The sequence below is a fragment of the Arachis ipaensis genome, chromosome B10, assembly GCF_059453495.1.
Source record: "Arachis ipaensis isolate K30076 ecotype BB chromosome B10, ASM5945349v1, whole genome shotgun sequence".
Classification (NCBI taxonomy): Eukaryota; Viridiplantae; Streptophyta; class Magnoliopsida; order Fabales; family Fabaceae; genus Arachis; species Arachis ipaensis.
Window position 1 is genome coordinate 56583841 of NC_142435.1, and position 72089 is coordinate 56655929.

General features: G+C 39.0%; 1 protein-coding gene, 1 non-coding gene and 1 pseudogene across 2 annotated transcripts; 2 read left to right on the forward strand and 1 right to left on the reverse strand.

Annotated features, from left to right (window-relative positions):
* Positions 1–5113: 5113 nt before the first annotated feature.
* On the forward strand, positions 5114–5222 carry LOC148580144 (small nucleolar RNA R71). The gene has a single exon (XR_015895036.1). It is a non-coding gene; the product is annotated as a small nucleolar RNA R71 (small nucleolar RNA).
* Positions 5223–27980: 22758 nt separating this feature from the next.
* On the reverse strand, positions 27981–29234 carry LOC148580145 (uncharacterized). The gene has a single exon (XM_088502218.1). The coding sequence runs from the start codon at positions 29232–29234 to the stop codon at positions 27981–27983; it is 1254 nt and encodes a 417-aa protein (XP_088358344.1).
* Positions 29235–56318: 27084 nt separating this feature from the next.
* LOC148580146 (uncharacterized) lies at positions 56319–56930 on the forward strand (annotated as a pseudogene).
* The last annotated feature ends 15159 nt before the right edge of the window (positions 56931–72089 follow it).

Consider the following 72089-nt stretch of genomic DNA (forward strand, 5'->3'; position numbering starts at 1 on the left):
CTTGCGGATGCAAGTTCATTACTAGGAGAACTTGACTTGTGACTATCATCATCAAGAAAACTTGCTTCTTGGATTATTCCGTCTAGTTCTTCATAGAAGACTTGCCTTGGGGGTTGTGCACTATTCTCCTTAGCATCAATTGTAACATCCTTGATAGAATTCTCCACAATTCTGGATTTTCATGGAAGTTCAGCATCTCCTAAGTCTTCAACCAACTCTTCTTCTTCTATAATGACAGCTTCCTCTACTTGTTCCAGTACAAAGTCATGCTCTATTTTGTCCACTGGAGTTTCTAGTATCTCCTTCATGCTACGCTCTTCATTAGATTGTCCACATGGGGTTGTGGATGGTTCTTGAATGTTCGAACGTCTAGAAGATAATTAACTTATTGCTTGCTCCAGTTGATGAAGGGTTGTTTGAAGTTGATCTACTGTTTCCTTGAGGCGAACCTGTGATTCTGGAGGTGATGGATTTGGACATGGTACATAGGGAAGTGGTGGTGTTTGGGAGTAATCGGATTGGGATTGGGGTAAATAAGGATCATATGGTGGAGAATGGTGAAAAGCCACTTGTGAGTGTGGCAGTTCAAAGCTACGTTGAGAGGGTGGTCTATAGGCACAGGGTGGAGCTTGTTGGTAGTTAGAAGGTTGTCCACCATATCTGTCAGCTTGGTATGCATTGTAGAATGGCCTTTGTCCATGATATCCTGGAGGGTGTTGTTGCCTAAAGGGTTGATCAAATCCTCTTGGCTCCATCCATCTTTGATCTCTCCGACCTTGATGCATATTCCTGTTATAGCTTTCACTCCTTTCAACAATATTAAAACCAAACTCAAAGCGAGAGGGGTGAGAATTCATAGTAGCTAATAAAAATTAAAAAGCAAAAATAAAAATAGATAAACAGGCAAAATAAAATATTTACAATAACCAATAATAAGGCACACGTTTGCAGTTCCCCCGCAACGGCGCTATTTTGACGATCGGATTTTCTATCGGTAAAGAGTTTCACAAATATAGTCGCGTTGTAGATATAGTTTCTAAACCAACAGAAATCCCTTCGTACAAACGTTTTGGTTGTCACAGATAACAAACCCCTAAATAAATTGATAACCGAAGTATTTAAACCTCGAGTCGTCTTCTCAAGGAACTGCAGGGAAGTATGTTCTTATTATTGGTTATGAAGATTGTAAATTGGGGGGTTTTGTAAGTAAAGAGCAAGTAAATTGAATGACAAGTAAAATAAATAAATAACTGTAAAACAGACTTTTGGCAAAGTATGAGAAATTGGAAGTCCTATCCTAGTTATCCTTATCAATGGAGATGAGTATTGAATCTTAATCCCACTTAGTTAGCCTTTACTAAAGCAAAGGAAGATCAAGTGGATTAATTAGACTGATCTTCAAGTCCTAGTCAATTCCTAAGAAAGGACTGGAATTATTGAAGTTCAATTCAATTAGCAAAGATAACAATTATCAATCACGTGAGTTTGATAACTCCTGAGTTACTGATTTCTTAACCAAGGCCAAAAGGGAAAAAGTAAATCTACTGGAATAAAAATGTCTTCAGATTGGAAGCAACAGTAACATAAATAAAAGAGAGAAATAATAAACTGAAATACTTCAAATAACATTAATTAAGAGAATTATCTGTAACATAGGAAAGTTCATAAATTAAATTGAGAAAAAAAATAATTAAAAGGAATGTTGAACCTGATAAAAAGGGGCAATCATGAAAGCAAGAAAAATCCAAAATCATAATCCTAAGAGAGAGAGGAGAGAACCTCTCTCTAAAAACTACATCTAAATCATGAAAAGTGAATAATTGGAGACTCCCCCTGGATGGATGCATTCCTCCACTTTATAACTTCTAATATGTGCTTTCTGTACTTGGATCTGGCCAAAAAAGGCTTCAGAAATCACTGGGAGCATTTTCTGTAATTTTTAGTGCGTAGCCTCTGTCACGCGTCCGCGTGGGTCACTTGGTCGTGTCATTTGGAGTTTTCCTTATCACGCGTTCGCTTCGGTCATGCGTCCGCGTCATCTGCGTTCTACTCAAGGCGCGCGTTTGCGTCATTCACGCGTTCGCGTCGCTGACAGTTTCTTCAAAAACTCCATTTTGTGCTTTCCTTCCATTTTTGTATGTTTCCTTTCCATCCTTTAAGTCATTCCTGTCTTTAGAATATCTGAAACTACTTAACACACAAATCACGACATCGAATGGTAAAAAAAAGTAATTAAAATAATTATTTTTAAAGCATAGGAAACATGTATTTCACATATATCACATAACCAAGAAGGGAAAGTAAAATCATGCAATTAACATGAATAAGTGAGTGAAGGACTGAATAAATCACTTAAATTAGGCACAAAATATATCATAAAATATGGGTTTATCATTCCCCTTTCGAACCTTGGCTTCCTCATTTTAGGAGTGTCGCGCCTTGTTTTTCTTTAAATGGGCCACGAAAATGTTGAAAGAGTTAACGTAGCGCTCCTTTGATTTGAGCGCTGGCCTTGCTAGTTAAGTTTCCTTGTAGCACTCAGTTGGGACACTCAACGTAGCGCCCTTGCTTCTCTTGCTTGATGTGCCTTGGTGCTCCCAACTAGCGTTCGCTCTTTCAATGCTACGCTCACTTTTTGAGCGCTGGCCCTTGCTCCTTTGGCTGAGTGCCACGCTTTAATATTATAGGCCACACTTTGATAAGGGATGCTTTCATGGTTCTTTCTTTTCTTCACCATTTCTTCACCTACAAGCAACCAAACAAACATATCAAAGTATCACCAAATTCACAAGGTTTCTAAATCATTCATAAAATCAACTAATTCTAGCTTAAACCTTATGATTTTGTGTTAATTAAATAATGGTTAATTGATTTAACATAACCATGAAAATTCACTCCAAATCACTTACTTATAGTGCAAGAAAGTGCATAAAACCTAATGAAACAAGTGAAAAATGCTTGAAAAGCTAGCATAAGATGACTTGTCATCATTGCCTCCCAACAAGCACTCCTTTAACGTCACTAGCTTGACTGTTAGCTCCTTACGAAGATTGATATGGGCTCAGAATTTCGCCCTCTACAGTGAACTTTCTTCCTGTCTTGTCATGAATGAGCTCCTCATGCTCTAGAGACAGGACACGACTCACTGTATGTGGTATGACTGGTTTCCTGGTGAAGACAACTCTCATGCCAAGTGAGAGGCCTTCAGTGAAGAATTTTTTGTCCCTCCAGCCTTTAGGTACTTTCTTCCTAGTACCTTTGTTTTTAGTGTTTGTTAATGGCTGCCCAACCCCAAACTTAGAATTGATGTCTGGGGGCTTAGTATAGCTTTGCACTGAAAGAGATGGTTGGAACACTAAGTGTTGCACAATTATCTCTCTATTTTCAGAGGGAGAATTGGGGTAAGGCATCTTGAACAAGATGTGATCCTTCCCTAGTTTTAGAATCATTTCTCCCTTAGCTTCATTAATGATGGCATTGGCAGTGGCTAGGAAAGGTCTTCCAAGGATGATGGATTCATTCTCAGCTTCCCCAGTATCTAAGATAATGAAGTTTGCAGGGATGTAAACCAATACATCCTCTACTGAGCCATATGCTTTCTTCACTGATTTGTCTGCCATCTCTAGTGAGATATTTGCAGCTTGTACCTCAAAGATTCCCAACTTGACCCTAGGTCACACAGATCCTTCTCAAAGGTCATAGTGCCTATGGTGCAAGGAATTAGGAAGCATCCAAGATCTGGAAGCTTCTGAGGTAGCTTCTGCTGAACCAAAGCATTGAGTTCTTTGGAAAGCACTGGAGGTTCTTCCTCCAAAGGCTTTGTACCAAACAACATGGCATTCAGCTTCATAAGAGCTCCTAGGTATCAAGTAACTTGCTCTTCCCTAGTGTCCTCATCCTCATCAGAGAGTGAGTATTCACCAGAACTTATGCACTGCAAGAGTGCATGCAAGGGAACCTCTATAGTCTCTATAAGAGCCTTGGATTCCTTTAGTTCATGGATAGGGCTTTCTTGAGTGGGAATTGAACATTTGGGATGTGTGCCATTACTGGCGTTCAATGCCAGCTCTTGTGGCTCTTTGGGCATTGAAAGCCCATCATGCACCCCTTCACTGGTGTTAAACTCCAGGTTCCTTACCAAGTTGGGTGTTGAACGCCCAGCAAGGCTGTCCTTGCTGGCATTCAATGCCAGAGTCCCTGCCTGTTTGGGCATTGAACGCCCAGTGAGGGATTCCTCACTAGCATTCAGCACCAAGGTCTTGGCCAGTTTGGGCGTTGAACGCGCAGTGAGGTCTTCCTCACTGGCGTTCAATGCCATCCCATTCTCTCCAGATTCGGCCACATCTTCAGTGGTGATGGCCTTGCACTCTTCTTTTGGATTTACTTCAGTGTTACTAGGAAGAGTTTCAGGAAGAGTCTCAGGGATTCTCTTGCTCAGTTGACCAATCTGTACCTCCAAATTTTCTGATGGAAGATCTTGTTTCAATTATGAAACTATGAGTGGTTTTAGAGAGGCTGGAGACTAGAATGGCTAAGTCTGAAAGGCTTTGTTTAGGAGTCTCCATATTCCCTTGAGAATATGGGAATGGTGGCCTGTTGTTGAACCTATTCTAGTTCCTTCCACCTTGATTATTATTGAAGCCTTGCTAAGGCTTCTGTTGATCCTTTCATGAAAGGTTAGGATGATTCCTCCATGAAGGGTTGTAGGTGTTTCCATGGGGTTCTCCCATGTAATTCACCTCCTCCGTGGTGGGTTGATCAGGATCATAAGCTTCTACTTCAGAAGAAGCTTCCTGAGTGCGGCCAGCTGCAGCTTGCATTCCAGTCAAATGTTGAGAGATCATATTGACCTACTGGGTTAAGATCTTGTTCTGAGCCAATATGGCATTCAGAGTCTCAACTTCAAGAACTCCTTTCTTTTGAGAGGTCCCATTGTTCACAGAATTTCTCTCAGAAGTGTACATGAATTGGTTATTTGCAACCATCTCAATAAGTTCTCTAGCTTTTGCAGGCATTTTCTTTAAGTAGAGTGATCCACCTGCAGAGCTGTCCAATGACATTTTGGACATCTCAGACAGACCATGATAGAAATTTTCTAGGATAGACCATTCTAATAGCATGTCAGGAGGACACCTCCTGATCAGTTACTTGTATCTTTCCCAAGCTTCATAGAGGGATTCACCTTCTTTTTGTATGAAGGTTTGAACTTTCACTCTGATTTTGCTCATCCTTTAAGGAGGAAAGAATTTAGCCAAGAAAGCATTGACCAGCTTTTCCCAAGAGTCTAGGCTCTCTTCAGGTTGAGAATCTAACCATATCTTAGCTCTGTCTCTAACAGCAAAGGGAAACAGCATAAGTTTGTAGATCTCAGGATCCACTCCATTAGTCTTAACAGTATCACAGATTTGCAAGAATTTTGACAGGAATTGACGTGGATCTTCCAGTGGAAGTCCATGGAACTTGCAATTCTATTGCAGAAAATAGACTAATTGAGGCTTAAGCTCAAAGTTGTTAGCTCCAATGGTAGGTACAGAGATGCTTCTGCCATAAAAGTCAGAGGTAGGCATGGTAAAGTCACCAAGAACCTTTCTTGCCTCTCCTTTATGATTAGGCTCGGCTGCCATGTCTTCACCTTCTTGTTCGAAGTTTTTTGAAAGGTTTCTTCCGGAGTGTTGTGCTTTAATTTGTTGTAAGCTCCCCTTAAAGTCCTCTCAGGTTCAGGATCAAGATTAAAGAGAGGCTCTTTATCCCTGTTTCTGGTCATAAACAAGAAAAAAAAAACCAAAAAAGAAGGAGAATGGGAGATCTATGTTCAAGAACAGAGGACTCCCTGTGACATGTGATGAAGAAAGGAAAGAATAATGAAGATAGAAGAATGAGAAGAAGAATTCCACTATGAAGAGTAGAGAATTCAAAAATTAGAAGTAAAAAGATAAACAAGAATTAAAATATCTTTTAAGAAACTAATTAGGATAACATTGAATCACATTTACAAACGTTAGGGATACAAAAAGGACGATTTAAATGTTAGAGACACAAATAGGATTTACCCCAAACGTTGGGACAAAAACGATACTTTACTCTTAAAAATATTTGAAAACTAATTGATAAATTTTCAAAAATAGAAAAGGGAGATAGAAGAGAATTTTTGAACATAGGAGAGAGAAGAATTAGTTAGGAAGTTTTGAAAAAGGAGAGAAAACAAGTAACTAATTAAGAAAAGATTTGAAAACAAGATAAGATAGAAGATTAGAAAATATTTGAATTTAAAATTTGAAATTTGAAATTTAAATTTTGAATTTTGAAATTGAATTTTGAAATTTGAAATTTGAATTTTAAAATTTTAAATTTTAAAATTTTAAATTTTGAATTTTAAATTTGAAACAAGATAAGATAAAGATTTGAAAAAGATTTGATTTTTTGAAAAGGTTTGATTTTGAAATTTGAAATTTAAATTTTGAATTTTGAAATTGAATTTTAAAATTTGAATTTGAAATAAGATAAGACAATATTTTTGAATTTTAAAGAAAGATAAAATGATAAGATAAGAATTTGAAAAAGATACGATTTTTTAATAGATTTGATTTTGAAAAGATTTGAATTTTGAAATTTAAAACTAAGATAAGATAAGATAATAATTTGAAATTTATTTGAAACTTTTGAAAATTAATTAAAATAAAGATAGAAAAGATATTTTTTATTTATGAATTTAATGAAGAAAGAGAAAAACACACAAAATTCACCAAACTTAAAATTTTTAGATCTAAGAACACCTAGTGTGCGAAAATTAAGAAGAAAAACACAAAGAGAGACCAAACTTAAAAATTTTAAGATCAAAACAAGAAGAAATACAGGAACACTTTGAAGATCAAGAAGAACACCAGGAACAAAACTCAAAGAATTCAAAGAAAACAAGAACATGCAAAGGACACCAAACTTAAAAATCTTGAAAACCACAAACATACATTTTCGAAAATTATAAAGAAAAGACACAAGAAGACACCAAACTTAAAGATTGACACAAGAATCAAACAAAGGAGACTATTTTTGAAAATTTTTGGAAAAAGACTCAAAGAAATTCAAAAATTCAACAAGAACAAAAACAAAAGACTCAAACCAAAGATAAAGATTAATAAAGAAAATTAAAGGTTTTTTGAAAAAAAAATTTGAAAATTTTTTTTATTTTTTGAAAAAAAAAAGAAAAAGAAAATAAATAAAATAAAAGATGCTAACAAAGTTAAAGACAATACCTAATCTAAGCAACAAGATAATCCTTCAGTTGTCCAAACTCAAACAATCCCCAGCAACGGCACTAAAAACTTGGTGCGCACGAATCCCTATACTTCGTACACTGAACCAGCAAGTGCACTGGGTCGTCCAAGAAATACCTAAGTGAGTCAGGGTCGATCCCATGAGGATTGTGATTTGAAGCAAGCTATGGTTTTCTTGCAGATCTTAGTACGGCAGATTGCGGAGTTGTTGGATTTGGTTAAAAGCATAAAAGGAATAAAGAGATCTTTACTAGGTTGATATGTTTATAATGATAAGAAGATGGTTAAGGCTTGGAGATGCTTTGTTCTTCTGGATTAATTCTGGTCTTACTGTTTATAATGATATGAATGATTTCTTCTATGGCAAGTTGTATGTGATTGACACCAGCTAAGAGGTCGCCAATGCTCCTCCAGATCTGAACCCAAGGGTTAGTGTGGATCCATTCTGATTGAGGGTGAAGCTCTTGCAGTCCATTCTCCTTAATGTTCCTACTCAAAATGCCAAAGACAAGGTGAAATCTTCCAGATCAAAGAATGTTGCGCCTTTGGGTTCTAGCCTCTACCACAAAGACTCTAATCTCCCCATACCTCGGCTGAACTGATGTTTCGAGAAGTCCCAACGAAGTCGTGGATTAGCCGTGTAACAGATGTATAATCAAGCTGGTGGTTCAATTCTTTCCAGTTACGTAGTCACACAAACCCAAGAAGAACACGGGTGGTTGTCAGGCACGCAGTCTTAGAATGAAGAACGAAGATACATCTTAGAATAGAGAATCAAACACCAATTGAAAAGAAACAATAATACTTTTATTAATCCATAAAACTTAGCAAGGCACCTCCCCTCAACCTAGGAGGTTTAGAAACTCATACTGATAGAAAATACAATGATAAAGGTGTAAAGTGTGCGTCCTCCCCCTTAATGAGAGGTGTAAAAGTCTTTAAATACTAAACTAATGACTAAGGATTACATTAAGAAGGGTAAAATAGTCTTTTAGTGCTAAAATTTACTTCCGGGGCCCAGTTGGTGAGTGTTTGGGCTGAGCTTGATTGAGATCCACGTGCTAGGAGGCCTCTAGGGCATTGAACGCTAGCTAGGGGTCTTTCTTGGGCATTGGACGCTGGTCACTTCTCCTTTGGGCGCTTGATGCTAGAATAGGGTAGGAGGCTGGCGTTGGACGCCAGTTTTGGGCCTTTAATTTTGAAGCAAAGTATATTACTGGAAAGCTCTAAATGTTAGCTTTCCATAGCCATTGAGAAAGCTCCATTTTGACTTTTGTAGCACGAAAAAAGCTCTTTTGAGTGCAAGGAGGTCAGATCTGGAAAGCATCTGCAGTGCTTTCTCTGTCTCTGAATCAGACTTATGCTCTAGCTCCTCAATTTCAGCCAGAAAATACCTGAAATTGCATAAAAACACACAAACTCTAATTAGAATTCAAAAATGTGAATTTTACACTAAAACCTATGAAAAATTAATAAAATTTAAACAAAACATGCTAAAAACTAAATGAAAATGATGCCAAAAAGCGAATAAAATATCCGCTCGTCAAGAAACTCTCACTTCTCTCTAGGTTTTAGTGTTCTTAATTCAATTTCACTTGGATCCTTTGGTTAGATCTATGTTAATTCCAATTTTAGATTGCTTTAATTTGCAGTTTCCTTCCGCTAATTTCATTTAGTGTTCTTGTCATTCTAGTTATTTTGGATCTTGAATTTGGATCTTGTTAAGATTTATTTCTATTAATGCATTGAGGAATTTCATGTTCATTGTTGTTAATTGCTTTGTTATGGTTAGTTTTTTATAGTGGATAGCTTTAATTTGAAATGCTTTCTCAATTTTATAATGTCTTTTACTCTTTCTCACCAAGTGTTTGAGGAAATGTCACGTATGGCTATGGAGTAGATTTTTACTGTTGGCTTGGGGGTTGAGCAATTGGAGACTCTTGAATTATCAAAGCCTTTTGTTGATTGATAATTGGAAGTTGCTAGTTGACTTGAATTACACCAAAGCTAGTCTTTCACTAGGATTTGACTAGGATATGTGGATTAGAGTCATTGTTAGAGGTTAACTAAGTAGGAGCAATGGACAATTCTTGTCACAATTGATGATGGTAATGAGGATAGGAATTTTAATTCTCACACCTAGCCAAGGTTTTTACATTGATTGATTGTTATTCATCCTTCTTAGCTTGATCTTTTAGCTTCCTTATTTTGATTGCTAGTTGTTCATTGTATTGATTTCTAGTTGTTTGCTTCTCTTGCCTTCAACTCCAAACATCCCTAATAAACCCCTAATCAATGATGTGCATCTTATGTCAACTTCTAGGGAAAATGACCCGGGATTCTACTCCCAGTTATTGATTTTATTGTTGTGACACATTTTCTAACTTTGACTTGAGGATTAATTATTGGTTTAGGCTATGCTTACAACGAGATTCTATTAGCAAATTCAAGACTAACACTAATCTTCTCGTCATGTTTTGGCACCGTTGTCGAGGAGTTGCATATGTGTGCCATGTTATTGGTTGGTATAAATATGTTCATATGTAAATATTTGCACTTCCCTTGATTGTTTGCTAGTTTGGTTATTAGTTAGGATTCATCTTTAGTAGCATTCAGTAGTTACTTGCTTAGTATATTTAGTTGTCATGAGCTCTATGTTTCTTTTCTTGAATGACATGTTCACTACCGGATCCGAGCTTAGCTTCATTTGATCCAGAAATTGAAAGGACTTTATCTCACATTAGGCAAGCTCGGCGTCGATTAGCATTTAGAGGTGGTGAAGGGGTTTCCGCCAATTCACCAACCTTATCTGAGGTTGAATCCGAAGCGACATTTGAGGAAGGAACTATCTACTCTTCCATTGATACTATTAATATCGCTTCCATTGATTTAGGTACCAATACTATGGCCGCTTGATAAATCCCAATTTTGTGGTTTATCTTGTGTTGAATTTAGGAGATTTTATCAACTTATCTCAAATTTATTCAATGAAATTGCATGGTTTCATGAATTTCTCCAAATTGTTCTTAATGGTTAAAAATATTCTTTTTGGGCCTTTAACTTGCCAATTTTAATTCACTTTAATCCCATTCGATGCCTTGATATCTTTGTTGAGTGATTTCAGGTTTATAAGGCAAGGATAGGATGGAAGAAGTAAAGAGAAAAGCATGCAAAGTGGAAAATTCATGAAGAAATGAGCATTTGGAGGATTCAAGGCCACGCACACGTGTCATCCACGGGTACGCGTAAGGAGGGAATTTTCAAGGCAACGTGTAAGCGTGACCGACGCATACGCGTGAAAAAGAAACTCGTCAAGGCAACGCGTACGCGTGATAAGAAAAGTTGCCAGATGACACGTACGCGTGACCCATGCGTACGCATGACAAGTGGGACTTGATCTCATTAAAGGCAATACGCTGCGGGTGATTTCTGAGCCATTCAGGCCCAAATCCAACTCATTTTCTGAAGTATTTGAGGCAGAAATCAAGAAGGAGAAAGGGGCGAGCAATTAGATTAGCTTAGGATCATGCTTTACGTAGTTTTCTAGGGAGAGAAGCTCCCTCTTCTCTCTAGAATTAGGTTAGAATTAGGTTAATCTCTCTTAGATCTTGGATTTAATTCTTATTTTCATCTAGTTTTCTTTGCAATTTCTTGTTCCTACATCTTTATTCTCTTTGTTTATAGTGTTAATTTTCCTTTTAACCACTTTTATGTTTATGAACTCTTTGTTGAATTTAATTTTCTTTAATGTAATTTGAGGTATTTCATGTTTAATGTTGCTTTCTTTAGTTGTTATTGTTAACTTCTTGCATTGGGTAGTTGTTAGATTTTATTATTCTTGCCATTTTACTATGCTTTCCTTTTATGCCTTCTAAGTGTTTGACAAAATTCTTGGTTGGACTTCAGAGTAGTTTTCGAGCATTCTTAGCTTGGAAAGAGAAATTGGGCAATCTTGAGTCATTAATACCCAATTTAGATTGGTGATCTAGAGTGATTAGTTAGTCTTACTTCCAGTAACATTACTTATGGATTGGGATTAACTAGTCCTATTTGACTTTCTCTTAATGTGAAGATAACACTATACCTTCTTCCGATGTTGGAGATGACAAAATAGGATTAGCTTTTGTTAATTATTGTATTATGATTAATGACTATGATAGAAAGCCTTGATTCTCAATCCTTTCCATGAATGCCTCTTTTTAGTATTTGTTATCTTTAGTTGTTTGATTTATTTTCTTGTCATTTAATTTCTTGTCTCCTTATTTGCAAACCACCCCTTGAACCTCATAACCGATAACATGCATACCTCACTGCAATTCCTTTGAGAGACGACCGGAGATCTAATACTCTCGGTATTTTTATTGGTTTGCACTTGTGACAACCAAAATTAAACTTTGATTGAGGATTGTTTGTTAGTTAGGAATTATACTTCGAAGAGATTATTTATGTGAAATTCCTAACCGACGATAATCTCTTCATCACCGCTCCTAGAAGAATTACTCTCAAGGAGGTGGGAGCTCTGGATTTCACTCTCCAACCATTTCAAGTGCGTCATCTGAATTTGAATGCCGATTTTGAGCTAAAGACCGGGTTGATTAATCTACTTCCTAAGTTCCATGGTCTATCTGCTCAAGATCCTATCAAGCACCTTAGAGACTTTCAAGCGGCTTGTTCAACTACTAGGCGGTATGGTGCGGATGAGGTTGCTATTTGGTTATATGACTTCCCATTCTCTCTTGAGGGAAGAGCTAAAGAATGGTTCTATACCCAATTCAAGGAGGTTGTCACTAATTGGAATTTTCTTAGAAGGGAATTTTTGGATAATTTCTTTCTATCGAAGGTGACGGATAGATTGAGAAAAGAGATCTCATGTATCATTCAAGGTGACTCAAAAATTCTCTATGAGTATTCGGAACGCTTTAGAAAACTCCTTGATTCATGCCCTCATCACATGACTGACAATTTGGTGTTGATTAGTTACTTTTTCCAAGGCATGAAGCCTCAAGATATGATCCTTTTGGATGCTTCGAGTAATTGCTCTTTAACGAAGCGCAAAACAGCGGAGGAAGCATGGCAACTCATTCCGATCTAGCCGAATCTACCCAATATGCAAGGCAAAGAAATAATCATCCAAGGGCCATCAATGAAGTTTCCTCTAATGAGTTCGCCTTCACCAAGACCTTAGGGGAGATGACCACCATTCTCAAGCAAATCCATTTTAATCAACAACAACTTCCTCCACAACAACAATACCAAATGGTAGCTCCTTAAAGAGTGTGTGGAATTTGTGCTTGCAACTCTTATTATACCGATGAATGTCAACAACACCAAGGGGACAACACTTTGGCGGCCACCAATGCTTACTTCAACCATCCAAATCAAGGCCCTTATCAACAAGGGGGTAATTATAACCAAGGGTGGCAAAACCAAGGTTGGCAAGAGAACTCAAACCAAGGGTGGAGAGATGGTGCAAATAAAAGAGGGAACAACAACTTTCAACCATACCATAACCAACAAAACCAATCCTTCCAACCACAAAACCAAGGTCAGAGATATCAACCACCTCACCAAAGGCAAGCTCAAGTGCCTCAAATCACCCAACCACAAGTCCCTCAAATCACCTACCCTTCTTCTTCCTCCAATCAAGCTCCAACGGATGATACCCTTCGCATTATTCTTCAAGGGAAAAGAGAGCTTCAAACGACGCTCACCTCTACCCTCCAAGAGCTTATATCCCGCTTACCTTTACCCTCCAACAATAACCAAAGCACCTTCTAACCTCAAGCTCAGGTTCACTTCCCTCTCAACCATTGCCCAACCCAAATGGTAGCATTAATTCTATCTCCTTGCGGTCTGGCACTATACTACAAGAGAGGAGCTCCAAGGAATCAAAGGCGAAAGAGGCTACTATTGATGAAGACATCGTTGAGGTAGAGGATGTAAAAGATGAGGAGGAGGTACAAAAAGTTGTTAGAGAGGAAGTTACCCAAGCTAGAGAAAGTGGCTCCAAGGAATATGTCTTGAAAGAGCCCATGCCAATCCCATTTCCCACTTTGGAAAAGAGCTAAAATGCAAGTGGCGCTAGATCCCAAGATAGTGGATATCTTCAAAAACGTTGAGGTAACCATTTCCCTTTTTTATGCTATTCGCCAAGTTCCTAAGTATGCTAAGTTTCTAAAAGATTTGTGCATGAATAAGGAAAAGATGAATGAATTAGAAACTATTCCTTTGGGTAGCTCAATTTTCTACTTTGATGGGTGCTATACCGAAGAAATGTGGTGATCCCAATCCTTGCTTAGTTTTTTGCACTATAGATGATGTTGAATTTGTCGATTGTATGTGTGATCTTGGTGCTTGTGTAAGTATTATTCCTTTGTCTGTTTATAATGAATTGGACCTTCCACCATTGAAAAGATCGGTAGCTCATTTTATTTTTGCCGACATAAGCATTATATCTGTGGCCGGTATTGCTGAGGATGTCTTAGTGAGCATCAAGGGATTGACCTTCCTGATTGATTTTTACATTCTAGAGATGCCTCCTAATGACTCCGGGAAGCCGTCATCCATTCTATTAGAGAGGCCTTTCTTGAAGACTTCTAGGTTTAAGCTTGATGCATTTTCGGGCACTTACTCTTTTCAAATTGATGGTAGAACCGTGAGCTTCAATTTGGATGAGACTATGAAGCATCTATTGGTGGACCATTCTATCTTCCGGTGTGATTTGATTGAGGTCCACCATGAGACTCCTCATGAGATGAGTATGAGTAAAGGTCTAAGTATGGGGAAGACTTGTGACTATGATGTGGATTTCCCACCACCTCCACTATTACAAGAAGACTCTAATGAGGAGTTGAAATATTTCTCTCTCCTATCGAAGTCTGCCTTCTTGGAGAAAGATGAGGTAATTGAGCCGGAAGAAGTGAACGCTAATGTAGACTTCACCTAACCTCCTAAATTTGATGTGTTTGATAATGAAGAAGGCTTAGAGGAGGTTGATGAAGGGTGGCTACAAAATGTTGAAGTGGACCTTACCCCACCCCCCAAATTTGATTTGATTGATGATGAGAAAGAGTTAGAGACGGTGGATGAGGAAAATCTACAACATGTTGATGAAGAAGAGTCAAAACACCAAGAAGTGAAGGTACTCATGCATGAGAAAATTGAGTGGGTGAAAATTTCACCAAGGAGCTTCGTAGGCCCACATTAATATGCTATCTTGGAAACGGATTCTCAACTTCAAGCTCTTCTTGGAGTGCTAGATGGTGAGCAAGAGAATTTTGAGTGGCAAAGAGATTCAAGGTCCATCAAAGAAGCCAAATTAACACTTGAAGTCCAAGCATGGTGCAAGGAAAAGATGAGTGGACTCCAAGGTGTGGCAGGGTATCTCAATGGGAATTTAAGAATTGAGCTATCCACACAGAATCATAAGGATCACCAAGAAGAAGTTCTTGAAGAATTGGTTGACCTCACTTTGGATCCCACAAAACTTTTGAAGGCCAGACATCGGTGGAGACTCAAGAAGGAATGAAAGCATAGACCACCATAACAAGAGCTCATTGACCATCCAACTTAAGGACGTTAAAGAAAAGTGCTAGGTGGGAGACACCCCACCATGGAAGGTCGCCAAGAGAGAACAAAGCAAGCTCCTAAGATGGTAGCTAACCGGCGATTCTAACATCATCAACATCACCGCACACACCTTAGTTGTCTATCCCATCCTTGGAGGAGTCCGACTCTCCAGAGTCCACACCCAATTTTGGCAAGAAAGCGATCAAGAGGTGGACATGGGGCCCCTGTCACACCATCCTTAGGCCATTGAGAGTGGCGATTCCGGACCCACTTGCACATCTTTGCATGTACTGAGGACGGTGCATGTAACAGCCCAGACCACCCGCTAGCATGATATTATCCACTTTGGCACACAAGACCTCACGGTTTTGCCTTTGACGATAGGGATGATAGCCAAAGCCCCCCACACTCACTCTTCAAAACGCGTCATGCTAGGGAGAGGTATCCACACCCTTATAAGTCATGCTTCGTTCCCCTCCCCAACCGATGTGGGACCTTACAATCCACCCCCCAAAGGGAGTCCAGCGCCCTCGCTGGCACATCGATCCGGGTTCTGGCTCTATAACTGACAGATGATATCTTCAGCCACTAGGGACAGGCATTCATTATATGCATACTATATGAATTGTTTGAGATTGCCTATTTGATAGCATATTACTTGCTACTTGTCTAAATGCCTTATCTGTTCCTATTTGTAAATCTCTTGTCTGATATAACTGTGTTTGCTATATTATACTCCTGCTGGTGGTTGGGAGGTCTGAAGGAATTGGAAAGGAAAGTATTAGTTAGACTGAAGGATCTTTAGTCAGTTTCTACTTACGGATTAGTTTGTTTATAAGCTTTGATATTATCTGGAGGAAGTTCTAGGATTGCCTTCGGCTTTCCTCTTTATTATGTATTATATATGTGGAAGCTGTTACCATGTTGGGGACCTCTGGTTCTCACCCATGCGGATTTTGTGATTTTCAGATGCAGGACGTGAGGTTTCTCGCTGAGGCATGCTGGAGACTTCTGGATTAGCAAAGATCCTTTGTTCTCGGGACTTTGTTTTGGTTTATATATCTTGTTTAGATACTATTATCTCCATTAAATAATACAAATTGTGATGACTCCTTCTAGAGGGGATTTTGGAGAATGGGTTTCTGTATTTGTGTCCCTTTGGGTTTCCTTTGGGGTTTCCTTATTTTATTATATGTATATATTGCTATGCTCGGACCGGTTATCTTCGCAACCGGATTTTGAGTCTTGATATTCCCGTTTTTGACACTCTTTGTATATATATGATCTCGCGTTAGCTTATCCCTGTTCGTTACGTTATCGATCGGAGTGTTGCGCTTTCGAGTTACGGTTTTTGTTTACCCCTTTTTCTACAAAGGCTCCTAGTTAAAATCCTTATTCACACTACTATACGTACTAGATTTTTGTTTTAGAGGTCGTAATGCCTTGCCATCTCTGGATTATGACTTAAGCATAAGACTCGGTATGGTAGGGTGTTACAGTGCAATCTTTAAGTGTGGGGAGGTTGAGGACCGACTTCCATTGGTAACAACTTCCTTTTCCAACACCTATATCTTTAATCTTCTTTGTTATTTAGTTATTGCATTGCATGATAGATTGCATGTTAGTTAGAATTGTACATATTTTACCACTTCTTTCTTGTAAGGACTACTTGGTTGAAGTGATGATTTCTTTTCCAAGAAAATTGTTTTAGGGCATTTCACTAATTTAAATCAAAACTTTTGTTGAACTTGCTTGAAGAAATTTATTTTGGAACATGGTTTTAAAGCTAGAACACACAAATCTAGTGAGATTTTGAGCCTATTTGATTGGTTGCATCTTATCAACCAATATTTTGTTTTGGTGTGTGTTACTCTCTCTAAGATTGTGATCTTTGTCTTGCTTGATTCTATTTTTCTATTGTTTAATGTATGAATGCATTTATGTGATTGAGGTCTTTGTTTCACTAAGCTTACAAACCCATATGGCCTTACCCTTTCATTATCTATTTTAGCACATCACTAACTCTAAGAGAAAAACAATGAATGTCCTTAATTTGAATCCTTGGTTAGCTTAGACTAGTGAGCGAGTGCATGATTTAAATGTGGGAAAATCGGGTTTGGGAACATTTGGTTTGGGAATTGGGTATTGTATATTTTTGTGAAAATAAAAAAATTAGTTGGGCACATGTTCGTGCATTCAATACCTTAATCATATGCATTGATCTCTCGTATATATATAATCCACCACATATATAAAAAGAATAAATAGAAAAAGAAGAAAAATAAAAGAAAAAGAAAAACCAAAAATAAAAGAAAAAAAGAAAAAGAGAAAAAGAAAGCAATAAAAAAGGAACAAAATGTCCCAAAGTAAGTGGTAATAGCAATGCATATATATTGTATTCAAAATTGGGATGCATGAATATGTGGCAAAAGATAGTCAATGGGTAGTTAGATTTTGTATTTTGATCATATGGATTGTCTTAGGTTAGATGGGAAGTTTAGGTTAATCAAGGATTCAAAATTTAGTCCACTTGACCAAATGCAATTCTATCTTGACCCTAACCCCATTACAACCCTTGAAAAGACCTCTTGATATGTGTATTCATGCATTGAACATATGTTGATTAGTAGAAGAAGAGTAAGCCTTAAAAAGAAAGATTAGTAGAGAACCGAGAGAATCGACCCTCAAACACTAGAGAGATTAGAGTGCAAACACTTCCGGTGAGGGTTCGATGCTCAATTCCTTGTTCCCGGCTTTCATGAGCTTTCTTCTTGCAAGTCTATTTGTACTGCATTTTGAGATTCGAATTCGTGGAATTCATGGATCATCATGCTATCTTAGCCCTACTTGCTCATATATGTTCTTGGAGATTGATCTACTTTTAACCAAGTAGGTAGAAGCATGTTGTATTTAGTTGCATTTGCATCTAATAAATCCTACCACTCCTCGTCACCTCTTTTTGGTTCCATTGAGCCTAGCATGAGGACATGCTAATGTTGAAGTGTGGGGAGATTGATAAACCAGTATTTTAAGGTTTATTTTGTATTGAATTAAGTGGATTTTGTCAACTATTCTCACACTTATTCATAGTGAATCCTTCCTAATTTGTGCTTAAGAGTGAAAACATGCTTCCTAGGCCTTAAAATTGCTAATTTTTTATCCTCTCTTATTATCCTTCGATACCATGATATGTTTGTTTAGTGATCTTAGGGTTATAGGGTAGGAATGGCATAGAGGATGGAAAGGAAGCATGCAAAGGTGGAAGAAACACAAGGAATTGAAGATTTAGGAAGCTGGAACCAAAGGGAACCCGTGGCTGACGCGTACGCGTGATCAAGCCATCTTTCAACCGACGCGTACGCGTGACAGTGCATTATCCAAGCGACGCGTACGTGCGACAAGCATCACGTGCCTCATTAAAGAGAAAATGCTAGGGGCGATTTCTGAGCGGATTTCTGGCCCAGTTTTGAGCCCAATTTGAGGATAAGAGGCTGGGAGTGAAGGGGAATAAAAGGAATGACCACACACTTTAGTTTTAGTTTTAGTTTGAATTCTAGAGAGAGAAGCTCTCACTTCTCTCTAGGTTTTAGTGTTCTTAATTCAATTTCACTTGGATCCTTTGGTTAGATCTGTGTTAATTCCAATTTTAGATTGCTTTAATTTGTAGTTTCCCTCCTCTAATTTCATTTAGTGTTCTTGTCATTCTAGTTATTTTGGATATTGAATTTGGATCTTGTTGAGATTGATTTCTATTAATGCATTGAGGAATTTCATTTTCATTGTTGTTAATTGCTTTGTTATTGTTAGTTGTTTATAGTGGATAGCTTTAATTTGAATTGCTTTCTCAATTTTATAATGTCTTTTTCTCTTACTCACCAAGTGTTTGAGAAAATGTCACTTATGGCTATGGAGTAGATTTTTACTGTTGGCTTGGGGGTTGAGCAATTGGAGACTCTTGAATTATCAAAGTCTTTTGTTGATTGATAATTGGAAGTTGCTAGTTGACTTGAATTCCACCAAAGCTAGCCTTTCACTAGGATTTGACTAGGATGTGTGGATTAGAGTCAATTATACCACTTGACTTCATTGTTAGAGGTTAACTAAGTGGGAGCAATGGACAATTCTTGTCACAATTGATGATGATAATGAGGATAGGAATTTGCCAAGGTTTTTATACTGATTGATTGTTATTCATCCTTGTTAGCTTGATCTTTTAACTTCCTTATTTTGATTGCTAGTTGTTCATTGCATTGATTTCTAGTTGTTTACTTCTCTTGCCTTCAACTCCAAACATCCCCAAGGAACCCTTAATCAATGATGTGCATCTTATGTCAACTCCTAAGAAAAATGACTCGGGATTCTATTCCCGGTTACTGATTTTATTGTTGTGTCACATTTTCTAACTTTGACTTGAGGATTGATTGTTGGTTTAGGCTATGCTTACAACGAGATTCTATTAGCGAATTCTAGACCGACACTAATCTTTTCGTTAGAGCTCGTGCGATGCAAGCGGTGACAAAGCAGAAGCAACGGAGAAGTCACCATTTCAACGCGAGTTTTGCCCTATTTTCAACTCAAATCAGAGAGAGAGAGAGAGAGAGAGAGAGAGAGGAGAGAAGAGCAAGCTTAAAGGAAGGATCAGAGAAGATGAACGGTGATTTTGTGTTGAATAAAGTTTCATAATCGAATATGAAAGTTAATTCAATCAGGTTATGCAATCAAGTTTAACTTAATTCAAATTTTCGAGAGATTTATTAAACTATTATAGAGGGAATTTTTGTCCGTGATAGTTTTAAATTTAAATTTAAATTTTAACGACAAAATTATTGAGGGATGTTAAAATCTGTCGATAAATTTTGTGAAAATTTTCTCATTTTTTTACCGACATAAAATCTGTCAAAAATTCATCGGTATTTTTGACAGTAAAATTCTGTCGAAAAAATTTGTCTGTATTCTGCTGTTTTCAAGTAGTGTTTATATATTAGTCATTCTACAAGTATGAGTAAAATTTTTGAATTCGTAATGCAACCATTAAAATTCATTATTATTTTACTTGATTTGGTAATTATTTCAAGAATAATGTATCATTTTTGTTCCTACCTTTTTTGTTCTATTTAAGCCCCTAACGTTTTAAAATCGTCTTAATTTTGTCCCACCATTGATTATGTTAACAGATCACTAATGGTATGACAATATTGAGATAGTTTTAAAACGTTAAGAACTTAAATAAAACGATTTAAGTGTGAGACAACATTAAAACTTATCCTAAAAATTGGAGGCAAAAATAATACTATATATATATATATATATATTAAGTAATAATAATCATAATTCGTGCAACTAGTCCCGTATTTCGGGAAGAAATGAGAATTCGTTCTGTTAGAAAATTCCGGCAAAATTTAGTGAGGAGTGTGCGTGTGACTTTGTTCATTATTTCTCCAAGTTGTTATTGTGGTGTCAAATTGGGTTAGTTAATTGTTGGTTGGTTGGTTCCGACAAAACAACGGAACCAGCTAGAGGGGAATTGGAATGTCGGCCGCCAGTGGGGTTCACGACCAACCTTACATCATACGTACATTGGCATGCTGAAACAATTCCATTTTAAATTAAGGCCAAATCATCCATGGTAAAGAATTGTTGTTGCAGTGCTTCCAATTTGTATTCATTCCTTTTTAGTATAAAATACATGTTTACATGTGAACACAAGATGCAGACATAATCACTGTAACTTTGGTTCCCCTATTTTGGAATTTTGTTGGCATTTTTATATATTGGATTGTTACATGTCATTCAGTTAAATTTTGTTTCAAATCAATCTGTGAAACTCATAACATGGCAATGATGCTGCCACTAGATTTACTTATTTTAGATTCAAAACAATTAAAGACCTTTGAATTTAAAACTTGTTTCTTGTTTTTATTTTTGTTATATTAGACTAATTTAGTTGGACTTAATTAACAAAAAGATCAATGTTTTGAAAACTAAACCAGATTGGCGAATCGAATAAAAAACCGACAGCATTTAGAATTCAGCCCAACGAAAAATATTGTCATTTTAAAAACCATTATAAAACTGTTGAACCGAACAAAACCGGCCAGTTAGACCGGATCAAAACATGGCCGATTTTTTATAAACGTCATTTTTGGTTTTTATTAAAAAATAAAAATTGAAAGAAAAAATGCAGCAGCCTCGCAACCTCGCGTCCTCCTCTCTCCATTCTCATTCTCACTCTCATTTTTAGAAAACTTGCCCTTCCCTCTCTAAGAAAGAAAAAAATCGAGAAATCTTAGCTTCCATTGCCGCTCCCAAGTGAGGACAGATCTGAATAGGGACAGCAGATCTAAAAATGCGTAAGGACAAAACAATGTGAGACGGCAGAATCGGAATGCGCAAAGCCGGTGGATCTGGAACGGTGATAATACGGTGGTGGTCCTTGAAGGCTTGAACACAATGCTTGATTTGTGCATCTTTTCTCTCTTTTTGAAAAAATGAAATATCCTTATTTATGTGCAATATACTAGTGTCTCGCCACTGTTGTTTGAATAGGAGAGGGATAGGATAACAATTCAATGATATAGTGATATATTAAGTTTCTTTTTTTTTTTAAGTTTAGTCTTATGTTGTACATGTACTGGACTGCATTGAGCCTAATATATTTTTTTTTTTATCTCTTCATTAACATTTTGTTTATCAAGACAAAACCAAAAATTTTCTTTTTTATAACTTTTATTCAATTTTTAAATTTTTCATAACAAAACAATTAACTTTTTTTATTATTATAAGTTATATATGTATTTAAAATATTAATATAAATAAATTATAATACACATAATTAAAATATATATATATATATATATATATATATATATATAAAGAGATATTGTGTTTAAAATAAAAAAACTAAAATAATTAAAATCTTAAAATTCTTAATAAATTTAGTTCATGTTTAAAAATCATAAGCTACTAAAAGATTTTAACCAAATGATTATAATTTAACATAGTGATTAATTACTAGAATAAGAATATAATTTAATTTTTTGTATTTTTTGTATTTATTTATTATTTTATTATAATTCAATTATTTCGGTTGAATCAGTTAAATCATCAAACTAGTAACTAGAGTGGTTCGATAATCGGTTTGATTTTCAGAACTTTAAAAAAGACTTGAATGTGTAGTATTATTCTTTCTAAATACATCTCAATTTCGGGGGAAAAGAAAAAGAAAAACCAAAAAAATTACAATTAATTTAAAATAAAAATTGAAATTGTTTTATCAAACAAAATGTACTTCCAATTCCAATTTTGGAATATCATCTGTACTCATATTCTGTAGTCCCAAATTTCAATCGTATTTAAATACTGATATGGAAGCTCTGTGCATAACCAAAATGCAGAAGGATGAAATCAAAGAACTTGATCAATTGTACTCATTTGAGTTGTAATTTTATGAGAAAATCTAAGAGGCCAACACTTTTACTAAAATTTGGCCAGCACTTAACCAGCAAAAGAAAAGTGAGTAATTCCATACCATTAGATGTAATCTCACACTATTAAAACCATTAATGATGATTAATAGATGAATAAAAATCACAAAACCTATTAGCCTCGAATACTCCTCTAATTTTATTCTTAAAGTTAAGACTCATAATAAAAACACAATCTGTCTTTGCACCTACTTGGATCCTATACTACTTGATTTGATGGTAAGAGTAATGAATTGATTCTTGTGTGATTTCCCTTTCTTCACCATATCAATCTCCTTGACAATTATTGTATCACATTATGCAACTACATGGAAGGGGATCCTTTATGCTACCATTGATGAGCGGATATTTTATACGCTTTTTGATGTTATTTTTTTAGTGTTTTCAGTATGTTTTGTTAAGTTTTATCATGTTTTAGTAGGTTTTAATGCAAAATTCACTTTTTGGATGCTACTTTGAGCTTTTATATTTTTTTATGACTTTAGATGAATTTTAGGTGAATTTGACAAGTTTTGGCGAAGCCTGATTCAGAGGAAAAAAAAGGACAACAGATGTTGTCAAAATCTAACCTCCGTGCATTCAAACAAGCATTTCTGGAGTTACAGAGGTCCAAATGAAGCGTTCTTAACGGCGTTGTAAGGCTAACTTCTAGAGCTTTCCAGAAATATATAATGGTTTATACATTTCTTTGGAAATAAAGGCCCAAAATGGGCGTTGAATGCCCAAACTACTCCCTTTCGGGCATTCAACGCCCCAAGAGGACAGAGCTCAACGTTGAACACCCAAAACTGGCGTTCAACACCACTAGGGGAGCAAGGAGCAGCATTTCCACCCCCTAGTGGGTGTCCAACGCTCACTCCCTCAAGTTAGAAGCCAAGCTCAGCGAAACACTCACCAAGTGGGCCCAGAAGTGGATTATCGCACCTTTAGCTTAAGTTTCTTTCATTATTGTAATTTCTAATTATTATTAATTTCTTTTTAAGTCTAGTTATTAGTATAAATAAGGAGAGATCACCATTGTTTAGGAACTTCTCCACCACATTCGAACCCTATACATTATTCTCTATACAGTATGAGCAACTAAACTTCCTAAGTTAAGGTTAAGAGCTCTGTTGATTACTATGGCTTAATATAATTACTTTTCTACTTTAATTTGTGTTTGATTCTATTCTATGATGCATTGTCATTCTTGATCCTTATGAATCTTGATTCTACATGAGCTCCTTACGAGTCCTGACCTAGATAGTATTGAGCTACAGCTTCAGGATGCATCACGGGTTCCAACAAGACAACCAAGCCACTAACTCAAATCCAAATGCTCCCAATATCATAATAATCAATCTATACACAATTAATTCATAAAATCAATACTTAGAGTTTCATATATACATAAAACTACAAGTTATTTGGGATTTCTTACCTTGCCTAATAGTTTTAAGAGCAAAACCCAATGACAACCAAGTGCTAAAGTGTACCTAAACAACCAAAACACATAATTTCACTCAAAACCAAAACCCAAAAATTCGAATTTTTTAGGGCTGAGAACTGGGCAAGAATTTTCAATAAGCTTACCATAATACTTATCTAGGAGTGACGGACTCGGTGAGAGCTTCGCATAGTCACTGACGACACGCGAATTGGAGCACCGTAGCTCGAGTTATGGCCACCGGAAGTCGGTGGTGAATAGTAACACTCTCTTCTCATCTCTTCTCTCTTGCAGCTGCTAAGTTTAGTGATTTGGGGATAAATGAGGCTGAATGGCCTCTTATGCATGTTTATATATGTTGGGCTTGGGCCCAACTTGGGCCCAATCCAACCCGTTAGTATTTTGGCCTGTTTGGCCCAATTTTAGGCCAAACCTTCAAAATTAGTGTCCGATTTTCAATTCTAATTATTTTCTTAAGCTCTTCTATTGTTTTTATCATTATCGCTCAGTACCAGATAGATTTAAGCCGATATTACCGGTTAATTTACCGGTACGCGTTTTTACGCAATTTTCCAAAGAAAATTATATTTTCCAACTCAGAAAAGTCTACTGAGTCCAAATATCATATTTAAATTTTTTAGTTAACATCCTAAATTTTTGGAACCTATTTTGGACAATTTATTTATTATTATTTTATGTTAATTAATCATTAATTATTTCCGATCCTTACATTCTCCCCACCAAATAAGAAATTTTGTCCCCAAAATTTGGTTTACCCATCATCACCATTTAATGTTCCCTCAACTTAAACCTACTTCTCACCATACATCTTTCCATTCCTCCATGTCAACTCAATGTCCTATTAACATCCTTCATTCTTATTTATAATGTCATATCTTAACCAAATTCAAGCTTATGTTTTACTCATCCTTCTCACTCTTTGCTCCCTTCAGTCAACCTCAATACTACATCAGCATTTCAATTCAATGTTATTTAAATCTCTTACAAAACTAACAATTTATTCATTACCATCTACGCTCAAATTCAATTACACCTATCATTACAATGCAGTGGAGTGATTTCGCTTGCCGCAGTGCAGTGATTCTACTTGCCAGATATACCTGTCCGTGTAGATGCAGTAGAGTGATTCCACTTGCTCCGGACATGTCGGGTTTGGTTACATAACCGACAGATGAGACTCATCGATCATAGGGTAGGCACACATCATTTGCATTTGTTTGACTTGTTTGGGTTTGCTATTTGTCATGGCTTGCTTAATTGTTTATATGTTAATTGACTATATGCTAATTACTTTACTTGAATTTACTTGTGTATTACTTGTTTGTCTTGTGTGTGTTTATTAATTGAGAGGTTGATGAGACACAGAAGTTGGTGAATTAAAAATTATTAAAATAGTTACGTTGCAAGTATAGTTCTTAACTCACCGAAAATCTGCCTATCAATTTAGAAATATGTCACAGAGAGTTTAAATTAAAAATTACTGGGAGTTGGAGTCCCAGGTCGTCTCCCAACGAGTTGCAGAAAAGTGTGCTATTTTATTAATCAGATGTTCCAAAAGGTTGAGTTAAGTAGATGAAAAATTAAATTGAGAAAATTTAAATAATATGAATAAAAGCCTTGACTGGGAGTTGATTAGTTGGAATCTCTATTATTGATGGAATAATTTCAAGATTAATTTATAATTAATAGTTGTTTCGTTTAGTTATCCTTTACTAGGTAAAGAAAAGTCAAACAAGTTGGAATGCTAGATCTATTCACGAGTTGCAACCCACTTAGTTCAAAGGGATTGGTGTTACTGACTGGATAGCAATCCAAAAGTTAACCCAATTACAAATTCTCTTTCAATCCTTCCAACTCAAGAGTTCCTTTCAATCAACTCCCCATCAAGTGAAGAAACTACTCGCTCATTGTAAATAATAAATCCATAACATATGAAAGAGAATTAAAAGAAGACATGATTATTGGAATGGAAAATAAATTAAAATGGAAGAAATAATCCTTGTATTAAATAATCATGAAAGTATTCAAATGACAAAATTGAACAAAGCAAAGAACATGGAAGAATAAAAACAAGTTAAGAGAACGAACTAGAATGACGAAGTCATGATGAGGAAATAACTCTTCTCGATGTTCCAATGCTAAGACCAATTAAAAATTAAAATTCTAAAACCTAGAGAGAAAAACCTAAAGGAGTAAAACTAGATCTAAAACTGAAAACTGTGTAGAATGAATGTTGTCTTTTGTTTCTGCATATTCTTTGGCTCTAGTCTGCTGTTCCGGGCCGAAAACTGGGTCAAAATAAGGTCCAAAATCGCCCCCATCGAATTTTGTAGATTATGCAGATTGCACATGTCACGCGATCGCGTCATCCATGCGGACGCGTCATTCGCGCTTTTCCTTGCCACGCGTTCGCGTCGTCCACGCTACCGCGTCGCTTGAGCTTTTCCAATCCGCGCGGCCGCGTGAGCCATGCGGCTGCGTCACTACGATTTGCTCTCCTTCGTGCGGTCGCGTGAGCCATGCGACCGCGTCACTTCTCGCTGGTTATCTCCTCAAATTCTTGTGTTCCTTCCATTTTTGCTAGCTTCCTTTCCAATCTCCAACTCATTCATGCCCTATAAAGTCTGAAACACTCAACACACAGATCATGGTATCAAATGGAATAAAGGAGAATTAAAAATACATAATTAAAGTCTCTAGGAAGCAGTTTTCAAACATGTTATAAATTCAGGAAGGAATTATAATTTCATGCTAATTTAATGAATAAGTGGGTAAGGATCATGATAAAACCACACAATTAAACACAATATAAACCATAAAATAGTGGTTTATCAACCTCCCCACACTTAAACATTAGCATGTCCTCATGCTTAATTGAAGGAGATAAGGAAATAAGTATGAACATGTAGAAACTCATGAAATATAATGCAAGCCTATATATATATAAATAAATGCAACTATATGATTCTTGACCACTTGATCAAAAGTAAATAAGCTCTTTAAAACAATTACAAATCAAATTCTACTAATTCTATCATTATACAATAAAACAGATAAAAGTGCAAGAAGATAGCTCATGAAAGCAGGGAACATGAAAATTCAAGCATTGAACCCTCACTGATAATGTATGTACGCTCTAATTTCTAGTGTATAGGGTAATCACTCTATCCTTCTCTAATCATGCTTTCTAACTTTTGTTCTTCTCCTAACCAATCAACAACAGTTAATATACCAATGCAAATATCATGAGGTCTTTTCAAGGTTGTAATGGGACTAAGGTACAGGTAGGGGTATATATTTGGTCAAGTGAGCTAATAAATTGAATCTTTAATTAACCCAAGCTCCAACCCAACTTGTATATTTTTAATGTAATCTTAAAGTTCATACCTAGCTACCCAGAATTCCCTTTTTCAATCCATACTCATGTATCAACTTTGTATTTGATTCTATCATATGTGCATTGATCTTTGAATTCTGAATTTAACATTGGGGTAATTCTTATAGTTTCACATGAGTAGGTATCCAAATTTCCATTAAATTCTCATGACACATTCCCTTAACAACTTTTGTTCCCACAATTTCCCATACTTAACTAGCACACACAATTCTATCTTAAGCTAACCAAAGATTCAATTTGGGATATACAATTGTTTTTCAGCTTAAGGTTAGTAATGTGGTAAAATATAGAACAAATGGAATTTAAAGGCTCAAAGTGGTTAACAAAGGTGATTGAAAAGGGTAGGCTTAATTTGGATAAGTGAGTTTAAACAAATAATGGCCTCAATCATGTGCAAGCATGCAAATATAATAAATATTGGACATATAAGATAAAACAAAATATAGATTAAAATCATAGAGAAGTAAACACACAAGGATGAAATAATTATGGTTAAATAATGTAACCATACATAAAGGCTCAAATCTTTCACAGGTTGTGTGTTCTTTAGCTCAAATATTATGTTCCAAATACAACTCAAGCAAATTTATCATAAAAATTTTGAAAAATTAGTGAAATTTTGTTCCAAAGATAGAGTCTTAAAAGAAACTTATTGTCTTTTCAATCAAGTAAAACATGCATGCAACTATCCTAACCTATGCAATTTATTCTATTCTATAGAAGAAAGAAAATCTAACTAAAATATCCTAATTATTGGTGCTAGAGAAGAGAAATTACCTCCGAAAGTCAGGTACTGACCGACCTCCCTACACTTAAGGCTTTGCACCGTCCTCGGTGCCGTCTGTCAGGAACGGGGGTGGGCTGGTAGCAGTATCTCCACAATCGGGACCGTCATGGCTCCCTGTGCTAGTAAAAGAAGTGGATTCCGGGGTGTCTGAGTATCTGCGATCTCCTCTAAGTAGCTCTCTGAGGTGTTTGAATCTTCGATTGTTACGGCGCTCTCTCAACTTAGCTTTGTGTTCTTGCCGATCCAACCTTGTGATTATCTGCTGGAGCAATTCATCAGTTGTAGGTGCTTGTGGTGTTGAAGAAGGATTATCTTCAACTGGAGCAGTAGGAAGACTTGTAGTGGCTGCTGGAAGTCTGAGGTATTTCCCATTAGGGACATACTGATCATCCCATGGAAGCACGGCTTTGGTGTCCCCAGCTCTATAGGAGACTCTGGCTGCTGAGACAAGATCTGAGACCAAGGCGGGGAAAGGTAAGTTGCCCGCAATTTGTACGTGTCTCATAGCATTCCGGATATGTCTTGAAAGATTCAGGGGTTGGTCTGTAAGGATACACCATAGTAGAACAGCCATGTCCGCAGTGAAGGAGGACTCATGAGTACTCGGAATGACGTAATGGGACATGATCTGTGCCCATACGCGAGCCTCCAAGGTAAGTGCTGAAGCCAAGATTCCCTTAGGGCGGGTACGGTGGTATCCGTAGATCCAACGGCTGCCAGGTAATGCGATGACTCCGAGAACGGAGTCCCAGTCAAATTGGTACTTCTGGCGCTTAAGTGCAGCTTCTTGGAAGGCGTCCATTCCTTCTGGAATAGGGGGAAGACTCAGAGCTTGCTGAATGGCCGTTTCTGTAATGGGGACTTGCTTCTGCCGGACATAAACAGACTGCAGGGTTGGCATGTAGAAGTTAGAGTAGAACTCAACTACCCAAGAAAGATTGACCTGCCTTGGCTGTCTCCGTAGGAAACCCCATTGTCTTCGTTCAATTTGCGGCTCAACAAAGGTAGCAATATTGGACGGGAGGACAAGAAGGTATTCATTGTTATAGTTCCTTTCTGCCAGGATAGGAAACATCTGCTCACAGTAGCGATTGAGAAATTGCGCAGTTTCCTTTGCTGGAAAGGCTTTCTCTTTGTCATCAACCTTTATTATCCTCTTAACTCTTTTTGTTGAGGGCTTGACCGCGATTGAAGACGGCTCTGCCACTGATGCTCTTTTAGTGCCTCTTCTTGCTGGGGGTTTAGGAGTTGCTTTCTCCTTTCCTTTCTTGGTGGCCATCCTAAAAAGAGAGGAGAAAGTAAATTAAATTCAAATAGATATATAGCAAGGAAGAGAACGGAAGAGTGGTGATGGATGCACATTAGGATGTAGTTGACATTAGCACAGGCTCTCGAGTACATGTGAAAAGCCAACAATGAAAAATAGTCAGTGCACCGAAAGATAAGTAGATGCAAGGTGTTTATTGGCATGCCGGAAAAGGGCATGAGTAGCATAGACCAAGCATCAATTATAACAAGCCAAAATATTTGTATTGACAATTAAATTCAATTAAAATAATAGTAAAGAGAATTTGTGAAAAGCAAGCATTGAATAGTAGAGTAAAGTAATGTAGAAAAGTGCATAAGCTATATGGACTTTTTCACAAACACATGGCATGCATGGTAAATAAGATATAGAAAGTATGAAGGTGAACATGCAAGAAATCCCTTAAAAATAATAATTGTCAAACAAATTGCAACAATCCACAAGCATATAATGAGGAATAATGACTCAAATAAATTTCTAATACCATGTAAAAAGAAAAAGAAGAAGAAGGAAAATATGAATAATGAAAAGAAAAAGAAAAAGAAAAAGAAAATAATATATAAAATAATAAGAATGATAGAAAAGAGAAGAAGGAAGAAGAAAATAGAACCTTGGTAATGGAGGTGAGAGAGAGAGAGAGTGATAGGTGAGATAGAAGGAAGAAGGGAGAAGGAAGAAATAAGGAGGGAAAAGAAAAATTAGGATTTGGAGGAGAGAAAGATAAGATATGTGGCAATTTTAGGTTGAGCTGTGCGGCGCATGCGACGCGGCCGCGTGGGGCACGCGTTCGCGTGGATGCGCTTCAAGTATGGTGACGCGATCGCGTCGGTCACGCGGTCGCGTGACCCATGTTATGCTTCTGGCGCGAGTGCAGCCTCGCACCAGCACAACTCTCTGTTCAAATTAATTTATTTGCCAAAATTGGGACGGCGCGATCGCGTGGGTCACGCAAACGCGTGAGTGTGCGTCAGAAAATGGATGACATGGCCGCGTCGGCGACGCGGTCGCGTGATAAGGATTGTGCTTCCAGCACCAATCCAGCATCACTCTCGCACAATATTTCATTGTGCACCATTTTACGTCAAAAACTCAGGGCACGCGGTCGCGTGGGAGGCCATGATTCCCATGCGACGCGAACGCGTCAGCGACGCGGTCGCGTGGGTTGATTTGTGCCATTGGCACACCTCCAGCCACGCTCCAGCGTGACTTTCTGTTCATCTTTATTTTTTCTTTACTCTCCTTACGACGCGGACGCGTCGCTAATGCGATCGCGTCGCGTAGCGAAATTTTTTTTTTTTTGAAAATAAAAACATGTAAATACAGATGCACGAAAGTACTAAAAAAGAGAAGAGTTATTGAATAGGAAAAACTAAAAATAAAGAAAAGAACGATCATACCATGGTGGGTTGTCTCCCACCTAGCACTTTACTTTAACGTCCGTAAGTTGGACGCTCCACTAGCTCAATCTTCTGCTATGTGGGGATCTTCCAAGAGGAAGATCTCAAGCTCCTTGTTTCTCTGCATCTTCTCGCTATGGTATAGCTTCAGGCGTTGTCCATTAACCTTAATAAGTTCAGAGCTTGAAGGATGGCTTAGGTGATAAACTCCGTACGGTTCGGCATTCTCTACTCTGTATGGACCTTCTCATCTTGATCTCAACTTACCTGGCATGAGCCTTAGTCGAGATTTGTAAAGTAGGACTAAATCCCCAGGTTGGAACTCTTTCTTCTTGATGTTTTGATCATGTACAGCCTTCATCTTTTCCTTGTATATTCTGGAGTTTTCATAAGCTTCTAGGCGAAGGCTCTCCAGTTCCTACAGTTGCAACTTCCTTTCAGCTCCGGCTTTCTCAATTCCCATGTTGCACTCCTTAACTGCCCAAAAAGCTCTGTGTTCTACTTCAACTGGGAGATGACAAGCTTTTCCATAAACCAAGCGGAAAGGACTCATCCCAATGGGTGTCTTGTATGCTGTTCTATATGCCCAGAGTGCATCTTGTAGCCTGGTGCTCCAGTCTTTTCTATGAGGCTTTACTATCTTTTGCAAGATACGCTTAATTTCTCTGTTTGACACCTCGACTTGCCCATTAGTTTGGGGATGGTAAGCTGTTGCAACTTTATGAATTATCCCATGCTTCTTCATTAATCCTGTCAGTCTCCTGTTACAAAAATGGGTGCCTTGATCGCTCACGATTGCTCGTGGTGATCCGAAGCGACATATAATATGGTTTCTCACAAAGGAAACAACAGTGTTAGCATCATCAGTGCGGGTAGGAATTGCTTCCACCCATTTGGAAACATAATCCACAGCTAACAATATATAAAAATATCCATTAGAATTTGGAAATGGACCCATGAAGTCAATGCCCCAAACATAAAAAATTTCACAGAGAAGCATAATTTGTTGAGGCATCTCATCTGTCCTGGATATATTGCCAAATTTCTGGGCATGGGAGACAAGATTTACAAAACTCAGCAGCGTCTCTAAAAAGAGTAGGCCACCAGAATCCACAGTCTAAGATCTTTCTAGCTATTCTTTGAGGGCCAAAATGTCCTCCACTCTCAGATGAGTGACAGGCCTCTAAAATGGACTGGAATTCTGATTGAGGCACACAATGTCTAATTACTTGATCAGTGCCACATCTCCATAAATATAGGTCATCTCATATATAATATTTAGACTTGCTTTTCAGCTTGTCTCTTTGATGCTTAGAAAAAATTGGAGGAAATGTGCGGCTAACTAAATAATTAGCAACAGGTGCATACCAAGGGACTACCTCAGATACTACTTGCAGGTTATCAAAAGGAAAATTATCATCTATAGGAGTAGAATCACCTTTAATATGCTCAAGGCGACTCAAGTGGTCTGCCACTAAATTCTGATTATCACTCCTATCCTTTATTTCTAAATCAAATTCTTGTAACAGTAGTATCCAACGTATAAGTCTTGGTTTGGACTCCTTTTTAGCTAATAGATACTTTAAAGCTGCATGGTCCGAATACACTACTACTCTAGTACCAAGTAAATAAGCTCTGAATTTATCCAGAGCAAAAACAGTAAGAAGCTCTTTCTCAGTAGTAGTATAGTTGGACTGGGCATTGTCTAAAGTCTTAGACGCATAAGCAATAACGAAAGGATCCTTACCTTCACGCTGAGCCAGCGCTGCTCCTACTGCATGGTTGGAAGCATCGCACATGATTTCAAATGGCTGGCTCTAGTCTGGTCCTCTCACAATTGGAGTTTGAGTCAGAGCAGTCTTCAGCTTATCAAACGCTTGTTTGCAATCCTCACTGAACTCGAACTCAATATCCTTCTGCAGTAATCTGGATAAGGGAAGTGCGACCTTACTAAAGTCCTTAATAAATCTCCTGTAAAAACCTGCATGGCCAAGGAACGAACGGACTTCCCTCATAAAAGAGGGGTAAGGTAAACTAGAAATAACATTCACCTTTGCTGGGTCTACAGAAATGCCATTATTAGATACCACATGTCCTAATACAATTCCTTGTTTTACCATAAAGTGACATTTTTTGAAATTTAATACAAGGTTTGTATTAACACATCTATCTAATACTCTAGATAATCCATCTAAGCAAAGGCTAAAAGAATCACCATAAACGCTAAAATCGTCCATAAAAACTTCCATACAGTCCTCAATAAGATCAGAGAAGAGACTCACCATGCACCTTTGGAAAGTAGCTGGTGCATTGCACAAGCCAAAGGGCATTCTCTTGTAAGCATAAGTCCCAAAAGGACATGTAAAAGAAGTCTTTTCCTGATCCTCAGGAGCTATATAAATCTGGAAATAACCTGTGTAACCATCTAAAAAGCAATAATGTGATTTACCTGACAGGCGATCCAGCATTTGATCAATGAATAGAAGTGGGTAGTGATCCTTACGGGTAGCTTGGTTCAGACGCCTATAATCAATGCAGACTCTCCAAGCATTCTGAACTCTAGTTGGTATGAGCTCTCCATGCTCATTCTTCACTGTAGTGACTCCAGACTTCTTGGGCACCACTTGTACTGGGCTTACCCATTCACTGTCTGAAATGGGATATATGATACCTGCTTCCAATAGTCTGGTCACTTCCTTTTTGACAACTTCCAAGATGGTGGGATTCAATCTTCTTTGGGGTTGACGGACAGGTCTTGCTCCCTCTTCTAAAAATATTCTGTGCTCACATACTTGAGGGTTGATGCCTACTATGTCTGCCAAGCTCCACCCAATTGCCTTCTTATGCTTCCTCAGCACATCAAGTAACTGCTCTTCTTGTTGAGAAGTAAGTTCCCTTGCAATGATAACTGGAAACCTCTGCTCATCTTCGAGATAAGCATATTTGAGATGCGGAGGAAGGGGTTTCAATTCTAACTTCTGATCATGAGCAGGCTTTGGATTATCTGGGGCTTGTGAAAATGGCGAAGTGCCCTCATTGTCAGTTAAAAGGGTCCCCACACTTGGATCTTGTCCAGTGTGCCTCTCTTCAAACTCTTCCTTGTGAACTTCAGCTACACTTTCATCTATGACATCACACTGGAAGATAGAACGATCTTCTGGGGGGTTATCAATGACTCTATTCAGATTGAAGATTACTATGCGGCCATCTATTTCAAAGGAGTATGTTCCTGAAAAAGCATCCAATTTGAATTTTGATGTCTTCAAGAATAGTCTTCCAAGTAGGATTGATGATGGCTTATCTGAATCATTATGGGGCATCTCCAAGATATAAAAATCAGTGGGAAATGTAAGCCCTTTAATGTTCACCAAAATATCTTCAGCAACTCCAGCCACTGTAATAATGCTTTTATCTGCTAATACAAAACGAGCTGCCGACCTTTTTAAGGGAGGGAGCCTCAAAATATCATATATAGACAAAGGCATTATACTGACACATGCTCCTAAATCACACATGCAATCATAAATTACTACACCACCAATAGTACAGCTAACTATACAAGGACCTGGATCACTACATTTTTCAGGTAATCCTCCCATTAAAGCAGATATAGAACTACCTAAAGGAATAGTTTCTAATTCATTAATTTTGTCTTTATGGATACATAAGTCTTTTAGAAACTTTGCATATTTAGGTACCTGCTGAATAACATCAGAAAGAGGAACAGTTACCTCAACCTTTTTGAATATTTCTACCATTTTGGGGTTGGATTCCAGCTGCTTCCTGGGCTTCCTTGCAAGTTGTGGAAATGGAATAGGAGTAGTGTTTTCTATGGTGTTTACGCCTTTTGGTGCTTCCTCCTGTGGTTGAGCTATTTCTTCTTCAGCTATGTCCTGTATGTCCTCTCCCTCTTCAACATCTTCTATTTCTACTTCCTCTTCAGCTGAGGTGTGTTCTGGTGGGCTTGGTTACTCCTGATTCTTCTCCTGCAGTGTGGTTCCAGACCTTAGGGTGATGGCATTAATGCCTCCCTTTGGATTGGGTAATAGTTGAGAGGGGATTCCAGTGGAGCTTGAAGGTTGGTTACTGAAATTTTGCGTTGATCCAATCTGTGACATAAGAGCTTGCAAAGTAGAGGTGAGACCATTCAGACTGGCATTAATACTATTCATGATGTTATTTTCCATGGTCTGTTGTCTTCGCTCAAAAGATTGTAGTAGCTCTTCATTAGGAGATAAAGAAGAATGAGTAAATTGAGAGGTCTGCTGTTGATTGTTCTGTGGTCCTTGGTTTTGCCTCAGGTGAGGTGCTTTGTAAGGTTGATTCTACTGCCTGTTGTTGTTATTATTCCACCTCTGATTTCCCTGATTATCTCGGCCTCCTCTGTTATTGTTGTCCCTCCAATTCTGGTTAGAATTGTCCTGCCATCCATGGTTATTATTTCCACTTTGATTGTACCCTTGGTTGGGGCGGTCATAGAAGTTATGAGTGGATGCCACCATGTTGTCTTCTTGTTGGAGCTGCGGGCATTCATCAGTGTAATGGCTATAATCAGCACAGATTCCGCAAATTCTTTGCGGGACTAATTGTTGGTTTTGCTGTGGCGAGGAAGGTTGAGCTTGCTGAGCTTGTTGTTGATTCAATTGCATCTGCTTCAGCAAGTTGGTCATCTCACATATACTCTGAGCTAGAGCCGCAGTCTCTCTGTTAGAGGATACTTCTGCAACGGCTTTTGAACGGCCTTACTTTTTCCTGTGGTTCCTAGTAGATTCAGCTAAATCACTGATCAATTGCCAAGCCTCATCAGTGGTCTTGTACTTCTTCATAGACCCATTGCTAGCACTTTCCAATATGGTCTTATCTTGGGGCCTCATGCCCAATGTGATATAGCTAAGTAACACTATCTTGTCAATCATGTGGTGGGGGCATGCTTCCAGAAGATTGTTGAAGCGCTCCCAGTATTCAAAGAGAGTCTCATTGTCATCCTGAACAATTGTGGAAATATCCTTCCTCAGTTTATCAATAACTTCAGATGGAAAGAATTTCTCCAAAAACTCCTTTCTGAGTGTATCCCAGTTAGATACATTTGCTAGAGGTTGAGTGTAGTACCACTCTCTCGCTTTTCCTTCGAGAGAAAACGGGAAAGCTTTCAGCAAAATTGAAGTTTCATCAGTACCATCACGCCTGACAGTAGAACAGGCTGCCTGGAAATCTCTCAAGTGCTTGATATGCTCTTGAGCAGGTAGCCCATGAAACTTGGGCATCAAATTTAGCAGTGCGGTCTTTATTTCAAAATCTGTAGCTACCGCTGGATGATGCGCTTGAAACGGTTGCATTGTAAAATCAGGGGCTCCTTCCTCCTGGATGGTAACTCTCCTAGCTTCCATGTCTTCTGCACGTAAAACAACCGAATCAGTAGAACCGGGGCTGGTTTCTTCCTCAAGTTAACTTTCAGATCCGCCCTCAGAGCGGACTAACCGACGCTGTTCTCGCCTTATTCGTGAAATAGTCCTTTCAATTTCAGGATCGAATATTAGCAAGCGCAGATCAAGAAGTGAACGCGTCATTTGACGAAAGAAACATGCAGCTCATAGTAGCAAAATAAAATAAAATGCAAATAAATAAATTCTAATTAATAACTTTAGCACTCTATTGCAACTCCCCGGCAACGGCGCCAAAAATTGATGAGACACAGAAGTTGGCCAATTAAAAATTATTAAAATAGTTACCTTGCAAGTATAGTTCTTAACTCACCAAAAATCTGCCTATCAATTTAGAAATATGTCACAGAGAGTTTAAATTAAAAATTACTGGGAGTTGGAGTCCCAGGTCGTCTCCCAACGAGTTGCAGAAAAGTGTGCTATTTTATTAATCAGATGTTCCAAAAGGTTGAGTTAAGTAGATGGAAAATTAAATTGAAAAAATTTAAATAATATGAATAAAAGCCTTGACTGGGAGTTGATTAGTTGGAATCTCTATTATTGATGGAATGATTTCAAGGTTAATTTATAATTAATAGTTGTTTCGTTTAGTTATCCTTTACTAGGTAAAGGAAAGTCAAACAAGTTGGAATGCTAGATCTATTCACGAGTTACAACCCACTTAGTTCAAAGGGATTGGTGTTAGTGACTGGATAGCAATCCAATAGTTAACCCAATTACAAATTCTCTTTCAATCCTTCCAACTCAAGAGTTCCTTTCAATCAACTCCCCATCAAGTGAAGAAACTACTCGCTCATTGTAAATAATAAATCCATAACATATGAAAGAGAATTAAAAGAAGACATGATTATTGGAATGGAAAATAAATTAAAATGGAAGAAATAATCCTTGTATTAAATAATCATGAAAGTATTCAAATGACAAAATTGAACAAAGCAAAGAACATGGAAGAATAAAACCAAGTTAAGAGAACGAACTAGAATGACGAAGTCTTTATGAGGAAATAACTCTTCTCGATGTTCCAATGCTAAGACCAATTAAAAATTAAAATTCTAAAACCTAGAGAGAAAAACCTAAAGGAGTAAAACTAGATCTAAAACTGAAAACTGTGTAGAATGAATGTTGTCTTTTGTTTCTGCATATTCTCTGGCTCTAGTCTGCTGTTTCGGGCCGAAAACTGGGTTAAAATAAGGTCCAAAATCGCCCCCAGCGAATTTGCAGATTATGCAGATTGCACATGTCACGCGATCGCGTCATCCATGCGGACGCGTCATTCGCGCTTTTCCTTGCCACGCGTTCGCGTCGTCCACACCACCACGTCGCTTGAGCTTTTCCAATCCGCGCGGCCGCGTGAGCCATGCGGCCGCGTCACTGCGATTTGCTCTCCTTTGCGCGGTCACGTGAGCCATGCGACTGTGTCACTTCTCGCTGGTTATCTCCTTAAATTCTTGTGTTCCTTTCATTTTTGCTAGCTTCCTTTCCAATCTCCAACTCATTCATGCCCTATAAAGTCTGAAACACTCAACACACAGATCACGGCATCGAATGGAATAAAGGAGAATTAAAAATATATAATTAAAGTCTCTAGGAAGCAGTTTTCAAACATGTTATAAATTCAGGAAGGAATTATAATTTCATGCTAATTTAATGAATAAGTGGGTAAGGATCATGATAAAACCACACAATTAAACACTATAAACCATAAAATAGTGGTTTATTAGAGGTCCCTCATTCTAGTGTCGGTTGACGCTGAGGGCTATTCTGTTTGGTGTTCAAAGGACTATGGAACTTGGAGAAGGATGAGCTAGATTAGAATTCCCTATGATAGTTGCCTAATTACGGATTAGTGAGAACTTAGGATGGAAATAATGATGTGTGAAGTTTAGGAATGCTTAGTGAGTTTTCTGTTATCTTATATTGTATTTATTTAGAAATTTTACCATACTGGGAACCCATGGATTGGGAGTTCTCATTCCATATATATATATATATATCCACTATTTTTTAGATGCAGCTCCTGATGCTCTGCAGTGAGTTGGAGTTTGTCTGAAAGCCGACGAAGCTTACCTTGAGTTCTGTCTTGTATTTTGTTTAGATTTCTCTCCCTTTGAAAACTTTTGAAAACTTTGCTTATAGAGGCTTTAATGTATTTGGGAGAGTTAGGATTGTCATCAACTATTTTTAAATTTTGTAACCCTAGTTAGCCTAAACTTCGTAGGTCGTGACGGGCGACTATTATATATATATATGTTTATCTATATTCTGTCATTACTCTATTCTACCTTTGAGTTTTATTTCACTCCGTTTCACGAACGCGTTATGTTTCCATCATGTGTGTGTTTTTTCCACTTGCAATTTTCTATTATTCCTTTTCAGATTTCTCGTTTTAATAATTCCTTCTAAATATACATGTATTATAACTCCACTTCGAGTCATACTTCCTTAATATTATTAACTTATGACTCAATCATAAGGATTTGAATATTAGGATGTTACACGTCACAAATTATATTTTACGTCAGGTTAGCTATGATATTTTGACTAATTTTGTGGTAATTAATCAGTCTTATTCTTGTAGTGATACATGTACTCAATAGAGAGCCTATAGTATGTGCTTCGATGACATGTCCAACCCGTGGTTAGATGGGTGGTCTCTATAACTATTAGTGCCATGAAAAAGGGTAAGACTTCAATGACAATGATGGAAGTGCTAATCATGTCCTTTGCATTCATTCTCGTACGAACTATGAATTGATACTATTTGTCAACCTGATTTAAGTTAGATTCACCTTTGAGTTATGGATTTATTCAAGCAGATTAACTTGTATATTTTAAATGTATATTTTGAAATTTTATATCATCAAACAAGTATCATGCTGATGGGATATTTTTATCTTTTTTAAATTTAATTAAAGGATTGTTATATTGTTTAACAGTTAGATTAAAGGTATGATTAGATTTCGTTAAAGTTAATATTAACAGCTATGTTAAACTTCTTAAGTTCTCTCAAATTAACCTTATGAAAATAATTTTGTCTCTTGAATTCTTCGAAATGGCTTCTTTTTGCTTTTGTCAAAATTTTGCAATAATTTAATACCAATACAAAATGTTTAAATAAATTGAACTTAGATCAAATGAAAAAGTTTTGGCTAAAACATAATTAAGTAGCAAGACGTCTAGGATTTTGGGTAAAATACATAAAATATATTTTTATTCATTCATATATTATATCTATATTATAATTATAACTAATATGTCTCAAGTTTATAATTATGAATGCAAGCTAGTTAATTTAAATTACAATGATTTTACTGAATACAATCAAACTCAACATAATAAATAACACGGCCAATATATTTGCCCACTACTCTTGGATATGTTTTCAAAGAAACTAATTTTATTAAACTAAAGATAAAAGAACAAAAAATTATTTAATCATGAATCTTAATTTAATGAACAAAAGTGGTGTTTTAGTTTGTTCTTCCCTCAAAATTAAATCGGTTGATGTAAAAAGCAGTATTATTTAACTATTAATTAATGTACTGGATGCCTCCGGTACGGGTTGAGAGATGGATCGAAAACTTGCAGGTCGAGACGGATGCTGGATTATTTAACTAGAGCAATGGGGGATGGTACCTACAAAGACATTCCGACGCTCAAGTTAGAATGGATCTAAGAGGTAGAAGGTGTGAGGAATGAATGAATACCTGGAGGGACCTAGGTCCTCTATTTATAGGTGATGGTCAGTATCTTATCTTATCTTGTCTGGCTAAGATAAAGGAAGTATTTGAAATCGAAAGTTGGTTAGGGGCTCTAGTGGGCCGGTTCCGGACCTTATAGAAGGGGGAAACAGGTCGGGCCCAGGTAACCGGGTTCCGTGTAACACCCTAACTACCAAAGCTCACGCTTCCGGCTGCGCGACTCTGATAGCTCGGACATTACGACGACGCTTATATTATTTAATACTAAAATATGAGCCTGTTTGAAACTTTAAACAGCAAAACCGCTCCCAAAAATACTTTCGTTCGATACGTACATCCATAAATACCATACAACTTACAAAAGCTCATAAAGAGTACATCTAAATATATATATATATAAATAATATTACAAGTATTAGACAATACAACTCCTATCCCTCTTACAGAATATCTCAAGATAAAGGCGAGGGTACAAATAATAACCTAAAGCAATACAGAGCATTCCAACAACTAAATAAAATCTTCGTAACTTCTGCGCCCATATCCTGAAAGGGGAAAAATGTAGGGGGTGAGAACATCATCCTCGAAAGGGTTCTCAGTAGAGGGTTTTTGGGAATTACTGTAATAGGATACATGAAGATAAACCGTACCAGTGATTAATAACTGTCTTATGCTTCTTTTCAAAAACAACGGTTTACAATAAAAGTAAAGTCGGAAATCTTTTCTGAAAGAGGAACCATTAAGTTCTCAAAAACTCAAAAGCCTTTCAAAACGGTTTATCTATGCTGAAACAAAATAGCCTTTCATATTTTTCCAAATCAGAAACACACAAAACCGAAACCAACCATCGGTTCATCTCATTTCATCCACGGCCCTAGGCCCAAACAATCCAACCATCAACCAATCACCACAATCCAACAGAGTCCCAGTAGCAAACATAAATAGGAAGATGCAAGCACAAGCAAACAGTTATTGCAAGTAGAACAATTAGCAATTAATCACATAGGCAAACCAAGTATAATATGCACACCCAAACAATGTCACATAAATGCATATGATGCATGCCTGTCCCTAGTGGCTGATGATATCATCTGTCGGTTATATAGCCAACCCGACACGTCCTGGTAGCTAACCATGGACAGAAACACCCATCGCGGAGCAAGTAGGTTTGAGCTACAACCCCATTGCTACTACCCGCTCAACCCAGAGCCAGTGGAATAACCACTACTTCGGCTACTACCCAGGCGGGTGTTTAAAAGCTCAACCTGGAGCGAGTGGAATCACCACCACTACCGCTACTACCCAGGCGTCACAGTCTCTAACCTGGAGCAAGTGGGATGAACCACAACCCTTGCTACTACCCAGGTATCTCAAGCATATATTCATTCAGTCCCAGCCATGGATCAACATCCATCTCAGCCATCCGGCTTAAATTCATAATTCATAATCAGCCATACGGCCCATAACTCATTCGGCAATCCGCCATAAATCAATGTTATACACAGCCATTCCGGCTCATAACAAAATGGCACCTCCACCATTCAACATCATCAAATTCATAAAACCGGCATTTAAGCCATAAATCACTTTTTCTCAAATCGTTTCACTTTGAAATCAAGTTTCAACTCTTTTCAGCCTTGGCTTTAGAAATCTCGTTTCTCAATTCATCTCAGGCTCATAAGCCAAATCTACTCAAAGTGAGTTCCCTTTTAAAACAAAGCCACTCTCGACATTCTCTTTCCAAAACTTCCAAAACCATGGTAAGTTAAGGATTTATTTCAGAGTATTCAAAATCACCCATACAATAATGGAATTTTATAACAAAAGTTTCTCGGCAGAGTCCCAAGTCCTTAGGGAAGGTCAACCTATATCAATTCCTTAAAATTCATTGAAACTCTTAAAATCATGGATTCTCGGTTCAAGTAAATAAAACTGAATTTATTATGAAACCGACCATACAAAATCACAAGTTCCAACCTGGTCCAAAAATCAACTCATTTGAAACGAAACCGGTTCATTTGAATCAAATCACCTTCAGGTTTCTTTTTGGAATCCATTTTTCTAACTCTTCCAAAATGCCTCAAACTTAATTACTCAATCAAAAGACTAGATTCCTTTGAAATCACTAAAAGACCCTTTTTACATTGAAATCAATATTGGAGCATCATTTTTTCTTTCAGTGATTCAAACGGTAAAAATAATTCATTTCTAAATAAGTCAAACTCAAGGCATAAAGTTCATTAAATAAATTAAGCTTGAAAATATAAATATTCTCTTAATAAATCAAATAATACAACTTCTCAAATCCAATCCTTTTTTTTTTAAATAACTTTTCAAACAAGACTAGGATTTTTGTAGAAAATTCGGCAGCACCTCCCCTAAAACTTGGACTTTTGCCACCCGGTTCGGGTCCCAACTAAACCGTTTCTCATTCCTTTTCAACAGCTCAAAACCAGAAATCAATTCAAAGCAAGCTAAATCCAACAGTCGCCTCAGTGGCATATCTCAAGAAAACCATTTCAAAATCAACTCAATATCAACCGATTTAACTCATTTCCAAAGCTTTAAAGAATCGGTTCAGCAATAAATCATTTATCAAAACCAAATCAATTAAAGCAACCCAGGCTGAATTTCAAGAGGATCCTATCTTTCACATCATCAAAATAATCAACTCAATTCAAATCAATCCTCAACGGATTAAACTCAGATTTCAAATATTTAAAGAATCAGCTTCAAAACATTACATTTCACAAGGCCGCACAACAACTCAGCCAAACCAACATCCATAAACATTCGAGTCAATCAAATAATACATAAGGCCGATACAATCACCAAATACACATTTTCTCACATCAGTATCCATATGTAATAATTCCAACATATAAAAATATAGTTTTTGGAAAGCGCCCCTACCTCAAAATACAATTCCATAACCCAAACGTCTCACAGAGTCCTTTCCGCCTCAACCCGAAATCAAAGGCAGCTTCAAAGCACAGCCCCACACGTTTCGCAGCAGCGTAAACAGTTCTAAATTTCAACAAGCAACCTCAGTTACTAAACTCTAAGGACATTAATACCATAAAGGCTTTAATATACGTACGGGACACTAACGTAGGGCTTTCAAAACATAATTTCTTACTAGAATGACAACACGAAGCAGCTGCGATTTCGAACCGGTCCGGCAACAGCTCCGGCAGCGGCCAGAAGCTCCGGTGAATCAACTATAAAAACCACGCAGCATTGAAACCTTCTCGAAATCCAAAAAGGCAGAAACCTCAATTTAAAACCCTTAGTGGCAGAGCGCTCTCCGGCGGTAGAGGCAGCCTCAGCTCCAACTACTCGTAACAGCAACAACAGCTCTAACCGCAATAGGCAGTAACTCGAACTCAGCCCTACGTTATCAAAATCTTAGGATTCCTACCCAAATATAACAAGGTGTAGATTTTCAAGGGTTCCGGAAATGTAGCTCTTACCGCAACGAGGAACAAACGGAGTAGCTCAGGACAGGCCCGTCGCATCTTTCTTACTATCCGCAGGCTACCTCCCTTTCCGGCACGTCACAACAGCGCCGGTGGGCTTGGCTTAACGGTGGCTGGGCAACGGCTTGGACGACACCCCAGAGCTGGCAGCAGTGGCGGCGCTAACCCAACACCAGCACCTCCCTCTCGCACATCCTCTTCCCTCCATCAACCGACGACGGCAACGAAGGGCACGGCGGCGCCTTCCCCTTCCCAGCGGACCAATGTATCAGAAACGGAGGGGGTTCATTGCTTCTCTCTGGCAAGGACAATGACTACCATCTTCAACGATAGCGAACCAGAGTAGCAGTGGCCTCAACTGGCGACAGCGGCGAAAAAGGTCCCCTCTCCCCTCTTGTCGCATTCTGTCTCCTCCTTCTGTGCGAAATCCATACACCACGATGGCGGCGGCGGCAAGCTGGGCAGTGGTGAGGCGCAGCTCGCGGTGAGGCGTGGCATGGTGGCGGCGGCTATGCACAGCGCGGTGGCTGCGAGCGGAACGGCAGTAGCAGCGCGGCTCGCCTCCTCTTCCGATCACAGCTCCGCTTCTTCTCTCTTTGACCCGTTCTTTCTCTGTTCCTCTTTCCCCAGTTTTGCTGCGAATGATTTGAGAAAGGGGAAGGGTTTGTGTCACTGCTGTTGGGTCTAAGAAGAGGACAATTGGAATAGGGTTTCGGCGGCTGAAGGTTAGGGGGAAAAGGGGTAAGGGTGTTGTGTGAAAAATTAGGGTTAGGGGCATTTTAGTAATTTTAATTAAACTTGGGAATAATATAATAATTGAAATCCAAATCAAGTCCAACACTAGTATATAGAAAATACTATTTGCTCACCAATTTTACAAATTATTTTCAATAAAATGTCCAAATCAAATAATTAGAAATAATATATTAAATTTCTCTATTTTCCCAAAACAGTAGTATTAACATTTAAAATACTAATTATTTAATCCGAATCATATATAAAATTCATATTATTTCGTAACTATCAACTTTATAATGCAAATAAAGGAAGTAATCCAATAATTGTAAAATTGGATAATAATCTCAATTTATTTCAAATTCAATAAATCAAAACTTGCTTTAATTTTCTTTAATAGAGAAATTTCTGAAATTAAAGCTACAGAAACACTGAATTTGAAATTAGCTAATGATAGCCCTTTTTCAAAGGTTTTGGGTCTTACATTCTACCCACCTTATAAAAATTTTTGCCCTCGAAAATTGATACAAAACGAAAGGAATTTCATAACAGTTCACCCTTGAACACATTTAGGGAAGAAATAAAAATATCTCATCATATAAACATATATACGATTTTCAAATACTTTGATTGTCACATGCATAAGGATGCAAAGGTAGGAGTGTGATTGCAAAGAAAACGTTACAAGATAGGCTCAATGCACAAGGTCATATGATCTCAAAGCTTTACAAAAACTTGAGGTGCCAAAATAGGGTGCAAATCAAGATAGGCGTTCACAAAGCAAAGTGGTAATTAGTGTGGTAAAAGGCTGCAAAGCATGTTGGTATTTAAACAACAGCATAACGTTCGCTGACAATTCTCGTTCCCACTTCAGAACTTCAATTTCCCAACTCCACCAATCATTTTACAACCTCATAGCCAATCATAAGCCTAACAACTGCAAACTTGTTCGCAAGGAACAGAACACCCACAACTCATAACGTTTTACACCTACCGCTTCACCTTCCGCATTCACATATCACGTCTTAAAGAACTAACGCATCGCGCTACTACGTCTACAAGTCACGCGTGATATCAAAACAATTCTCGAGTCTACTCAGAAGGATACAAGATTCTAGAAAGGAGAGTCAAATGTCAAAGATAGTACTCAGATTTTGAGAGAATGTATCCAATTCCAGATAAACAAGGGTGCTCAAGCAAAGAAGTTTGCTAGAAGTAAATCGATTAACAACTCCAAAAATAACCCTTAGATCAAGGAAATTCAATTGGATCAATAAGAAGAAAACCAACGCATCAGTTTGAAACAAACTCGAGCTGAGCTGAAGAAGTATGAGGTTTACAGAAAAGAATATCTCAGACCCAAGACAAAGCTCACAGAACTCAAGAGCATAATTAAAATACTTCCGAATACATTGTTCTTAAAAGAATCGAAAACTTGTAAAAATATCACTTCGTAGTCTGAAAGAGAAGTTAAACAACAAACATCCTTCAAGGGAGTAACAAAAGCATAAACGTGGCTTTACTTCAATACAACTTCATGTTGAAGTAGATTTTGTAGAGTTCCAAAAACAAAATGCACACAACTTTCGGTAAGAGCTAAAATATTCCTCAAATATTTTAGAAAGATAATTAGATGCACAACTTAACCAAAAGCAGTTCATAAAAACTCCGAAGTAATCAAATGCTTGCTCAAAAATTCTAAAAATTCATATTCAAACAAGCATGTATAACATTTATAGCAAGTACGAAAGAGGAAGTTAAACTCTTTTTAGAAAAGAAACTCCGAAGTAAAAATTTGCTCACAATTTGGTAAAGAAAATAAGTAGTGCGTTACAAACGAACCGATTTCCACTAAACAAGGAAGTTCTCCAAAGCCTCATTTAAAATAACGCATGCCGATTTTTAAATTAACTTCATCAAAATTGAACAATGGTTTCAATTTGAATCAAGCAACAGAAAATAAATTCTGTTTAAAACTTCTTACAAGAGAATTCAAAACTTCTTTAAAAAGTTCAAAACAAGACTCCAAAAGTGTTCTTAAAATCACCATCTCAGGAGAACATTCAAGAAGTTTAAGATGTACTAAAAAGGAGTCAAGCCTTGCAAGAAAGGATCTTAATTTAAAGTTGTTCAACAAGATCCACTAGGCATGAGTCATTAAACAAGCTTTCAAATTGATTCAAAAGAATACAAAAGTCATAGGAAAAGACAACTCAATCATTAGTAATCTCTCAAGGATAAATCTTTGACTAAAAACTCTTGTAGAGATAATGGGAGAATAAACAATGCACTAACTTGAAACGAATCAAACTGACTCATATACGAATGAGATTCACAAAAAGGAAAAACCAAGATCAATGGCAATATTCACAAGATGTAAAAGATCAGTTAAAAACAAGGTCAAACATGACATTCATGGAGATGGAAGATTTAATAGGGAATTTAGTCCGTTCATAGGAAGAAAGCTATGAGTCCAACACTTTCAAAAGAACAACAATGGCATAAACCATGCAGTATGCTAAATCAAACTCCAATCAAAATGAATTAAGTGATGTTTACCACACGAAACTCAACCTAAGTAAAAGCGAAAAATTCTTTCTTTCCAGGATCTTGAAGAATAACCAAATACATAATCAAATGAAGATGTCCATTGGAACTATAGTAAAGTTACTAGAAAGTCAACTTGTATTTTAAGTAGGTGCAGTTCTATAAACCAGTAAAAGTACAGTCGAGGTATTAGGAGTAAATAATTGTTAAACTGTATAAGAAATCTTCAAGGTTCATATATAGATAAGTATGTATCCAATCAACAGCAATTTTTATAAAAATCTCAAAATTAGTTGTAATCACTGTCAAATTAGAGAAAAACTGAATCAACAAGTTCTCTAAGAATGAACACAGAACCCGAAGTTAAAAGTCACAGCACATTAAGACAAGTTCAAGACTATATCAAAGAATACTTGAATCAAGAAGAACTCAAACAGAGGAAGACAGGTGCAACAAGGACCGCAAACAAGCATATACAATTAAGATCAAACAAGAATGCATATGAACGGAAAAATATGGTTGGAAAAATCAAACTACCTTTCAAAAGAATTAGCAAACCAGAACTTCAAGTTAGGACATGAAAGAACAGGTTGACTCGAACAGAATTCAAGACACAACTGAATAGCCTCGAGAAATAGTTTCTAACGTTCCCAAAACCCGCGATTCGCTTTACTCAAAACTCAGATTTCATCTATGATAACCCACTAGTGCTTTCATATACATAATTCACTAGTATTAAGCCGGCCAAACTTAATACCAAGAATTATGCAATGCAAGACTAACAGCGTTAATCAATAGACTGTCATGTGCATAAAGCTCTAATTCTCGTCCTTCGACAAGACCTAATACATGACAAACACTCAGAGTATGCAACTGAAGCATAGTCAGTCCATTCCTCAGGCTCTACAGGAAGAACTGCTCTGATACCATAATGTAGCACCCTAACTACCAAAGCTCACGCTTCCGGTTGCGCGACTCTGATAGCTCGGACATTACGACGACGCTTATATTATTTAATACTAAAATATGAGCCTGTTTGAAACTTTAAACAGCAAAACCGCTCCCAAAAATACTTTTGTTTGATACGTACATCCATAAATACCATACAACTTACAAAAGCTCATAAAGAGTACATCTATATATATATATATATATATATAATATTACAAGCATTAGACAATACAACTCCTATCCCTCTTACAGAATATCTCAAGATAAAGGCGAGGGTACAAATAATAACCTAAAGCAATACAGAGCATTCCAACAACTAAATAAAATCTTCGTAACTTCTACGCCCATATCCTGAAAGAGGAAAAATGTAGGGGGGTGAGAACATCATCCTCGAAAGGGTTCTCAGTAGAGGGTTTTTGGGAATTACTGTAATAGGATACATGAAGATAAACCGTACCAGTGATTAATAACTGTCTTATGCTTCTTTTCAAAAACAACGGTTTACAATAAAAGTAAAGTCGGAAATCTTTTCTGAAAGAGGAACCATTAAGTTCTCAAAAACTCAAAAGCCTTTCAAAACGGTTTATCTATGCTGAAACAAAATAGCCTTTCATATTTTTCCAAATCAGAAACACACAAAACCGAAACCAACCATCGGTTCATCTCATTTCATCCACGGCCCTAGGCCCAAACAATCCAACCATCAACCAATCACCACAATCCAACAGAGTCCCAGTAGCAAACATAAATAGGAAGATGCAAGCACAAGCAAACAGTTATTGCAAGTAGAACAATTAGCAATTAATCACATAGGCAAACCAAGTATAATATGCACACCCAAACAATGTCACATAAATGCATATGATGCATGCCTGTCCCTAGTGGCTGATGATATCATCTGTCGGTTATATAGCCAACCCGACACGTCCTGGTAGCTAACCATGGACAGAAACACCCATCGCGGAGCAAGTAGGTTTGAGCTACAACCCCATTGCTACTACCCGCTCAACCCAGAGCCAGTGGAATAACCACTACTTCGGCTACTACCCAGGCGGGTGTTTAAAAGCTCAACCTGGAGCGAGTGGAATCACCACCACTACCGCTACTACCCAGGCGTCACAGTCTCTAACCTGGAGCAAGTGGGATGAACCACAACCCTTGCTACTACCCAGGTATCTCAAGCATATATTCATTCAGTCCCAGCCATGGATCAACATCCATCTCAGCCATCCGGCTTAAATTCATAATTCATAATCAGCCATACGGCCCATAACTCATTCGGCAATCCGCCATAAATCAATGTTATACACAGCCATTCCGGCTCATAACAAAATGGCACCTCCACCATTCAACATCATCAAATTCATAAAACCGGCATTTAAGCCATAAATCACTTTTTCTCAAATCGTTTCACTTTGAAATCAAGTTTCAACTCTTTTCAGCCTTGGCTTTAGAAATCTCGTTTCTCAATTCATCTCAGGCTCATAAGCCAAATCTACTCAAAGTGAGTTCCCTTTTAAAACAAAGCCACTCTCGACATTCTCTTTCCAAAACTTCCAAAACCATGGTAAGTTAAGGATTTATTTCAGAGTATTCAAAATCACCCATACAATAATGGAATTTTATAACAAAAGTTTCTCGGCAGAGTCCCAAGTCCTTAGGGAAGGTCAACCTATATCAATTCCTTAAAATTCATTGAAACTCTTAAAATCATGGATTCTTGGTTCAAGTAAATAAAACTGAATTTATTATGAAACCGACCATACAAAATCACAAGTTCCAACCCGGTTCAAAAATCAACTCATTTGAAACGGAACCGGTTCATTTGAATCAAATCACCTTCAGGTTTCTTTTTGGAATCCATTTTTCTAACTCTTCCAAAATGTCTCAAACTTAATTACTCAATCAAAAGTTTAGATTCCTTTGAAATCACTAAAAGACCCTTTTTATATTGAAATCAATATTGGAGCATCATTTTTTCTTTCAGTGATTCAAACGGTAAAAATAATTCATTTCTAAATAAGTCAAAATCAAGGCATAAAGTTCACTAAATAAATTAAGCTTGAAAATATAAATATTCTCTTAATAAATCAAATAATACAACTTCTCAAATCCAATCCTTTTTTTTAAATAACTTTTCAAACAAGACTAGGATTTTTGCAGAAATTTCGGCAGCACCTCCCCTAAAACTTGGACTTTTGCCACCCGGTTCGGGTCCCAACTAAACCGTTTCTCATTCCTATTCAACAGCTCAAAACCAGAAATCAATTCAAAGCAAGCTAAATCCAACAGTCGCCTCAGTGGCATATCTCAAGAAAACCATTTCAAAATCAACTCAATATCAACCGATTTAACTCATTACCAAAGCTTTAAAGAATCAGTTCAGCAATAAATCATTTATCAAAACCAAATCAATTAAAGCAACCCATGCTGAATTTCAAGAGGATCCTATCTTTCACATCATCAAAATAATCAACTCAATTCAAATCAATCCTCAACGGATTAAACTCAGATTTTAAATATTTAAAGAATCAGCTTCAAAACATTACATTTCACAAGGCCGCACAACAACTCAGCCAAACCAACATCCATAAACATTCGAGTCAATCAAATAATACATAAGGCCGATACAATCACCAAATACACATTTTCTCACATCAGTATCCATATGTAATAATTCCAACATATAAAAATATAGTTTTTGGAAAGCGCCCCTACCTCAAAACGCAATTCTATAACCCAAACGTCTCACAGAGTCCTTTTTGCCTCAACCCGAAATCAAAGGCAGCTTCAAAGCACAGCCCCACACGTTTCGCAGCAGCGTAAACAGTTCTAAATTACAAGCAACCTCAGTTACTAAACTCTAAGGATATTAATACCATAAAGGCTTTAATATACGTACGGAACACTAACGTAGGGCTTTCAAAACATAATTTCTTACCAGAATGACAACACGAAGCAGCTGCGATTTCGAACCGGTCCGGCAACAGCTCCGGCAGCGGCCAGAAGCTCCGGTGAATCAACTATAAAAACCACGCAGCATTGAAACCTTCTCGAAATCCAAAAAGGCAGAAACCTCAATTTAAAACCCTTACTGGCAGAGCACTCTCCGGCGGTAGAGGCAGCCTCAGCTCCAACTACTCGTAACAGCAACAACAGCTCTAACCGCAACAGGCAGTAACTCGAACTCAGCCCTACGTTATCAAAATCTTAGGATTCCTACCCAAATATAACAAGGTGCAGATTTTCAAGGGTTCCAGAAATGTAGCTCTTACCGCAACGAGGAACAAACGGAGCAGCTCAGGACAGGCCCGTCACATCTCTCTTCCTATCCGCAGGCTACCTCCCTTTCTGGCACGTCACAACAGCGCCGGTGGGCTTGGCTTAACAGTGGCTGGGCAACGGCTTGGACGACACCCCGGAGCTAGCAGCAGTGGCGGCGCTAACCCAACACCAGCACCTCCCTCTCGCACATCCTCTTCCCTCCATCAACCGAAGACAGCAACGAAGGGCACGGCGACGCCTTCCCCTTCCCAGCGGACCAAAGTAACAGAAACAGAGGGGGTTCATTGCTTCTCTCTGGCAAGGACAATGACAACGATCTTCAGCGACAGCAAACCAGAGTAGCAGTGGCCTCAACTGGCGACAGCGGCGAAAAAGGTCCCCTCCCCCCTCTTGTCGCATTCTGTCTCCTCCTTCTGTGCGAAATCCATACACCACGATGGCGGCGGCGGCAAGCTGGGCGGTGGTGAGGCGCAGCTCGTGGTGAGGCGTTGCATGGTGGCGGCGGCTATGCACAGCGCGGTGGCTGCGAGTGGAACGGCAGCAGCAGTACGGCTCACCTCCTCTTCCGATCACAGCTCCGCTTCTTCTCTCTTTGACCCGTTCTTTCTCTGTTCCTCTTTCCCCAGTTTTGCTGCGAATGATTTGAGAAAGGGGAAGGGTTTGTGTCACTGCTGTTGGGTCTAAGAAGAGGACAATTGGAATAGGGTTTCGGCGGCTGAAGGTTAGGGGGAAAAGGGGTAAGGGTATTGTGTGAAAAATTAGGGTTAGGGGCATTTTAGTAATTTCAATTAAACTTGGGAATAATATAATAATTGAAATCCAAATCAAGTCCAACACTAGTATATAGAAAATACTATTTGCTCACCAATTTTACAAATTATTTTCAATAAAATGTCCAAATCAAATAATTAAAAATAATATATTAAATTTCTCTATTTTCCCAAAACAGTAGTATTAACATTTAAAATATTAATTATTTAATCCGAATCATATATAAAATTCATATTATTTCATAACTTTATAATGCAAATAAAGGAAGTAATCCAATAATTGTAAAATTGGATAATAATCTCAATTTATTTCAAATTCAATAAATCAAAACTTGCTTTAATTTTTTTTAATAGAGAAATTTCTAAAATTAAAGCTACAAAAACACTGAATTTGAAATTAGCTAATGATAGCTCTTTTTCAAAGGTCTTGGGTCTTACATTCCGAGGCCGTTACGGATGTAGGATCCGTAGGCCAGATCCGTAACAGTTGTCCCACAGCGAGAGAGCGAGCGAGGTCGGTCTTTGCTGCTGGAGGGTATGGTTTGGCCGTTTGTGGCTTTCTCCGATTCTCGGATCATTGTTCAAAGGATTTTCGCTTTGCGGGGATGGTCGGTGCGTCGGCCCCAAGTTTTGTGGCTAGGCCGAGCTTCATCTGGTCATTTGATTGGCGCGACCCTTCTGTGTCTGTTGCATTTTCTAAGGCATTTTTGTCAGTTTTATTTTCCAGAGGGGGGCATTTATTGCTGGTGGACGTTTGGGTTGCTTTCCTTTTTTGCCCCCACGCGCCAAGTTTATCTTTAGGGCTACTTTCGTCGTTTTGCCCTTTTAAAACTGCTTTGGCTTTCCTACTTTTCTTCCCTCGTTTGCTTCATTTCGCAGTTGTCTTTGCTTCTTCTCTGTGAATTTCTCTTCCTTCTTTCTTTCATTTTGGTGTTCTTCCTGCATCTTTGCTGCTGTGCTTTCTGCTTCGTGCCCTTCAGGTTGATGCTCTTTTATTTACTTACCGCATTCTGCATTTCCTGTTCCTTTGTTTTTGCTTCATTTCTTCCTTTGGTTCAATGTGGATTAGGGCTGTATTCTGTTTTTGAGAGGTAGTGTGTTTTTTAAGGGGGGTGAGCACCTTTGTAGGTTTAGTTCTTGGTGGTCAGTGGATTCTTTCATGGTTTTTTGGCGTGTGGTTTTTGGTAGGCTGATAGTGGTGGTCCTCTTATTTTAGGCATGTCTCAGCAGAGAAGCGAGGGTGTGGCCACTCTGGTGGTTCCGACGGGGGTGTTCCCCGCCTTTATTATTGGGTGACCTCCGATGTTTGGGGGACGCCGTCCCAGATTACAGAGGCAGACCTCCAGCATCTTCGTGATTAGGGGGCAGTGTTTGGGGCTGGAGATGTCGAGCGCCAGTATGAGCTCATTGTCCCCGAGGTCGATGAGATGGTGTGTTACCTAAATTTGGACTCGCCGACCGTTCCGGACTAGATGTGGGTATACAAGTCTATGTTTACGAGGCTTGGGGTACGGTTGCCTTTTTCCCCCTTTGTTCAGGTGTTACTGAGCCAGTGTTCTATTGCCCCGTCTCAGTTGCATCCGAATAGTTGGGCGGCCGTTCGCTCCTTCAAGCTCGTGTGTGAGTATTTGGAGCTCCCTGTTTCGGTGAACGTCTTCCTCTTTCTCTTCTTGTGCACTGATGTCAGGACATTTTGGCCAGTTTCACTGACCTTTTCTTTACTGTTTTAGGGTAGTTTCATGCATTTTCTTAGGAAATAAGCAAGTTTTGGGTAGAATTTCACTTACATCTTGATTCAAGCAAACATTGTGAATTTTATATAATTTCATGAGAATTATGCATGAATTTAATGACAATTTCGATGATGCATGACTCATAACTTAGATTAGAGCTTTGATGCACTTTATTTGCTTGATTTCAGGACAAAGGAAGCAAGAAAAAGCCACGTTAGTAGCCACGTTAGTCTAACTAACGTGACCACTAACATGGAATGGGAGCTAGCTTGCAACGTTAATGAGAAAAGTGATCGCCAATAACGTCTTCGAAGCCATCATAGTCCACGTTAATTACCACGTTAACTATATTAACGTGGTAGTTAACGTGGAAGAAAAGGAAGCTCCAAGCGTTAGTGGTAAAAGTAAGTGCCACTAACGCTCCAAAAGGGCAATTGGCCACGTTAAGAGTCACGTTAACTCAGTTAACATGAACTCTAACGTGGAAGAGAAAGATAATGCCAACGTTAGTGACACTCACCTTTGTCACTAACGTTGGACTAAGCCCATATTGGCTACGTTAAGAGCCACGTTAACTTGGTTAACGTGAACTCTAACGTGGAAGGAGCAAGGAATCGCCAACGTTAGTGACACTCACTTTTGTCACTAACGTTGGACTAAGCCACTATGAACCACGTTAGTTACCACGTTAAGTGCATTAACATGGAAGCTAACGTGGAGGAAAGAATTGATGAGCCAACGTTAGTGACACTCACCTTTGTCACTAACGTTGGAGATGGCAATCACCACCACGTTAGTGGCCACGTTAAGACAATTAACGTGGGGCACTAACGTGAGAAGGGGCGTTTGGAGCGTTAGTGACAAAGGTAAGTGTCACTAACGCTCTCGAGGCTAAGGCATGCCCACGTTAAGAGCCACGTTAGTTATACTAACGTGGACTCTAACGTGAGAAAAAGGGGCTAAGGGCAACGTTATTGGCAAAGGTAAACGCCAATAACGCTCGCGATGGACCAAGAGGCAACGTTAGTGGTCACGTTAGTGCCACTAACGTTGAAGTTAACGTAACTCATCTTGGGCTAGGAACGTTACTGCAAAAGGTGATTGTCACTAACGTTCTCGAACCCACATTTTCACTTAACGTTAAGGCCACTAACGTCCTAGCCAAAGTCCATGCCTACTTCACACTTTCTCCGCAAGTAAAGCTGAGCCCACTGAAGATTCCAAACTGCTTCAACTCAAGATCCAAAGGCCCATATCCAAGACTTGAAGAGCCAACTGGAAGATCAGAAGAGTAGTATATATAGGAGTAGTTTTGAACTAGAGAGGGGCTTTTGGGATTGAGAGAACTACTCTTTGTATAATTTTACTTTCTCTGCAACTTCTAGTTTTACTTTCAGAATGCATTCTCCATCTTTGTTTTCCATTCCCAGAGCCATGAACAACTAAACCCCTTTCATTGGGTTAGGGAGCTCTGTTGTAATTTGATTGATCAACAATAGTTTTCATTATTCTTCTTCTTTCTTTTCTCTTGATTTTACTAGAAAGCTTTCAATCTTCATCCAATTGGGTAGTTGTCTTGGAAAAGAAGCTATTCATACCTGGATCTCTTTGAAACCTTGGAAGAGGAATGAAGAGATCATGCTAGAAATGCTTTCTCATGTTGGACCAAATTGGGGTTTGGATGGATATAGTGACATATAATCCTACCAACACTTTGATTTGGAAATACATGTGGTATAATCAGTGACCATACTTCATCTCTTCTCATGAGCAATTAGACCAAGGAATTGGTTATTGATCAAGATTTGAGAGATTGAATTACCAAGGAATTGGAGTTCAATCACTTAAGATTGCCAAGGAGATCAATGAATGCATTGATTGAGGAAGAGATGAAAACGAACTTGATCCGGAGAATGCAACATCTCCTAAACCCAATGAATCCCCTATTTTCTGATCTTACCCATTCTCTTTAATTTCTTCAATTTGCTTTCATGCTAAATTTCCCATTCCCCATTTAAGATTCTGCAATTTACTTGCCGTCATTTATATTCAGCTCTTTATTTCCAGCATTTATATTTTCTGCCATTTACTTTCCCGCCATTTAATTTCCTGCAATTTTCAAATCAATTTCTTCTTAGCTCAACTAGAATGTTCCTCTAATTAAAGTTGATTGACCAATCAATCCCTGTGGGATTCGACCTCACTCTATTGTGAGTTTTTACTTGACGACAAATCGGTATACTTGTCGAGGGAAATTGTTGAGAGACAAGTTTCTGTGCATCAAGCACCCTTCCGACCAAGGAGGGGAAGCATAAGAAGGGATATATGTCCTTTAGGGCTCAGCTGCACCGTCGTATTTTTGGTTTGTATGAGGGCTCTTTTCACGATTTTAAGAGAGGTTTTTTTAAGGTGCGCTCGGCTCAGGGGTAGCATCCATTTTGGTTAACCCTAGAGGGGGATCGCCGGTTTCCGACCTACTGGAATTTTGGTGCCGGTCCTTCGTATTTGAAAAAGGTTACATATGAGGGCTTGTCTCCAGAAGATCAAGACATCGCAATTGTCCTCTGGCATCTTTTTGGGGAGCGTCCTTTGCACCCTCGCAATGTTATGGGGGATCCCAAGGCTTCTCGTACTTTTCTTGGTGTGTTTTTATCTTGTTTGTTTTTGGTCATCGCTCTGTTGAGTTCAGTACTTATGTTTTTCCTTTTTTCTTCTTTGATAGTTGAGATGGCTGGTGGTCTGACGACTCTTGCTTGGTTGAAGGCTCAGTTGATCTAGAGGACTCCTTCTGCCGGTTCTCCGTCTACTCTGACCTCCCGCCCTGCAGATGATACGAGGTCTGTGTCTGGAGAACTTGTATCCACAGAAGGTGGTGTCCCAGGATCGGGTCGGGTGACCGCAGAGGCAGATGACGAGGTGGTTGTTCTTTCACCGGAGGGGGTTTCGCAGAAGCGAAGACGATCGGAAGAGGATGATAGCAAGAATCTGGTGGAGGGGGATGGTGTGACTCTGTCGGTGATGGATCGTCGCTTCGACGCTCCGGCTTTTATTGATGAGCATCTTATGCCTGGTACGGAGGAGTTCTTTCGTGAATGTGACGTGGCTTTCCAGGCAAAGTCGCTTTATCGCTCCCTCCTCCATTCCACTGTGATTGTGCAGAAGGCCGAACCCGTGATGGCATAGGTAGGTCTTCTGGACAAGAAGCTTTGCCAGTCTCAGGCTGAGGTGACGATAGTGAAAGAGCAGCTGGCGGCGTCAGAGTTGGCTAGGGAGAGATCCGTTAAGAGCTCTAAGGAAGCCGGGGCCGAGATTCTCCGTTTATCTGAGGTTGAGACTTCTCTGTTGTCTCAGCTGGGGGTGGAGCGGAAGCAAGCTTCTGATGCTGAATCTTGGTTTGCTGCGCTTCTTGATGAAGTGGATGTGTTGAAGGCTAAGGTTGCAGCTCTGGAGGTCGAGTCTGAGGGTTTGAAGAAAGAGAAAGTGGAGCTGCTGGCGGATGTGAAGGGTGCCATTGCTGCTACCAAAGAGACGATGGGGTCCTAGGCTTTAGTTCTTGTGCCAGGTGCAGACGTATCCATGATTGGTGTGTTCAGGACTATTCGGGATGGCCAGATTGTTGATCTCGAGTAGACTCTTTGTTTATGTTTTTTATAATTTGAGGAATTTGTAACTTTTATGTTGATTCTTTTGGCCGTGTGGCCGTATGTTGTGACTTTGTTTTGGCCGTTTTGGCCATGGTTTTGTGAGATTTGGATACTTTGCTGATTTTGTATTTTAGGCCGTTCGGGCTATTGTAGGGATTTATGTTTTGCTTATCCTCGTATTTGTTTGCGATTTTTGCTAAGTAGGCCGTCGTTAGGCCATGGCCGTGCGGGCCATTCTATGGATTTGTAATATGAGTCTTTTCATAAGACTCGTAATGGTGGGCTAGACCGCATTATTGGGATATCCGTGTTTTGGCACCGGGGCTGATCAGTCCCCGACGGTGGCCATTTGTTTGTTTTGTCATCCATGAGAGCATGGGGAGAAGCGAGGTAACTATATTTAACTTAAATGGATTTTATTAAGTTGGGCCTCGTTAAAACCCTCCGATGTGGTGAGAAAGAGTACCCAAAAATAATACTTGAATAAAGTAAGGCAACAGAGATTAAAAAATGGAGGGGATGAGCTTATGCATAATAGCGTCGCAAGTTGGTCGCATTCCAGGCCGTCGGGATCTTGGTGCTGCTAAGTTTTTCGAGCTTATATGCTCCCTTTTCTATTACCGCCTTGATCCTATATAGGCCTTCTCAGTTGGGGGTAAGCTTTCCTTCTCCGGGCGTGGGGGCTCCAATGTTGTTCCGTCGTAAAATAAGGTCCCCGGGAGAGAAGTCTCTTCGTATCACGCCGTTATCGTATCTTATCTTGATTTTTTATTTTAAGGCCAGCTCTCGCATGTGGGCTATGGACCTTACTTCGTCCGTTAGTTCCCGTTTTGTGTCTTCGTCGTTGCCACCAATAGTTCCTCTGGGACTGGGGTCTCCGACTTCGACGGGATGATGGCTTCTATCCCGTATGTCAGGCGAAAAAGGGTTTCCCCCATAGAGCTCTGGTGGGGTGATCCGATATGACCAGAGGACCGGACCGAGTTCATCGGCCCAGAGTCCTTTGGCTTCGTCGAGCCGTTTCTTGAGTCCTTTGACTATTATTTTATTTGCGGATTCCACCTGTCCATTTGTCTGGGGATGTTCTACTGAGCTAAAACGTTGGGATATGTGCATTCTTTCTAGGAAATCCCTAAACTTTTTATCAGTAAATTGGGTTCCGTTGTCTGAGATTACGATCTCGGGGATCCTGAATTGAGTTATAATGTGTTTCTAGAAGAACTTTTGGCATTGGGTCAACGTGATGGATGCCAAGGGCTCAGCCTCAATTCATTTGGTGTAGAAGTCTATGCCGACGATGAGATATCGGAGTTGTCCGGGTGTCGTGGGAAATGGGCCTACGAGGTCGATGCCCCATGTTCCGAATGGCCGATCTGTCATTATGGCGGTAAGCCGGTGTGGGGTGGCTTGGTGGAAGTCAGCGTGTATTTGGCATTTGTTGCAGTTTTTTACTAGCTGCATTGAGTCTTTGAGAACTGATGGCCAGAAGTATCCAGCCCGGATGACCTTTTGGGCTAGGGTTTTGCCTCCGACATGATGTCCGCAGCAGCCTTCGTGGATTTCGCAGAGTATGTACTCCGTGTCTCCGGGTTCGACACATTTGAGTAAGGGCTGCGAGAATCCTCGTTTGTATAGTCATCCTGCTATGACGGTATAGTTGACAGCTTGCCTTTTTTTCCGGTTTGCTTCCCTATGGTCTTCGGGTAGTGTTCCGTTAAGGAGGTATTGCAAGATGGGAGAGGTCCATGATTCTTGGCTGGAGGCCGATAGAATGGTGTCGGTTGTGGTTGGTATGGATGGTGTCTTGAGGACTTCTTGAATTAGCGACCGATTTCCTTGCCCCAGTTTCGTGCTGGCTAGCTTCGAGAGTAGATCCGCCCTTGTGTTTCATTCTCTGGGGACGTGTTGGATGGTTACTTGGTCGAAGTCCCGGATTAGCTCTCTTACTTTAGTTAAGTATTACTGGAGGAGGGGGTCTCTTGTTTGGTAGCCTCCGTTGATTTGGGAGCTGACTACCTGGGAGTCGCTGCAAACCTCCAAGATTTTGGTTCTGACTTCCTTCGCTAGTGTCAGTCGGGCCAGTAGGGCCTCATATTCTGCTTGGTTATTGGAGATTGGGAATTTGTATCGGACGGATTGTTCGATCACGATTCCATTTTTATTTTCCAGAATTACTCCGGCTCCGCCGGAGGTGGTGTTAGAGAAGCCGTCTATGTGTAGCTTCCAGGTTTCGGGGACGGGGCTTCCTGGCATCATTTCGGCGATGAAGTCTGCCATGGCCTGCGCTTTGATTGCGTTCCGGGGTTCAAACTTGATCTGGAATTGGGATAGTTCGATGGACCATACTAGCATTCTCCCTGCGAGGTCGGGCTTTTGTAGGATTTGCCTGACCGCTTGGTCGGTTCGGACCGTGATGGGGTGGGCCTGAAAGTATTGTCGGAGGCGTCAGGATGCTGTGAGGAGTGCGAAGGCGAGTTTCTCGAGATGTGAGTAGCGTGATTCCGTGTCTTGTAAGACTTTACTTAAGAATTAGATGGGTTGTTGGCTCTTATTCTCGTCTTCTCGGATAAGCGCTGCCGCGAGTGCTTCCTCTGTTATAGATAGGTATAGGAAGAGGGTCTCTCCGATTCCGGGCTTGGCGAGAATCGAGGGTTCTGCAAGGACTTTCTTGAAGTGTTGGAATGCCTTTTCGCATTCTGCTTCCCATTGGAAAGGTGTTCCTTTCTTCATGAGTCTGAAGAAAGGAATTACCTTTTGGGCCGATGCGCCAAGAAATCGGGATAATGCAGTGAGTCGGCCGGTGAGTTTCTGGATATCCTTTAGGTTCTTTGGGCTAGCCATTTCGAGGACAGCTCTAAACTTTTCGGGGTTTGCTTCGACCCCACGTTGAGTGATCATGAAACTGAGGAATTTTCCTGCTTCCATGCCGAAGGCACACTTTGTTGGGTTGATGCGCATTCGGTGTTTCTTCAAGGTATCCATTATGAGCTCGAGGTCGTTGATGAGTTGTCCACCGGATTTGGTCTTCGTGAGCATGTCGTCTATGTAGACTTCTAGCTTATTCTTGGACAGGCCTTGAAAAATTTTATTGACGAGCCATTGGTAAGTGGCTCCGGCATTTTTAAGGCCAAACGGCATGACCGTGTAGCAGTACGTGCCGTCAGGAGTGATGAAGGCCATTTTCTCTTCGTCTGGTCGGTGCATGGGTATCTGGTTGTACCCGGAGTATGCGTCCATGAAACTGAGGTATTGGTGGCCGGATGCGGCGTCCACCAACCCGTCGATGTTTGGCAGGGAAAAGGCGTCTTTTGGACAGGCTTTGTTTAAGTCCGTGTAGTCGACGCGCATCCGCCACTTCCCGTTAGCTTTTTTGACCAGTACGACGTTAGCCAGTCAGGTTGTGTAAGGCAATTCTCTGATGAAGCCTGCTTCGAGGAGGGCTTTGACCTGTTTCTTAACCTCGGAAGCTCGGTCGGGGGACGTTTTTCGTCTTCTTTGTGCCACGGGTTTGGCCTTCGGGTCAACGGCCAATCGATGGGACATTAGGTCGGGATCTATCCCTGGCATGTCTGCGGGTAAAAATGCGAACAAGTCCCTGTTTCGTCGTACGAGGCACGAAAGATCTTTCTTGAGACCGTATGGGAGGTTGTTGAGTTAAGAAATTAACTAAATTAATTAGTGATGACAAACATTATTTTTGGGCAAAATAAATAATTAGTGTTGATTAATTATAATTGCATATTACTAATTATTTATTGAGGCAGGCCAAAATTCAATTTTATAGCCCAAATGGAATGAAAAGCAAATAGCAACGATGGTGGGCTAAAAGCAAAAATAGAAGCCCAAGGAAAAGCAAAGAAAGAAGTCAGATAGGCCAAACGGGTTGCTTAATGGATATCCGATCCAAACCCAACTCAATTTCAAATCCCTCCAATTTGATCTCCTACCAAAGCAACGTTCCTCTCTCTTCTGTCTTAGTCAAATCACAAAACTCAGAAAAGTGAGAAAGAGAAAGAGAAAGCTTCTTCCCTAAGGTGATCATCAAAGAAGCAAGAAAGAGAAAGTCCAAGCTTGAAACGCAGAAGTCTAATCAGCAAATTCAAACCATATCAAGCTTAGGTTAAAGGTAACCCATTTCCTTATACATGCAACACACTTTTTTTCTCTTCATCTTCAACTCTCTGCCACTCCGTTTTGAGCTATATGGAAAAGAGGATTTCTATTCTTCTCTGTTGTAAATCCATGGTCTCAAACATGTCTTGGGGACCAAGTTGGTTTTCAAGGGTTCAGATTCGGTTTACCATTGAGAGACTTTTGTGGATACGGTTTTATGGCTTTCGGTCAAGATGGAGAAGTCAGAAGCAAAGTTTCTAATCTGAGGTTTAATGAGAAAAAGTGAGACAGTGGGTTGGTAAAGCTCAAGGCTCAAGAAATTTACCTAAGGAGAGCAACCAAGCAACATGCAAGGAGATAAAAAGAAGACTTTCTGCTCATTCAGAACCAAGGAGAGAAAACCAGTATTCTTGAGGTGTATGTTCTGAGAAAAGGTCTTTGAAGAAGTTCATCTTACTGGACAGTGTTTCCTAGTCAAAGGTGCATTCCGCCAGTATGAAGAACTGAATCAGAGGCTTGCTAATCTGGTTTTTCACATAGCAAAGAGGCTGTTGATGAAGTCAATCTCCTTCATGTTTTACAGATTGTAATGTACTTTTCAATGTTTATCTTTCTGTAATTTCTTGAGGCATATTGAGAGAGCTCAAGTAAAGGCCATGAGTGAAAAAAGGCTGAGTGAATCACTTGAGAGAAAAGCCTAGAGTTATTTTCAGATTTCTTTAGATATGTCCATGTCTTGTATCCTGTACCTATGAGGTATCCCTTTCTTAGTTGGGTTAGCACTAAGAGTAAATAGTTAGGTATTAGCATAGCCAATTTCAAGTTAGGTTAGAACTTGAGTGTGAAAGGATTGTGTAAATCCTGTGGAATTGGTGTATGTAACACTTGTAACTATAGTGGAAATGCCTCCATTATTGTGGAAGAGACTGGATGTAGGTTGTATAGCACAAGGCAACCGAACCAGGATATATGCTGGTGTTAGCTTTTTTCTTCTCTGCACTATTCTGTTTTCTGATATTCATGAGACAAAAATAAATTGTCTCATAAATTTTTGCTGCTGAGTATAAACAGAATCAAAATTCAAAGTTTATTTTAAAGGGTCATTTCAGTTGTTTAAAAGAAAGGCATAGATTCAACTCCCTTCTCTACGCCTACCACAACCTTCAATTGGTATCAGAGCTAAGGTCTCAAGAATCAAGCTTAACCGCTTGGAGCAAAGATCCAATGGCGAAAAACTTGGGCACAACCACAGTTGCCTACACCCTCACTGATGACCAGTCAAACAACCGGCCACCTTTCTTCAACGGGAAGAACTATTCCTACTGGAAAGAAAGGATAAGGATCTTCATCCAATCCATTGACTACAACATATGGAAGATTGTTGTAAGTGGTCCCAAGATCCCAATAAAAACAACTGCTGATGGAGTGGTGACTCCAAAAGAAGAAGCTGAATGGAATGAAGATGATAAGAAGAAGATAGAGCTGAATGCTAAAGCAATCAACCTTCTTTACTGTGCTATCAGCTTTGAAGAGTACCGGAAGGTGTCTAGATGCAAGACAGCCAAAGAAATCTGGGAAAAACTCCAGCTTACACACGAAGGCACTAAAAAAGTCAAAGAAACGAGGATCAATATGCTGCGAAAACAGTATGAGATGTTCAACATGAAGGATGGAGAAAGCATTGATGAAGCGTTTGAGAGATTCTCAATCATAATCAACAACCTTGATGCTATGGGTATAAACTACTCAGAACAAACCCTAGTGAGAAAACTCCTTAGAAGCCTCACAAAAGAATGGGAAACCACTGCCACTGTCCTAACCGAGAGCAATTACCTAAGCCCTATAACCTATGATGAGCTGAGAGGAAAACTCCTTGCCTATGAACCACACACACAAACCCAGACTCAAAGAAAAAGGGAATAGCCCTCAAGTCAAAAATAGAACCAAAAAAGAGTGAGTCTAGTGATGGTATTTCAGATGATGAGCTTTTGTTTTTTGCTAGGAGATTTAGAAGGATGATGAAGAACAAGGGCAAATACAAGTGTTCAAGCTCAAAGGAACACAAGATCGACTTGAGCAAGGTGACGTGTCATCATTACAAGGAAGCTGGACATTTCAAGCTAAACAGTCCAAAGCTCAAAAAGGAGGACAAAGGCAAGAAAGAAAGGAAAAGAGTGCTCATGGCAGCTTGGGAAGATCTTGAGAATGACTCAAATGAAGAAGAAGAATCTAAAAGTGAAGATAAAGACTGCTTCATGGCTAGAAACAATAATCTTGATGAGGTAAATTACTATGATTTGACCATAGATGATTTACATGCTATTATTGATGATCTCACTTTAAACACCTCAAAACTGCTTGACAAGTACAATGAGTGTAGATCTGAAAGAGATGTGTTAAGAGCTGAAAATGAATTTTTAAAAGAAAAAGTGAAGGAAACTGAATGTGCTTTGGATATTATTGAAGAAAACAGATTTCTAAAATCTGAACTTGAAAAATTAAAAGGAAAGCACATTGTGGATCCTTCTCATGAGTTAATTGCTGAAAAAAAAATGAAAGATTAAATGATATGATTAAAAGGCTGAATGGTGACTTAGCAAAATTTGCTCAAAGTTCTAGTAACTTGGACAAATTGCTTGCAAGCCAAAGACCATTATTTGAAAAATCTGGTTTAGGTTATATAGTTAAGGAAGATGCAGTTTCTGATGTTTCCTCTATAAAGTTTGTGGCTTCTTCATCAAATACCAAATCCATACCAAACAAATCTGGTATTGGATATGTTCCAACATTTGAAGAAAAAATTGATGAAGTATACACAAGTGAATCTGAGCCTTCACCAAGAACCGAACCGAGTTCAAACAATCTAGGTTTGGGATACATTTCGAAAAATGAGGTAGCTTTCAAGAAACCCCTTTTTTATAACAAAACCTCATTTTCAAAAAATCCAAAAGTTTTCAAAAATTCTGGTGAAAATACTTTTGCAAAGAGGAATAATTATAACAAAAATCAGTTTGTCAAAAGAAATGCACCTCTTCCAAAAACCAGAAAATTTCAATCATTTACACATTTCCAGTATGGTAGCTCATCTAAATTTCAACAACATGCACCAGAAAATCGTTGTTTTAATTACAAAATTTGGTCACTCATATGCACAATGTTTCATTGAAAAGAGAGTTGTGGGAAACCAAATTTATAAGGTTGTTTGTGATTTCAATGCACTTGGACAACCAAGATAGATTAATGATAAACCCATATTTTATGATGTATTTTGTGCTCAAATTGAGTGTTTCTATCAATTCTTCACCCACTTATTCATGTAAATTGCATGGTTTTACTATTCCTTCCTTATTTTATAATATGTGTGAAAACATGTTTCCTATGCCTTAAAAATATAAATTTTAATTATCCTTTATTACCATTCGATACCGTGATTTGTGTGTTAAGTATTTTCAGATCTCATAGGACAAGAATGGCTTAAAGAACAGAAAGGAAACATACAAAAATGGAAGGAAAGCACAAAAATAGAGTTTTGAAGAAAAGGCAGCGACGCGAATGCATGGACGACGCGAATGCGTGCCTAGTGCGAAATGGCAGCGACGCGTACGCGTGGATGACGCGAATGCGCACCTTGAGCAGAACGCAAATGATGCGTACGCGTGACAAGGAAAATGCCCAGACCACGCGAACGCGTGACCCACGCAAACGCGTGACAGACGCCACGTACAAGAATCTGCAGAAAATGCCCCCGGCAATTTCTGGACCCTTTTTCGGCCCAAATCCAAGTCAGAAACACAGAATATAAGCCAGAGAATGGAGGAATTAAACAAAAAACTTAACAACTGAGTAACAGATATAATTTTAGGATTAGATGTAGCTTTTAGAGAGAGAGAGGCTCTCTCCTCTCTTTTAGTATTTAGGATTTAGAATTTAGATTTTTAGGATTAGGATTCCTCTCAGTTTATGGTTAATTAGTCCGCTTGAATTTCCTTTATTTAGTAAGGGTTAACTAAGTGGGAGCAAAATCCAATTCTCATCACACCTGATAAGGATAACTAGGATAGGATTTCCGGTTCTTATACCTTGCCAAGAGATTTTTTTTATAATTATTAATTTATTTTTCTTGCCATTTAAATTACTTGTTCCTTATTTTAAAAACCCAAAAATATACAATTTTCCATAACCAATAACAAATCACACTGCCCTACAATTCCTTGAGAAGACGACCCGAGGTTTAAATACTTCGGTTATAAAATTTTATTGGGTTTTGTTACTTGTGACAACCAAATTTTGTAAGAAAGGAATTCTTGTCGGTCTAGAAGCTATACTTACAACGGAAATTTATTTGTGAAAATTCTAGATCGCGCGAGAGTTTCGCTCTTTTCAAAATGGTGCCGTTGCCGGGGAATTGCAACTATGTGCCTTATTATTGGTTATTGTACATATTTTATTTTGCTTGTTTATTTGTTTTTATTTTAGTTTTTAATTTTTATTGGTTACTATGAGTTCTCACCCCCGTCGCTTTGAGTTTGGTTCTAATAATGTTGACAGGAATGGAAGATATAACAGGAACATGCATCAAGGTCAAAACAATCAGAGATGGACGGAGCCACGAGGATCTGATCAACCCTTTAGGCAACAACACCTTCCAAACTACCATGGACGACGACCATTCAATAATGCATGTCAAGACAATAGTTATGGTGGACCCCTTCGTGACAACCATCACCCACCAAATTACTACAGTCAAGAGCCATTCCGAGGTGCATACCAAGATGATAGATATGGTGGACACCCTTGTAATTACCGACAAGCCCCGCCATATGCCTATGAGCCACCTCCTCAACACAGCTTTGAACCACCACACTCACAAGCCAACTACCACCATTCACCTCCATATGACCCTAACCCTTATCCACCCTAATTCCAACCCAATTACTCCCAAGAACCACCACCTCCCTATGCACCATGTCCATATTCATCACCCCAAGAATCAACGGAGCAACTCAAGGAAACATTTGAAAGATTTCATGCCACACTTCACCAACTGAATCAAGCGATAAATCGATTACCTTCCCGACGTTTGGATACTCAAAGAATCCCCATGGCTTCATGTGGGCAATCTAATGAAGAACGCAGCATGAAGGAGATACTAGAAACCCCACTAGACAGTAAGGAGCATGACTTTGTACTGGAACAAGTGGAGGAAGCTGAAATTATCGAAGAGGAAGAATTGGTTGAAGACTTAGGAGATGCTGAACCTCCATGGAAATCCAGAATTGAGGAGAATTCCATCAAGGAAAATGCAATTGATGCTAAGGAGGATAGTGCACAACCCCCAAAGCAGGAATCTTATGAAGAACCGGACGGAACAACTCAACAAGCGAGTTTCCTTGGTGATGATGATCATGAGTCAAGCCCCCCTAGTGATGAACTTGCATCCGCAAGTGAATTCTTTAAGATGGAAGAATCTTCCCCAAGTGAATACGAAGATGATGCGAAAATAGACTTTTCACAACCCCCAACTTATGACTTGAGTGATGAGGAAGATATCGAAGACTCGGATCAAGATGTGGTTGAAATTAAAGAAGTCTGCAAGGAAGTGGAGGAATTCACAGAAGAATACAAGGGAGTAGAGCTTGCAAAACCACTGGAAACACATATCGCAAGGCCATTACCACCCAATACAAAATTCAAGTGGGTAAAATCCTTAGCCTTTATCTTTTCTTTTCCACTTGAATATGGTTTGCTTGAAACAGATGGCCAGCTTAGAGCTCTTTGCGGCTTTAAGAGTAAAAGGGAAATGGTTCGTGCTCAGAGCTGGTATGCAAGATTCAATAAGGTTCCACGCTTCAATTTGAAGTGCAAGGATTGGTTTCGAGTTCAATTAAATGGGTCTCAGAAAATGTTTGGTCATCTTGGTAAGAATACAACTTTCAAACCGCCCGGCTGGAAAAATATAGATCGAGACAAAGGCGAATATAAAAGCAAAGTTTGGGATCCTGGAATCTATTCTGACATTCAACACACCGGGAGCCTGAAAAACTGTTTGAATTTGCTCAAGAGCTTTACATGCCTAGTTTGGGACCCCAGAGGCTGTTGGCATTCCAAACACTGGTGGAGATTCCTGGATGAGTTCAAGCACAAGCCACTATAACAAAGGACTCCCCAAATGTCCAACTTAAGGACTTTAACTAAAAGTGCTAGGTGGGAGACAACCAACCATGGTATGATCATTCCTTTTTCACTTTTAATTTTATTTCATTTTGATTGTTTTTTAGTTTTATTTTATTGAACCTGGGATTATTCATAACATCCATGTTAGCACTGCATCTGGCATATTGCATACTGCATAATTGCATAAAAAAATAAATTAATATCACCCCACGCGAGTGCGCAGGCCACGCGTGGGTGTCGATTGAAAATCGGCGTAAAGATCCAACGCCCAGAAAGTTGGGCTGAAATCGTGCGGCTGGTGTGCGTTTAGCACAAATTGGTCCACGCGTTCGTGTCCCTGACACAAACGCGTCACTTGCACTACGCACATCCCACGCGAAAGCGTGAGCGACGCGTACACGTCGCATGGATTTTAGGGAACCTATTGGAAACAGAGAGTTGCACCAAAACGACGCTGGAATCGTGCGTTTAGCACAATTCTGAGCGACACGTACGCGTGCCCCACGCATACGCGTCACTTTCATTATGCCACAATCACGCGATCGCATCAATGACGCGTTCGCGTCAGCGCCCTTTTTGCACCAATCACGCGATCGCGTGCTCCACGCGTTCGCGTGGATTCAAAATCAATAACCCCACCTACGCGAAACCCTAACCATTCCGCGTCACCCTTCCCCCCCCCCCCAATCCCCCTCTGATCTCTCTTCTTCCCCCCAACCACCATCGCCGACAGGACCGCCACCGCCCAGCCCCGTCGCGCCGCCCCCACCGTCACCGTCAACCCCTGCCGCGCCGCCCACACAACAACTCCCATCCCCTCTCCTTCTCCCCTCCCCTCTCTTCTCCCCCTCCACTCTCCTCCCTCCACGACCCCACTGCCGCCACCAAACTGCCACTGTCCCCACCCAGAACCACCCACCAGCCACCACGCCTCCCAACCCCCCTCCTCACCTCTTCTCCTCCTTCCCTTAAACCCATAACCCACCACACACCCCACTTCCCCGCCACCGAACCACCGCCGTGCCGCCAACCATCGCCGCCGCGTCACCAACACCACAACCACACTCCCACCATCTCTCTGATCCATACATTTATTCTTCTGGGCACCAGGTTCCACCGAACGCTGAATTTTTTTTTCGTTGATTAGTTAGTTAGTTAATTTTTCAGTTTCTGTTCAAAATTAGGATAGTTAGAGATGCATGATCATAGTGGATTTTAGGTGGTTAGGTAGCTAGGATGCGGTTAGTGGATTTAGGCCTGATAACTGCGCCGTTCGTGCTACTTGGTTTATCTGATCCACAATTCTGAATTTGCTGTGTTGATGATTCTGTTCATATGTTGTTCTTCATGTTTGATGTTGCTGTTAAACTATTCTTTAATGTTCTTACTAATTGTTAATATTTTCAGCACTATTTACTGTCATATGAACTTATTTTCTTGCTGTTTATTACCCGGGAACATCCAATTTTAGCAGGAATGCTGCCTAAATTTTTTCAAATTGTTTCAACTCCCATTCATGAACTGGTTTTAGCAAATTCAAGTTTTGCGCTATTTGGTTTCAAGCTAGCTAATTCATGGATGAATGAGCTTGCATTTTCACTCTTTCTGGTTCCCGGATTACTAAACTGCATTATTGATTATTTCCTTTTCCTTTTGCAAATTTTATAAGTTATCATCAATAAACTGCAAATTTTTGCTTGAATATGAGTTGCTTGTTCTTCAAGTTTGTGAATTTATTGTTAACTAGGAAACCCGTTATCATGCCACTTACCTTAACTTTCTTTTTACTTACTAACCGCTTTAACTTTCTAACTTTTCTTTTTACCTAACTACTTTAACTTTCTAACTCAAAGGCATGATTACTATTTTTCCTAATTAACATATATTCCACTTCTCATATATTTTGGATTGTGACTTTTACTCTCAGACTTTTCACTTGCATACAGTCCAAAATTTACTTATATTTAACTCATTTCATGCTTCTATTGCTCTTTTGCCTTTATGCTTATTTAGATCAATCCTATTTGCTTACCTGTTTTCCTGCTTTAGTTCTTAAACTATATCCTACAACTTTTGCTTTTCAGGATGTCTGATCCCAAAAGTAAGGGAAAAGGCAAAGCAACTACAGGCAAAAGAAAAAGAGGAGAAACCTCTACATCTATTTTGGATCTCCTCAACGACGATTCCTGGCGGAAAAAAAATTTCACCCCGTAGGAAAAGGCTGATCAGTTGGTGCCTGCCACTGACCCAGAAAAATTTGCAAACAAATACTGTGAGCTGAAGTACCCAGTTTTTGCCACTTCCAGGAACTTGTACCTGGAAAGAACACTCAAAATTCCAGAAGAACTCAAACAATACACTTCAGACCAAATCAAACAGAGAGGCTGGTTCTTCTTGGAAAGGAACCTGACTGAAGTTAACTCATCCTGGGTCAGAGAATTCTATTGCAACTACTTCAAAACATCCTTAGATGCAGTCCAACTCAGAGGCAAGCAGATGCTGGTTACTGAGGAAGCACTAGAAGAAATCCTCCACCTCCAGCCCAAATCAAATCAGCCAGATGGTTACCAAAAGGCTGAGGAGGATATGCGATTTATGAGATTTGACTGGGACACTGTAAAGCAGAGAATAGCCATTGATCCCACTGTCCCCTAGGTCATGGGTAAGACAACTGCCGTGGCCTCCAAAGGAATTAAAATTATCTATCTGAATGATGAGGCTCGGCTTTGGCAGTAGATTCTGAGTAACTATGTATTGCCGAGAACTCATGAGACAGAGGTGTCCGCTGCTATGATTACCCTCATCTGGTGTGTGATGGAGGGAAAGGAGTTATATCTGCCCTGTTTTATCCGGTATTACATGGCCAAAGTCCATGTCAGAGGCACCCTCCCATTCCCATACCTGATTACTCAGCTAGGCCGCCGAGCTAAGGTGCCCTGGGAGCCGACAGATGCAAAGCCAACTACTGTAGACTGCAAGAAGATCATTCCTCACAGCAGGAAGTTTCAGGCTTTGGGGTACAGACCTCCTTTTCTCATTGACTCTGCTGAGGCAGCCACATCTTCTGCTGCCCCTTCTGCGTCCACTACCCCACCAGCCACCACTGCACCCTCACCTGCCTCAGAGCCCATTTATCATCTCGTGCACCGACTCTTCGCACGCCTGGATGGTATGGAGCGTCGCAACAAGCAACACTATGAGCACTTAAAGTTGATGATCCGATCCGACAGTGACATTCCCTCCGAGCCTGACACCGCTTCTGAGCCATCTAATGCGGAGGCGGATGATTATCAGGCAGAGACACATGCAGAGGCTGAGCAGGGAGGAGCTGAGCAGGCTGCACCACAGTATGAGGAGCCCCATCAGATACAGCCGGCTAATCCCGAGATCCCTCTTCAGGCAGAGCCTCCACTTCAGCAGGCAGACCCTCCGACACTCATCCAGACAGCAGATCCTCAGATCACCACAGAGACACCTACTGCACACCCTTCCGGAGATGACATTTCTCACACCCAACTTGACTGAGCATCGAGGACGATGCTTTTATTTAAGTGTGGGGAGGTCGCCATCTCTGGCGTACTTTATTTTGGTGAACCACTTTTCAGACTCTCTTTTTATCCTATTTTGCTTATTTTTCTATATTTTTATTTTTATTTTACCTTATCTTATTTATCTTTCAGTATTTGCACATTTTTATTTTGATGTATTTTTACTATATTCCTGCATTTTGCACTTAGATTTATATATTTATCTTAGATATTTAGTTTAGTCTAGTTGCAATTTTAGCTTATTAAGTTTAGTTTACCCTTTTAGCATACGATAATTTAGTTTAATTGAAAATAAAAAAATAAAAAAGAGTAAACTAGAATCTTTAGTTTAACAGAATCACAACAATCCACACACTGTATATATATAGCAATAAATGTAGGTTAATTTAAACAACATTTCTTCAAGGAAGAACACTATGATTTTAAGAGCCATCCTAAGATTCACATTGAGAATAATGGGAACTCTTAATTTCTACTTGCATGACATACATAATTGATATATGGTTTTTGAGCCAACGAACACACAACCCGTGAGTTTTTTAGCTTAATTATATGGTTACATTCAACCATAAATTTCATTCCTATGTGTTTCATACTTCTTTTCTATGCTTGTAATCTTTACTTTATTTTAATCTATATGTCCAATATAGAATGTAGATACATCCATGCATGTGATTGAGGCCATCATTTGAATTTTCCCTTACATATCCTAAATAAGCCTACCTCCTACATCACCCTTGTTAGCCCCCTTGATCCTTTTAATCCATTTTTGTTCTATAGCCACATTACTAGCCTTAAGTAGAAAAACAAATTAAAAATCCCAAGTTGAATCCTTGGTTAGCTTAAGATAGAAATTGTGATGCACACTAAGTGTGGGGAAACATGGGAACATGGGTTGATAAGAAAGGATTAATTTAATAAAAAGTAAGAGATTTGGGAGCATGCTCATGTGAAACAAATTTATGGTAAAATACTATGTGCATTGAAAATGTTATGATTATATTTCGGAAAAAAATTTCCTTTTTAATTAAATAGATAAGGGGACAAAATTACCCCAAGAATAAGTGAAAAAAATCAATGCAAATAGGATAACATTAAAAATAATTTGTTACATGAGTATGTAATAAAAAGTGGAAAAATAGGGTAGCTAAGAAAATTCTCAAACTTATAAAAGAGTATGTATATTTTAGGTGAGATCTTAGACTAATTAAGGATTCAACTTATAGCTCACTTAGCCTTATGTATATATCCTTACCTTTACCTTGGCCCCATTACAACCTTGAAAAAGACCTCATGATGTTTGTATGTAC

Coding starts and splice junctions, on each gene's coding strand:
- LOC148580145 (XM_088502218.1), bottom strand. CDS start 29,234: ATGGCCACCAAGAAAGGAAAGGAGAAAGCAACTCCTAAACCCCCAGCA.